This window comes from Clupea harengus, unplaced genomic scaffold (assembly GCF_900700415.2).
Source record: "Clupea harengus unplaced genomic scaffold, Ch_v2.0.2, whole genome shotgun sequence".
NCBI lineage: Eukaryota > Metazoa > Chordata > Actinopteri > Clupeiformes > Clupeidae > Clupea > Clupea harengus.
Genome location: NW_024879569.1, coordinates 43,364 through 115,452, shown reverse-complemented (window position 1 = coordinate 115,452; position 72,089 = coordinate 43,364). Strand labels below are relative to the sequence as shown.

The following is a 72,089-nucleotide window of genomic DNA, read 5'->3' as shown; positions in this document are numbered from 1 at the left end:
ACGATCCCCCACTAGGCATAAAGGCGCTGGGCCACCAGTGGCCAGCCCTACCCCTATATGCTTTTCCCCCGATCCCGCTCCTCCAGCAGGTGCTGTGCAGGATTGCGGGCGAGGGCAGGGAATTGATATTGATAGCCCCCCACTGGCCCAACCAGCCGTGGTTGGCAGATCTGGTCAATATGTCAGTGCAGCAGCCTTGGGAGCTGCCTCTACGGAGAGACCTCCTAACGCAGGCGCACAGGACGGTGTGGCACCCCCATCCGGAGTGGTGGCGTCTCAAAGCCTGGCACCTGAAAGGTGCAGGCTCATAGCGTCAGGCTTGTCGGACGCGGTGGTGGCTACAATACAGAGTGCCCGAGCTGTATCAACACGGGCTCTGTATACGCTGAAGTGGCGCAGTTTTGAGCAGTGGTGTGCTGCGCGTCAGCACAACCCCGTTAACTGCGCGCTGGGCGTTATTCTCGAATTCCTACAGCAGTTGTTTGATGAGGGGAAGGCGGCTTCTACTCTCAAAGTGTACATGGCTGCCATTTCAGCCTGCCACGCAGGCATTAATGGCAGTTCTCCTGGCAGTCACCCGCTAGCGTCACGCTTTATGGCGGGGGTGAGACGGCTCAGGGTGCCAGAGAGACACCTCATACCCTCTTGGGATCTGCTAGTGGTGTTACGTGCTCTCACAGGGCCTCCGTTCGAGCCCCTGGAGACAGTGGACATAAAGTTTGTCTCTTTAAAGACCGCGCTGCTGCTGGCGTTAACGTCAGCAAAACGCGTTGGTGACATGCAAGCCCTGTCAGTCAGTCCATCGTGCCTTCAGTTCTCGATCGCTGGTGACAGAGTGGTTATGCGACCTAATGCTGCTTACACACCTAAAGTGGTGGTAACCCCATTCCGCAATCAGGTGATTGAATTAGCAGTTTTCTCGCCTCCTCCTTTTGCGTCAGCAGAGGAGGAACGTTTGAATAAACTCTGTCCAGTGCGCGCTCTCCGCTGTTACGCAGATCGCACTAGAGCTTTCAGACAGTCAGATCAGCTATTCGTGTGCTTCGGTGCACGCGCAAAAGGCAGACCTCTATCAAAACCGAGCCTCTCCCGTTGGATAGTAGAGGCTATCGTGTTGTCTTATAAGAGCTTGTCTTTAGATCCCCCGGAGAAGTTGCATGCGCACTCTACGCGGGGGGTCTCGTCTTCCTGGGCCTTACTAAAGGGCGTCTCAGTGGAAGATATTTGCAAAGCTGCAAGCTGGAGTTCTCGCCACACTTTCATTAGATTCTATATGTTAGATGTGGCTGAACCTAGTTTTCTTCATAGCGTTCTGCGGGCAAGCGATCTCTGAATCCCTTGGCCTGAGAACGATAGATATGATAAGTGTGTTCATTAGTGTCTACATGTTATGTTGCACATGAAACATCCCAGGGTTTTCTTACGGGCGCAGGATCACGGATCCCTGTCGCCTATGATAAAGGTGGCCCTGTTAAATTCTTGGTGTTCTGCAGGCGAGCGATCTCTGAATCCCCTGACCTGAGAACGATGTATATGATAAGTGTGTTCATCGGTGTCTACATGTTTGTTGCACATGAAACACTCCAGGGTGGTTTCCTACAGGCGCAGGATCGCGATCCTTGCCGCCTATGACAAAGGTTGCCCTGTTAATATGTTCACCGCCAGCGGCCGTATGAACCTCTATGAGGGCAAAGGCTTCAGTAGAGCTGGTGTGTGTAATTGGCTGCCACTGTATTATCACGCGGGAATGTATAGGGTCCCATTGTGTTATATCGCAGTGAACTGCGACAAGGAACGTCTCGGTTACTTACGTAACCTCGGTTCCTTAAGCAGGAACCAGATATAACAAGGTTGGCGTGTACAGTGTTACCTTGGATTGATTGTCTTGCTCAGTTTCTTTCCAAGGCAGATCTGGGCGCGCGTAATGGTATTATAGTACTCCTGGCAGGCGGGGCCAGGAACGCGCGCTGACAGATCTCGCGGCCTTTCAGGCGTGAATAGATAAATGCTTCGATTTGTAGCCATGACATTCGTCATGTACCATTGTGTTATATCTGGTTCCTGCTTAAGGAACCGAGGTTACGTAAGTAACCGAGACGTTTGTGTCTCCCACTGGTGTTTGCTAACTCAACACAGCACCAAAATGTCCACCAGTGGCCAAAAATATATTACACCAGTTCCTGATAATTCAGCAAACACTCATCTAAAGCCACTTACAGTAGCCTACAGGATGTAAATGATCAAAAGTACTCACCAGCCTGTATGTAGGCCTATAATTCCCATGTGTTTGATCTTTGCTTTCGTTCGTGGTGTGTATCTGCATGCTATATAGATATGATATAGTCCTAATACAAATGTGTCCAACAAATAAGTAGAGGCATCAGTGAAAATGTGTACTTTATTTACAGGTGAGAGATCCAGGTATCAACCACAAGGAGAGGGAAGAAGAGGGGACTCACAACACAGACCCTCTAGAGGTCGCACCAAAGGTCACACCGAAGAGGAACTAAGGACAGTATCACTAAAGTCTGTGTTCACACTTTCAAAATCAATGTTTGATCAATTGTTCGATTTGTTCAATTACATCCTTAAAAGTAGTGAAGCATTTTTCTCTTTGGTGTTATGTTTATCAGTATACAACGATTGGGAATGGTTCACCCTGCTCATAGCCTGCCTCTTCCGCTTCACTTAGGATGGTAGGTTTCATGTGGGGCAGAAGACGCCTCTGCACACAGGAACTCCACAGCGCCCCCCACAATTTCCCCATGTAAATCTGTGGTCAGATATTGTAACTACAGTGAGCCCTTATCTGCTCCATTGCTGTTAACGCCATGCTGGGATCAAGGCAACGGTAGACCTACAATATAAATATAGTCCAACAGATTTGGCCAAATTATAATAGTTTTCCTGCTGACTTTGGTCAGCTGGTGACTTGATGGCAGAAAAGTGACATTTTAAGATTTGCTTCTCAAGAGAACTATAAATATGGTTTTCACATCCATAACAAATTATGAATTTGCTTGTGAATTTGCCTCACACATTTTGCCACACATATGGCCTGCTGTGTCAGTACATCCCTGCTTAACGGTGAAGTGTGAGTTAAGAGTTATCTGTAACCATGGACACCACTCTAGAGTCCCTCATGTTGCCCGAGGCAAGTAACACGATGCAGTCCATTCCTTTTCTTATTCAGCATATCGGTAGCAACATCTTTATTAGATATATAATATGTAATATGATGATGAATATGTATTTACAAATAGATTGAGTTGTTTGCCCTCATTTCGTGTCATTTTAAATTCAGGGTGACCAAAAGTTTGCCTGACTTCTGCTTCTATAGACCTTAAAAATGTACGGACATAACCCCTTAATTTCAAGACCTTAAACAAAGTTCTTCTAGCTATTTCAGCGACTTCCTGAAAAGAGCAAATTCTTCTGAAGCCAATAGGTTGTGTTTTCACTCTTCCCTTATGAGTATGTTTTGAGTGGTACAAGATCTTATGCAAGAGGGCATGCATGCCTGTAGATCAGTGGCGGCTTCTGAAGAAATTCTCAGGGGGGGCATTTTTTTTTGATAATGATTAAGGCGACCCATTCAGTAGGTACATTAAATTAGCTGATTAACTCATACAGCAATACCTTTTTGTCCACTATTGGCAGCACACAACAGTAATATGTCCCCTCTTGCTACATAGCTAGAGTAGCAAGTTACAGGTGGAAAGCTATGGAAGAAAGTTGCATCCAGGAGCCTTCATAAGCAAACATGATATGGCTCCACATTAAATTATCCCACTTTTTCATTATCCACGTGTCTCAAATGTTGTATGATGTAACATAGCTTAACAGGACACATGATATGTCCAGTAACAACATAAAGAAGGGGTAACATAAGTCAAAACCAACAATATTTATTGACTGATCTTGAAAGTATTGGCTTACAAAAGCAAAATAAGTCATCACATAAAAAATGACGTTAGTGCAAGAAGCGAACTGTTAAACACACTGTGAAACTTATGAAAAGTGACAGTGGTATATGAAATACAGACCGCGTTAGCCACTTCACGACCGCGATTTTCTTTCGTTCCAATTCTTGGATGTAGGATTTCCCTCCCTTTGTAGAAACCTGTTGAATGGATACATTTGGTCTAGGAAGTCCTAATTGTTTTGTTGTCAATGTATCTTCATTAGTACGCCGACTAAAAGGGAGTTTCTGTCAAAGAGCGAATCGAGTTATTGCACTGAACAGAAGCCATCTTGACAGAATATGCCTCTGTCGAGTTGTATGACGTTCGTATAGGCCAGTCGTTCTCAAAGTGTGGTCCGCGGACCACTGGTGGTCCGCCAGTGCCCCGTAATGGTCCGCGACGGCAAAAAGTAAATAATTGCGACATTTCTAACATACAACTCAGAGCGAAGAGAACACAGTCAGTAGTAGCCTAATCTATTAAATAGTTGCCTAATCTATTAACAAGGTCATGGATTGGTGGTTTAAGAGAAATTTAAATGAGAAAGCCTCTGACAGACAGGAGACGGTGCAACGGCGAGATGGTTCAGCCGCAGTGGGCATCATCCCGCCGCGGAGCTGCATTCAAACAGCGTTTTTTTCTCCCACTGCGGAGACAGCAAGATAATGACTATATTATGTGTTGTGTAACGTTGGATAATGACAATTATGAAAAGTTGACTACTAGGATGGCTTTATTAATGCCAGTCGGCTAGCCTACTGTTGGTAGGGAATTACTGCATTCGCGCGGTCGGTATGAGCATTGGTTGTGTGATACATTAGCGTGTCTGAGTGTGTGATGGGAGTATGAGGCTGTGAGCGAACTATAGTTTGTAACATAACCAAGTCACGCATGGAGCAGGGTTCCAGATGCTTTGCCTAGCGCATCATATCTATAACTAGCCTACCGGTACGTAAAAAAGGAGTGCCCACCCTCGAAAATCACGTGCCGCTAACAATTGTCTGGCACCAGGTCTGGGTAGAAGGCCTGTTGTTCCGGGGATATACTATTCAGTTAGATGGTCCGCAATTTTTTTTTTATTGGCTAAGTGGTCCTTGGTCTGAAAAAGTTTGAGAAACACTGGTATAGGCTTTTATGTCCATTACTTATGACACGACATGGAGGGGCGAGCCCTCCCGGAAGCCATAGAGAATGCATTGAGAGCTCTGTTTTGTGAAAAAATAAATGATTTAACATGGGAGTCAATGGGAGAGGTCTGGGGAGATTTTCATTTCGCCCCAAATCGCCCCAGAAGGGGCGGGGCCATTTGAAGCACGACTTTAGGCTGACTGAATGACTGTTACCTGATTCGACAATGACATACAGAGACAGATCAGACAGTCTAGTGGTAGAATCCGACAGAAAAAAAATTATTACATTTAAATTTACATGTCGTCATTTACGCGACTTACAAGGATATCAGGAGTTTTTTTTTTTTTTTTTTTTTTTTCCTAGGCAGTGCGTTGCCCCAATCGCCCTTATGGACAAGCCGCCCCTGCTGTAGATTTAAAATCTCCTCTAGATGCTGATTTCTTCCCTGCTGCCATATCAACATTGGTGTATGACGGTTAGGGATGAGAATCGAGAACCGGTTCTTTTTTAGAACCGGTTCCTAGTGAAGGAAGTGTTTGGAATCGTCAGCCAAATTCTTTAACGGTTCTGCTATCGGTCCTTTGTGGCGTTGCGCATGCGCGAACTTTTTTAAGTTTCTTCTTCAGACTGCAGCAAACATGGCAACTAGGCAGAAGCGTTCTAAAGTTTGGCTCTATTTCACACGACAAAAATGACACCTACGCCACTTGTAACTTGTGTAAAAAGTCTATTTCGTCGAAGGGAGGAAATACAACAAATATGAATAAGCATTTGAACACACAGCATGGAATTAAATTACAGGAATGTCATGTCTTCGATGCATGCAGCAGCTCAGCTAATGTCGGCGCTTCATCTTTTTCTGTCCAAGGTAAACTCTTCAAAAGTGATCACAACCACTCACTGTGTGAAGCAATTTGGCTTTATTGTGTGTAGTCGATCAAGTTATCTTCTGTCCCTTCGTTTGAAGCATACATTTTAGCTCCGGCATTGGTCTCCCATTATTGACCACTTCACGTTTGGATTGAAAGTCCAGTTTTGAGAAATGTTTGATCTTAACGGTGGTAATTATCGGAGGGCGTGTGTTATCAGCAAACGTTCGCGTTTTCGTGTCAACCCATTATTAAACTGAGCCTATCGTCTTTTAATCCATTATTAATATTAGCATATAGCTACGCTAGCTTTGCTATAGAATCTTCCATTTTCAGCCCCCTACATTGAGGCAGAGGTAGTGTTTGCCTCCCCTCTTAATGTGGCTTTATGTCAGCTCAGCAAATTCAGCGATTTTGTTAGTGCCATTTGTTTCATTGTGTAAACCAGCTTTCACTATATAGATAATCTCCATTTCCATCCAATTTAGCTGATGACGTTCAGAGTCAGACCGGTTCAGAGGCTGGTAGTCTGTCTGGGTCACAGGCTACAGCTAGCACGTCATGTACACCTCTAGCCCATCCTTTCTTCGAGGCAGGGAAAAATAAAATTACCGAGGAGAGGATCAACGAATGTCACCGAGCAGTGACTAAGTTTGTGGTGAAAGGTTTGCACCCTTTTACTACGGTAGATGCCCCAGATTTTCGTTAGGTTAATTTCTAGGAACATGTTTAAATTAAACAGAATACATTTTATTTAAGTTATGTAAGTTTTATTTTAAGTTCAAGGAATATGTATAAATGTTTTTGGTTATTTAATTTTTTTTTAATGTGTATATACATACTGTATATGGTGTGTGCAGCATTATAGAAAATTATATAAAAGAAAATTAATGTAAATAAACCCGTTTGTGCTCTTTTTTTCACCCCTTGCCCAATAAGAATCGATAAGGAATCGAATCGATAAGCAGGAATCGATAAGGCATCGGAATCGTTAAAATCTTATAAATTCTCATCCCTAATGACGGTGCACATGAAAGGAGACAGCAGGGACAGGGTGAATTACCTCTAGTGGTGCAATTCAGTTCAGTCCACTAGGTGGAACTTGTATGTCAATACAGAGAAGGATTCTACATGAGCAGCAGTTCAGGTAAAACACCACTAGGTGGAACCTTGCATCTCATCACAGAGAAGGATTCTACCTAAACAGCAGTACTGACAAGTGTAAACAAAATGTTGGAATAATAGGAAAGCTAAATTAATAATATTTCTATTTGTGTTGTATTGCTTGTGAATAGACTCAGTGACACAATTCTCCTTCATAAGGCTAAACATCCTTGTTCCCAAGAAGTGTTACAGTTATATTGGCTTTTCACACTGAAAGAGCATGTCTATTTGAGTACATGAAACTGGCTAAGCAGCTATGATATTTTACCAGAGCTTTCTTTGGTCAAAGGGGAATCATCCCTGCAAATGACTCCCAAACGCTATAGTTGTTTTTCAGGGCCTTTACTTCCATAACTCTATTCAAGCACATTATTCTTCCTTCTCCTCTTGTTTTGTCCTCTCCTTTTTTCATTACTGATATCTGTAACAATAATAAAGCACTGGGATCACACACACACATATGTCTACTTTGACACTCAGTGACTGATGGCAGGTACAAGGTAATACATCGCTAATTGTGGGTCTATAGAAATTCCAATGGAATGTTGTGAGTCATGACAGCATAATCCCTTTCCTGGTAACTGCTCCTCTTCACTCAAGGAGAAGGTGGAGACAATTTGTTGGCACTGAAGCGCATGACAGAAAATGTCCCTAACCTCTGTTCACCTTTGGGTTGTGGACACATCCTCTTTTTTCTCTGTTGTGGCTCTTGCTCAAAAATAGGTAATTCATTATGTTGTAGTGTGACAAAAATTATAGATTTCATTATTTGTATTATTAGTTAAAAACTAAGATTTAAAAACTACCCCAGTTTCAATGTTTCCCAAGGTTGATAAATTCACAGTGTGACATAAGGGAAAGTTCTGGGCTATAGGAGGTGTGCGTGCTAGTCCACAGGAACTAGAAGCATACACACACAGGCTTACTATAGTTGTCATACGTCACAAGCAAGATAAAACCTGCTCATGGGTAAATTATATTATTCCAAATGCTCAGATATTATTTGTCACTCACACAATATATGTCTTGGCACAGAAATTCAAAAACTGAGAACAGAAAAGGCAGCTATGCGTCAGAAACTGTTACGAATGGTGGGTGTTGTGCAGAACTCAAACGCACGACTCAGCACAGGGGTAGATTCAGAAGAATAAACGTTTACTAGCAGGGTTCGGTACACAGGTAAGCAGTCCAAAAGTAGGCAAACAAATCCAAACAGGGAATAGGCAGGAGAATAGTTGTAGGGCAGGCAGAGGTCAGAAGCACGAGTAATCACTTGAACAAGGCGAAAGCGCTAAACGCTAGGAACACGAGGAGCAGTGGAAAGACAAGGAACATACCATGAAACATACTTTACGACGACACAACGAGGAACAAGAAAACAAGGACTATATATACACACACAGGCAACAGATAACGAGGGACAGGTGAGAACAATCAAGGCGGGGCAGACAAAGACACAGGTGGACTAAACAAGGGGAATTAACAGGACACAGGTGAAACCAATGATACACACAACCCGGGAGATTGGGAACAGGTGAGGGGTGGAGACACGGACAACAACAAGAGGGCACATGGCATAGACAAACAAACATAGGGAAAGCACATGGCGGGAACAAGGAAGCACGAGGACTAGACATGGGAACAAACATGTGACCACACAAGGGAGACAAACACAGAAATTAGACACGGACAGAACACAGACCTTACAGAAACAATACTGGGGAGAAAAAAAGAAAATAAATCCTGACCGGACAATCAGGACCATTAATTTTGATATAGGCTAATAGGCCAACACTTGTGATGTGGATATTTTCTCCAGAAAGGTAAGCTATTTCAGCAGCCATGAAACCTTGGGGAATAAGATGCACTTGTCAATATAGGCTACTGCTTCTGAGCTAGTGATACCCTGACTGCCATCCCATACAGCAGGGGTGGGCAATTAATTTCCCCAAGGGGCCACATGAGATACAGTGCCCTCCACAATTATTGGCACCCTTAGTGAATGTGACCAAAACAGGCTATGAAAAAATATGTCTTTGCTGTTTATCCTCTCTGTCTTTTACTCAAAATATTCACAAAAATCTTACCTTTTCATTGAAGTAAAATTATTTTTGACATTAAATAAAATATTTTTCTCCAAAACATGGGTGCCACAATTATTGGCACCCCTAGAAAATCTTATAATTAAAATCTAACTGAAGTATGTTACCAGTCATGTTTTACATTTTTAAGTTCACCTGTTTGATTAGGAACTCTTTAGTGGTCAACCATGACTTCCTGTTTCACTCGGGTATAAATATGAGGTGACACAGGCCAAATACCCTTAGTCATTCATCAAGATGTGAAAGACAAAATAACACAGTGTCGAAGTGCGACAAAAAGTTGTTGAGCTGCAGAAATCCGAAAAAATATCTTAACAGTTGAAAATACCCATTTCCACAATCAGGGCAATAGTTAAGGAGTTCAAAGCGAAAGGAGATGTAAGGAATCAGCCTGGAAGAGGACCTATCTTTAAATTGACCCCACGCACCGTGAGGAGGATGGTTCGACTGGCAAAAGAATCTCCAAGGATCACAGCTGGAGAATTGCAGAGGTGAATTGAGTCCTGGGGTCAGAAAGTCTCCAGAACTACCATCAGACGCCACCTACATCACCACAAGTTGTTTTGGAGGGTTGCCAGAAAAAGCCTCTGCTGTCAATCAACAACAAACTAAAGCGCCTATAGTTTGCCAAATGTAAGTCAGACTTTCAATGGGACCGAGTTATATGGTCAAATGAGACCAAAATAAAGCTTTTTGGCAACAAACATCAAAGGTGGGTTTGGCATAGACAGAAAGATAGCCATACAGAAAAGCCCCTCATACCAACTGTGAAGTATGGTGGCGGATCTTTGATGTTGTGGGGCTGTTTTTCTTCCAAAGGCCCTCGACATCTTGTCGACATCATAGACTCCATCAAATACCAGAAGATATTAAATGAAAACCTACCAGCCCCCTCTAGGAAGCTTAAAATGGGCCGTGGTTGGACCTTCCAGCAGGACAATGATCCGAAGCACACCTCAAAATCAACACAAAAATTGTTCACCGACCGCGGAATAAAGGTTTTGCCATGGCCATCACAGTCCCCCGACCTAAACCCCATAGAAAATCTGTGGGAAGAGCTGAAGTCGAGTATACAAACGTTGACCTAAGAATCTGAAGGATCTGGAGAGATACTGTATGTAGGAATTGTCTCAGATCCCGTGCCATGTGTTCACCAACCTCATCACGCATTATAAGAGAAGACTCAGAGCTGTTATCTTGGAAAAGGGAGGCTGCTCAAAACATTAAATTAAGGGGTGCCAATAATTGTGGCATACCTGTTTTAGAGAATATTTATTTAATGTCAACATTTTCTTTTTTTTTCAATAATTTTATTTCAATGAAAAGGTAAGATTTTTGTGAATATTTTGAGTGAAAGACCAAGAGGATAAACAGCAAAGACATATTTTTTCATTGCCTGTTTTGGTCACATTCACTAAGGGTGCCAATAATTGTGGAGGGCACTGTACTGGGACTGTTGTGGAGGGCCGGACCAATAGGCTGAACTCAATTCTGCTCAATATAAGTTGTATAAAAAACATTAAAAAACATTAAATTGTATGGTTTTGATTAACTGCTACTGGTAAGAGTAGATGTTACATTTAGGCTATCAAAAAAATGTGGTGCAGGCATAGTAAAAACGGCAACATTATTTAATCAACATTTTTGAAAATGAGCATGTTTTTGCAGTATTAAAGGTGTTCCCAGACGACCAATACACATGGCACACACACACACACGAGAGCAAGCTTGCAATGCAATAGTATAAGTATACAAATGAATAGTAATATCAATTTTTATTAGCGCAAATGGTCGCAGGCACGCCCACACGCACGAATGTAGGCCTACGGAAATACAAAAATATGCCGCTTATTATACGGTTACTTGCCAAAACAATATAAGACATTTCTCCAAAATACCTCTTTTTAATGATTTTGTTGCCGTTTAGTTCTTCACGCAAATGCGTGAGTCACACCTTCTGACTTCAAGTTTCAATGACTTTCAGTTACGTTAAATGACCGGACTACTTGAATGAATGATATGAAAGATGTGATTTAGAAGCACAAAACCTGTTGCCAATGACAGCGGTCATACATTTTTCGTGGCAGTGAATATAAAGAAATTACAGACCTGCGAACGTTGGGATGGCCCATTCAAATCAACAGAACTTTTTGGAACATTCTGAAGAGCCGTATAATAAGTACAGGCAGTGGCGGTTCTACACGGAGGCCTGGGGTGGCCCGTGCCCCCGTAAACACATCCCTGGCCACCCCTGTGGCCACCCCGTGCCGACCAAATACAAAAATTATGAATTTATTATGATTTTACACCCGAGCGCCAAAAGCGGAACTATTGTGACGCAACGTTCTACATGGGTAAATTAAAGCGGCGCACCCAAACACTGTAGTCTGCCAGGTGTGGTGCTCGTCGGTGAATGAGAGCTCAGCAACTACTATTCATGGATACCATGTGATTGTGACGTGTGTCTAATATTATATAGCCTATATTTGTGTCCAACAGGGAGACAGTAGTCTAGCTGTGCGTCGGTCACAACCCACAGAAAGTTCAAATGCCCGGGAACTGTCGCCAAAGAAACCCAAATATACAATTTCGTTCTATTCCAAAAGGTTTAGGGAATGACTGACCTCTTAAGTGAAATGCAGCACATTGATACAATCGTGAATAATTACTTACATGACCTGTGATCACATACATATTTTTTGTCTCCAGATGCCATATTTTGGTGTCGTTCACCCATCCTGCAACTGCATATTGATAGGCATTTGTACTCTTGAAAGATAAATGTAAATGTCGGGAAAAGAAAGTTGGGGCAGACACTTTGCAGACTTTAAGGGACAAAATAAAGTTGAAGTTAATAATGCCTCAATGCCTTTTCCAAATATCGCTGTCCTTCTGTCTCATTTAGATATGCAATCAGCTACAGCTCCCTATCTTGCGCAGGATAGTTTAGGTTTGATAAGACACAGTAATTATTCACGATTGTATCAACGCCAAAAACAAATCCTAAAGGAGACATCACATAAAAAAGCACATGCTTAGATTTTAGTATGAAGAGCAGTGGCGATTTTAGCCCGAAATTTCTGGTGGGGCAATTTTGTATGATGACAACCACTAGAATTAGAAAATACTACATTTAAAAAGTCTAAATTTGAAGAAACTATAAACAGAAAAAAATACTATTATAATATTATTATTATAATTATTATGTTATTACTATATATTATTATATATTACTACCTAGCTACTATTGGTTACAAAAATCTTATAGTTTTTATGTGCCCCTCCTTGGCCCCCCTAGTAAAAATTGTCTAGAACCGCCACTGAGTACAGGTATTTACGTTTGATTCTTAATTTACAATTGACCCCCGCGGGCCGCACAGGGACAGCCAAGGGGCAGCAAATGGCCCTTGGGCCGCACTTTGCCCAGGTCTGCCATACAGGAATGAACACTGCATGGCCTATTCATTTGTCATCTAGAGAAAGGTGAGTTCCTGAGATACTGAATTAGTTGTTATTATCTTGAGAAAACTAAAATCTTGAGATAATGACATAAATAAGTGGAGGTCCTGATAAACCCAATTGAAATCGCTCACTCATGTGAAAACAGGGTCAACATTATCCCTGGAAGTCCTGTTCTCTAACCAGCACCATCTGCAACAACACTGGATCACCTCCACTGTGTCAAAATGGCGTCAGCTTGAACGCCATTTTGCTGAAGAGGAAAAAGACACAGGGAGCCAAATCTGGTGAGAAGGGGTGGGGAGTGACGATCGAGGTGAAAACTGAGAGCGGGCGCCTTGTCTTGACGGCCACACAGGTCCGATCGTTTGAGACGAAAGTCCTCCCTCAGATGCCTTGGCACTTGGCAGCAGAGGTGTAAAAAGTACTGAAATGTTGTACTCAAGTAAAAGTACAATTACTTTGATGAAATTTTACTTAACCCTCCTATTATGTTCAAATTTTACCCACATCTATTATGCTTGGGGTCAATTTGACCCCAGCAATTTAAACCTCCAAAAAATGATTATAATATTTTTTTTTACTCAAGTTTATGTGTCAGGTACTTTAGGTTTGTTTGTTGACTACCTAAATAGCCCTTAAAAATAAAACAATACCCCCACCCACCCCCCTTATACATCCAGAATACATGTTACGCTACTATGGAGAAATATGCAGATCACCATCAAATCTCACTGATTGACTTAAAATTGGAAAGAGATATCCTTCTGGTGTTTTATGGCTTCATATTATTTCTAAGTACATATTATTGTTATCTATAACATATGGAATAGAAAACTATTTCTGTAATCAAGAATAGTATCAATGTGATAAAAAAAGTTTATATTTCTTATATATTTTATACAATTAAAACAGCCTGGGGTCAAATTGACCCCAAACAACACCTATGCGTAAAGCATGTGTACAGGACATTGAAAACATATCATCATGTTAATTTTGTGTTTACCCAGTTCTCCCCATTAGATTAGGAAAAGTCATTAAATATGAAGCAAAAAAAACTATGCCAATCATTTATTTAGAGACGTTAAACATTGAAAAGGGTCAAATTGACCCCAAACATAATAGGAGGGTTAAGTACAAGTAAAATTACCCATCTAAAAATCTACTCAAGTAAAAGTAAAAAGTAGTTCATTTAAAATGTACTTTAAGTAAAAGTTACTTAGTTACTTTCAACAACTTGATGGGGGCCGCTCCTATATAGTGCAAAAAAGGACAAGGGGTCATAAATCCAATACAAAAACTAGTTATTTTTTATTAAAGGAGAATCTTTAGAAATATAAGTGCAATGACATTAAACATGTCAAACATTAAACATGTCAACACAACATTTAAGAACTTTTGGGAGGACATGTCAAGACATGACAGCTAAAATAAAAAGTTAAAATACCGCTGCCCCACTTAAACTTTGGTTACTTTACTTGTTTCCACCTTTAAAGCATTAGTCTACATCCGAGTTCATCCGGGCTAGCTTTGCATTGAACAGCAATCCAGCACAGCTGAAGAGTCGCTCGCAGGGGGCCGAGGCAGGTAGGCCAGTATTGAGTTTCAGGGACAGTTTTTTGATATTCTGAAAGGCGTTCAGCAGATCCATATTGACTGAGACACAGGCTAGGTACCCTTCTAACTCCCCTGTACCTTCTGACCTTCTGGACTTCATTGAGGAAAATAAATCATCTTCATCTGATGAATGTTGTCCAATTTGCTCCAGCCTCCAACATCCGGTCAAGGTGTTGTCTGACATAGACTAGACCTGTAGAATGACAAACAACATTTCTGACAATTAAGTATTGAGCTGCCATCAAGATTCAAGAGTGCATCATAACACAGAAATAGCTATAAATAGCTACTTGAGATGACAGACCTACAGTATACAGAATTATAGCATTATTTTCTATTTCTACATGCATCACAATTCATAATCCTCAATTCTTGCTAACCGGGACCCCTTAGCATGAACATGAAAGACGTGCACGTTGCAAAGCCACCACTTATCATTATCAATATCTGACTAAACATCGTGATAAATTGCAGATAACGACATACACATTGACTTGTCCAACTGTCTGAAAACGATGGTGTGCGCATTCACATTGTTCTGTTTCAAGGCATGGGAGGCAGCCAAATGATTAGCCTAATATCAGTTTATGTGGTGTATTTCATTGCTGATGACTGATCTGCAGTTTTTAACACAATATGAGAGACTGAACATAATAATTCTATGACCTGAAACGAATGGAAGACAGGAATGGTATTAGTCTCTATTGGATGACCGCTGTCGACGTTAGCATACTCAGGTCGGTTGCAAGTGCTAGCCAAAATTAGGCTACTACCTACTAGTGCCATGAAACGCATATTTTGCTTAATGGAGCAAAGCTAACTAAATGACAAAAACGCTGTCTGAACTACTAATGGAAAGGGACAAATACTGTACTTACCAACACATGCTTGCGCAGATTTGAAGATGAATTTGTATAGGCAGAAAGTTCTGACTGACGGATTAGGCACAGTTTACACAGCATATAGCTGTTGCCTCTTTTACGTTGGAAGGCAAACTGCTTGCTGAGATGTGGCCACGGGTTTTCTTCATCTTCTTTAATTTCAACTGGCGGAAAGTTCGGTGCTTCAGCTTGTTGGTGGTCCGCAGCTTGTTGGTAGTCCGCACTATCACCTTCATCCATATCTATCTCTCGTGACTCGGCACCGTACTGGCGCCTTGCATCGACTCCATCATCCTCTATGCAGCATCCACCACTGCAGTGAGCATTGTGGTGCGCGATTCCTGCCTTGAACTATGTTTTTTTTTTTTTACTCAGTAACGGATGTTATTTCCAATGTAGCGAAGTACAATACTTCAGTCAAAATCTACTTAAGTAAAAGTAAAATTACCGATTTAAAAAACTACTTAAAAATTACAAAGTACACAAAAAAACTACTCAATTACAGTAACGTGAGTAAAAGTAATTCGTTACTTTACACCGCTGCTTGGCAGTGAGAATCTGAACTCCCCTCTCAGATGCCCTTCAAAGTGAGACATCATGATGAAGTGCCCTCGCAATGGAAGGGAAAAAATCCCAGTGAAAAAACCTGAGCTACAGCCCCGAATGTTTTATGAATAGCCCCAGATCTTTACAAAATAATAACGATAAAACATGTCATTCCTATCATGTATTAACGCCCTCAAAAAAAACCCAGGCACGTTAAGCAGCAGATCTACTTCATAGTACCTGGTACGCAGGCATTTTACACAAGAGAGACAGAAAGCAGAGAGAGAGAGAGCACACCGGTTAAATGGCTTGTCATTGTTGCCATCTGGTGGTAGCTGGCTAGCTAATTCAATGAGGCAAGACTTGAAGACTGTGGATATAAGAAGCTTTTTCAAAAACAAAAAAGATGAAGGCAACAAGGTATATCTTGCAGTTCAAAGTCGACCCAGGCAGCACTATTTAGAGACCCATTTATACTTTAAAGGCAGACGTAGTGTTTTCTGATATTCAAACAGTATGATGGTCACATGAAATATCATTTCTATGTATACAAACCTCATAACTGTTTTCAATGGGTAACCTATGGCAATGTCGTGTCAGTGTGACAAAGCATAAAAGTGTTTTCATGTAGACAAGCAGAGTGGTATACCGGATGGACTAATGTTCATGTCAGTCAGACAGACAGACGATGGGCCCTGCATGCTATGGGCCATCTTTAGGCTCAAACTGAGTGAAAATGGTGCATTCAGGTTAGATTGCTTTAGGATAACTTTATTTTGTATTTGTCTTCATTGTAAAGGTTTATACTTCCCAGTTTGTTTTCATCATTGAGCTGTGGCTATACTTTTAACCGGATCGCCTAATAACGTAATGCTAAGCTTAATCAAGGATGAAGAATATTTGCTCATACATGATGCATCATATCTTTCTGAGCCCAGGTGGCCCCCAATGTTGTGCAGTAGGAGCCCTTTTTATTTGATCTCTTCTCCCCTTCAGACAGCCTGAGTCGACCACGGTCATAACCAATAACTTAAGACTACAGTACAAACATATATTTATACGGCAGTAAATAAACACAATTAATAGGTACAGTACAAACGACAAGATGTGTACATATCTACTAACTCCTAGTCAATCAAATTTGGCACAGTTATTTAATGTATTTATGTTTAATGAAGCATGGATTTAAATATCATCTTTTACATTGGAGTTATATGATCAATTTGGATGGAAAATGTACATGTAATTAAAATGCATAAGTTTCAACTTTTTGGGCCTAAGTATTTTTTTTAGTATTTGATTCAAATATTTTTGCTGTTGCTGTTGCTGTTGCTTCTACTTTTATTCTTATTGCTACTGCTGCTGCTGCTACTGTTGCTGTTACTGCTGCTCCTGCTCCTCCTGCTGCTGTTGCTGCTGCTACTGCTGCTTCTACTACTTCTACTCCATTTGCTCCTCCTGCTACTGCTGCTCCTCCTGCTACTGTTGCTGCTGCTGCTGCTCCTGCTACTGATGTTCCTCCACCAATGACTAAAGCCACCCAATCAACATTTTCCCTAAATTGTCTCTCTCTTATTTTTCTCTGCGCCTCCTTGTACATCTCACTGGTGTAGTTTGTTCCCCCATTCTCCTTCACCATGGCCTCAATTTTCTCATTTAGCTCTCTGACCTGAGTGCTTTTTTTTACTCTTATTGTTGAAGACGTGATATCTACCCCCACAATATGTAATAAGAGATGTGAGATCAGGACTTGCACTCAGATAAGCATCCCTATGAGTGAGGAGCAATATAGTGTACTTCAGCGCCCCCTCACCAAAGTTCTCCTGGATCCACTTCACAGCATTCCTCTCCTCCTCTGTGTGCCTCACATCTAAACTGATCACCAGCAGGAAGGCATGAGGCCCAGGGAGAGACATCTCAACACACTTCTCCAGCTCACCCTTCAGCTCTTCTGCAGACATCTTTGTATCACACAATCCTGGTGTATCAATCACTGAAATGTCTCTACCATCTACTAAAGTATGTTGATTACTGCAGGTTTTAGTCACAGAATTACTTGAACACTCCGATTTAAATGCTTTCGCCCCCAGGATGGTGTTTGCTGAGGCACTCTTTCCAGAACCAGTTTTCCCCAGCAGCACGATCCTTAGAGGAGACACTGTGGAGGAAACAGTCACAACTAAGTAAATGTAGAAAAAGACAGGATCTATCAGAATCAGAATCAGAATCAGGTTTTATTGGCCAAGTAAGTTTGCACGAACAAGGAATTTGTCTTGGTACAGTGGCTCTCAGGGCCTCATTTACTAACATCGCGACCGCAGCGCAATCTGCGCCTTTGCCAACCCGCATATAGTGCACGGTATCTTGCATCGTATTTATCAAACAAGAACCTCATCTGAATGTGTCGACGCCTTACCAGTGTAATCAGCGCCTAACCCCGCCCATTAGTGTTATTTAGCGTGCAGCTAAAATAGGGAAGAAACAGCCTGCGTGTTCCTTCCACCCATGGATGATGAACTTTTCATTGAACATTGAGTTTGTGGGTTACTATGATTACCCCTCAGGGTGCCTGTGCAGCTTCAAATTTATGTTCACGAGTTCATATTCACACATATTAACATGAGTTAATCACACACAGGCAACTGCAAACTGTTAAGATGGTTCCCTAAGCTAGAGATAGCTAGGACAGTTAATATCCAGGTTAACTGCTCCATAGCATCCCGTTAAATAGTCTGGTAGGACGCTTGAGAGGCTATAACGTCAAAATAAACATGGAAGGTGAAATGAATATCCTGCTTTCTACAATTTACTTACCGGTAGTTTAGTTAGAGTACTTCGTTCGTTACGTTTTCCTCACTCACTTTAAACTGCTAAAGGATGATAAAGTCTGTTCTTAAAGCAAAAGTTTGACTTAGTTAAATACTGTCTTTGCACTGTATAATATTTTGTCTACAGGAATACATAATTGCTGTGCTGTGCTGTAAAACAATTAATTCCTTTGGTCATTATCTGTTTTTTTTATATGTAGAGATGAGAAGGATAATATGCTTGAAATAAGAAATTCTGACTTTGACAAAGCAGTTTTGTACTCACAATGCCTTATAATTATGCCAATTCTAGTTTCAAGCATTAATGTGCTCAGGACCAGTAATACAATCTCAGTAACAAGTAATAAAACCTTATTAAGATAATTAAGGACTGAAATGCTTGAAGCAAGTGAAATGCTCTAACATAAAAAATGCCTGGTAAGAAGAAATATATTGTCAGACAAAAAACAAGCATATATTGCCTTGATTTAAGATATTTCATTTTAATAAGATTTCAATTTTGCAGCGTAACAGTCCAAGAAGTTTAAAAAAGTATATACAAGGAAGAATAGTGCAAAGAAGATGAGAGTCCAGAAAGTGCAGGAATAAATAAATACTATACGGTATGAGTATGACGGTTATACAGTAAGGGTGAAATAAATAAATATTGTTGAGGGAGTAATTGTAAATTGGTTATTACGATGATCCAGGGTTATTTCACAGTGCCACAATGTGTTAGCTGTTCAGTAAAGAGACGGCGAGACGAGAGGGAAGAAACTGTTTTTGTGTCTGGAGGATTTGGCAAACAGAGATCTGTAGCTCCTACCAGAGGGGAGGAGTTGGAAAAGATTGTGTCCAGGGTGTGAAGGGTCCGTAGTGATTTTTCCTGCCCGTTTCCTGACTCTGGAGGTGAACAGGTCTGTATCTACATAACCTCCTCCACATAAGTAATCAACACAAGAGGGTATTGGGTTACAGGGTAACAACATTTTCTCTGCTTAATGTTCTTAAGAACATATGGAGGTGCTGTCATGAGAAACACTATTCATGGTATAGTCTAATTTCATTTGGAATGGGATAAAGGCAATGCAACATGTTTGGTTCTAGAATTAGTTAGGTTTTACAGATCCAAAACTGTATTGTAATCATCTTCATCTGTACATGATGCTTGATCCCAAGTCTCTAAGCCTGGGAATGATATAATATAACACTGTATTTGATATGGGGCAGCATGGAAGGCATTTGTTTATCACAAAAGCATGTAACACTGTTATGCCTTTTGTCCACAAGAAACACAAAAGCTTCAGCATTGCGAAGGCATGTCTCACTGTGTGGACAAAACAAACTAATTTTATAGACAAAAGTAATTCTGACAATGTAATAGATGTTATTTTAGTCCAGCCCCACTGATTGGCATGGGGGGGTCAAAATAATAGAAACACTTGTCAGCACGACGCAATACAATTCAATAGCACTACAAACTGCCGCCTCTATAATGAACACACAGTTTAATCAACAGCGCTCTTGATGGAGATAATTTGCAAATACTGTTAATTACTTAAGAATGTATGAATCATGTGCTTATGAAATGGCTTTTCTGGGTGTGTGTGTAACTTAGAATATTAGGTGCCACTTAGTCTACATATGTACAAGAGCATGTTTAGACCAGAAGTGATAAGAAGGGACGAACTGTGCTTCTTCCGACCTTGCAAAACTTCAATTCTTGCCTCGGACATCAGAAATCCACCACATGGTTATTTCTGCTGAACGCTAAACTTCTGTCTATATAAACCTTGTGCGATGTGTTTATCATTGCTTCACTTTCAGCCTTGTGCTGGGAGTGAGCCCGATTGCAATTGTTGTTTGTCTAATAAATATACTTATATGCAGCTCCGGAGTCCTGAGGTAACTAGGGTGAATTTTCACCTATCATATTTGGGGGCTTGTGTCCGGGATTCCAACAACCTCATCGACTCTCCACGCTGGGCTAATCATCAGGACCTGAACCATACGGAGGAGTCACAGATATTTCCCTAACAAATTTTCTAGTGCCCTGGGCGCAGACACCTTCCTTAAGCCTCTAAAGGAGAGCTAGTGTCTCTCCCGAAGCCCCGAATCGTGTTCGGTGGAAGAAGACGAGAAGGCCTCTGAAGGAAGGGTATAGAAGGAAGGGTGGCCTCTGGGCGCGAAAACATAGCTAGGGAAAATATTTCTGTGAGACTCTGTTTTTCTAAAGACCAACTTGAATTGGAAGGAGGCCAGGGCCTGCCAGCGAGGAGAGCCGAGAGTGAAGGAATTTAATTAGACTATAGGGGTTGGACTCCGAGCTGTTTGTGAGTATATTGTTTGTTTGTTGTGCCTACACGCTAGTATAGTTTTTCTTGGGGTTGAGACTAACTTTATGCTTTTTACCCAAGCATTTTATTTATTTTATCTGGCACTATTTTTACTATTTCTCTTTAAAACTGTTTTAGGGGTACCATGGCACTGTCGGAAACCATATTGTGGCTTCAATATATCACATGTTATTCTCAGAGATATTTCCCTAACGAATGTTCTAGTCCCCTGGGCTCGGTCACCTTCCTTAAGCCTGTAAAGGAGAGCTAGTGTCTCTCCCGAAGCCCCGAAGCGCGTTCGGTGGAAGAAGACGAGAAGGCCTCTGAAGGAAGGGTATAGAAGGAAGGGTGGCCTCTGGGCGGGGAAACATAGCTAGGGAAAATATTTAACAGGGTAAGACGGAATCTATGAAGCAGCACTATGGTTCCGACTGAGCTTAAGACCAGGCAGAAGGGTTTTATTACTTGTATTCCTTTTATCATGATTTTAGTAATCCAAGAAGCCTATCGGAACATCAATTTCTGATACGATGTTGATTTTTTTTTTTACAACATGTATTGCTTTTGCTGCTTGCTTTTATGGATTTTATGTAAAGCACTTTGAAAAATTAGATCTCACAATAGTAAAAGATATGCTGCAATATTGAGCCATGGTGAAAACATGCCTCAATAAGTGGGGATAGAAACTGTGAGGCTGAAACCAAGGTTGGGCCAGGAGATTGGGTCCTAATCAACAGCCTCAAAAGAAAACACTGCCACTCGCCCAAGTGGGACAGACCATACAAAGTGCTACTGTCAACATCTACCACAGTCAAAATAGCGGAGAGAGCCACCTGGATACATCTAACACATTGTAAACGAGTAAGCCTTCCTTAGAAAGAGACAGAGAATAGGAGCTGTCTTCCTCTACAGTTTTCCAAGGCCGGAACACTGTGACAGAAGTCCAGCTACAAAGGGGATTCTTTGCGTTAGGCAATTTTTCGTCTCAAACCTGGTGAAGAAAACAACACTGTCCAGTGGGGTAAAAGAGCCTAGTGGATACTGGGAGGGCGGGGCGGTCCTATCTCTGTGAAGTCATGGGGAGTTACAAGGGAAAAATGAAACAATGTGTGAAACTTTTGATAATAACTGTACTGCTCTACATTTTGACACTGTTAGCATATTGATCACAACAGCCACCGGTCTTGGTCAAATATCCGCAATAGGGCCTGGCCAAAGATCATCCATGATGGGGGAACCAGACTGCCCAAACACACTTTCCACAAAGAGACTGTTTACATTTTCCTGCCCAGTAATATTCAACAGCCGATGTGATCTTCAGGATGCCTGATGGGGAACAGGGCCTTCAAGGACACAGCAAAGAGGCCTTGTTTGAATGTAATCTGAAGCCTAGGCGAATTAATGACATACACACAGTCGACATCCACTATGTTGGCCTACAAATGCAAAGTATACAAATGTGTGATGAGAAATATGATGACATTTTAAATGATTGACTTATGATGAGATGAAATAATGCTCAGTAATGATCTCTGTTCCGAAAATCCATGTGATGAAGCTCAGAGTGATGATTTTGTGGTTATCCATGGAAATTGATAATTGACGAATTAAGAAAGATGATTTTGATTTTGATTGTGATTTTGAATTATCCATTGAAACGGATAAAAGGAGGGATTGATGGAGATAATTTGCAAACACTGTTAATTACTTAAGAATGTATGAATCATGTGCTTATGAAATGGCTTTTCTGGGTGTGTGTGTAACTTAGAATACTAGGTGCCACTTAGTCTGCATATGTACAAGAGCATGTTTAGACCAGAATTGATAAGAGGGGACGAACTGTGCTTCTTCCGACCTTGCAAAACTTCAATCCTTGCCTCGGACATCAGAAATCCACCACGTGGTTATTTCTGCTGAACGCTAAACTTCTGTCTATATAAACCTTGTGCGATGTGTTTATCATTGCTTCACTTTCAGCCTTGTGCTGGGAGTGAGCCCGATTGCAATTGTTGTTTGTCTAATAAATATACTTATATGCAGCTCCGGAGTCCTGAGGTAACTAGGGTGAATTTTCACCTAACAGCTCTAAATTAGTTTAAACCAATACAGAAAAGGTTGAGATCCACTAAAGTACGCACCTCCAGAATGGCAAAGCGCTTCTATCTTTATGGCAATGACAATAAAGTACTTTGAACTTTGATCTTCCACTATAAGTAGTTACTATTTCAACTTTCTGTATCTGTACCTACCAGTATCTGTTATTGTTTTGTCAAGTTCACATCACAGTTTTTTTCTTCTGTTTACAGAACAATGCAGTGTTTCACGCCCTCCCCACAGATGCATACACGTAGTGGTGTCATCATTGGAAAGCACATAGCTGTATTAGCGACAGGGTCTTAAACTATGTTAATGGCATAAAGTCATATTGAAATATTTGATCACTAGGAATCTACAGTGACATATCCACACATGACCGTCATCTTGGCCAACGCCTTTGGGACGTTGTGTTTCCATAACAGTGGTAACAGACAGACACCAACTGTGGTGTTTTTGTTTTCACAGCAGCAGAGGCCATAGTCAGGGATATTATCATGGGCTCAGCTACAGCGCTGTATTAAACTTGCTTGTCATAACTGGGACCATAACAAGTAACACCTGTAAATCAATGTAAAATGTATTTACTGATAGCTTTGATGATGGCTATAATGTGTAAGTTCTCAGCTGTCAGTACATAACTTTAATTTCAGACCAGTTATGTGTCACTATCAAGATTATTTCTCAAAGCAAATAGATTTGTTTCATTAATTTGAAACCTTTTGGTAATAATTTCTATCACCAAGGTTTTGCATTTCTCTGAAAAACATTTAGTAGTAATATTTGTATTTGGTGGACATGGATTAACTCAAATTCAAACAGGCTGACTGCTGGGAGGTGGACAGTCAAGTTGGATGGAAAGATGAATGGAAATCGCAATGAAGATTGCACTTTTCTTCGCAAAAATTTCCTAAATACAGTAATTCGAACATGAGATTCAGATTCATGCTTCTTGTTCAGAAAAACGTCTTTTTGTTTGACATTTTCAATAACATGTAGCATGATGCATAGGAGGAAGTGTGCAGGGGCTTAGCATTTCTAGGCTACTGCATCGACGTGCTATATTTTTTTAAATATTTTATATTGCGCAAAATGTTACTGCCAATAAGTGTAAACACTTCTTCACATGAGCAGCAGACGTTCAAGGTAAGTGATGTGTTGTCAAAATTAAACCCCATGTGAAATAAACAGCCAAGCCAAGATTTCAATAGTTTGAATACCAAGCTAACCTGATGCTTAGTTTAGTTATGCTAGCTTGCAGCTATGAACATTGTATTTGACACGGTTTGAAAGTTCGGTTAACATGTCGGTTGTGTGTTTAGCCGTATGACTTTGTAAAAGTTCAGTTAACAAAACAGTTGAGTATTAAACCGTAAAACTTCACAGAATTAAATTTGTATTAAAAACGAATGTTTAAAAGTCAGGCAAACGACATTGTAGCTCAACGAAAAAGTAAAGGTCCTGGTATTAGCCAATCAAATAAATGGTGTTTTCCGTTCCTGCCTGGTGACTAGTCTTAACCAAACAATTTTTTTATAATTACGTATTAGTAATAAGTGTAAGTTTTGATTTTGCAGAAACAAAAATGTATAGAATTAAGTTATGGCCTGGCCAATTACAAGTCATCCTTTCCATTTGACTAGCAGATGAAGTGCCTTTACCAGGTCACTGGACTGTCAAGGAATGCACTAAATGCAAACAGCTGGAACTCACGCATGTGCACACACAAACTTGTTTTGTACCAGAAATGTACCATCGTAGTAGGAATTCCTAAATGTTTGTATGCATTTGTAACGTTGTGCCTGCCTTATAATTATTGAAAGTTACTTTGTCCGTTTTGAAGCTGAATTAGTTACTGAATGAGTTATTGAATTGAATTAGAGTTTTTTTTTTTTTTCATTCTGGCGTGTTTGCTTGCTGCAACCAGCCCTTAAAACATTTGCCATTTTTTAAGTCTGAGACACTGCCTCCAATTCTTTTTACATCGCCGCGAGGCCAGCCCGGCTAGAGTATTGTATCAAGTATAATTTTGTAGTTCTTTTTTTTTATTACAATGTCACACAATTTCTCACTCAAATGGCACATTTCTGCACCTGCAAAAACCATACGTTAATTCTCCGCCTGTGAGAGACCAAGAAGGCCACCCCACATGTTGGGATGTGGGCTAACTGGACTAGATTGTGAAGGCGAGGAAAAATGGATGTTCCCTCTAATTTTTTTCAGCAATGAGCAAATTTTTTTTTTTCTGAGCACACATTTCAGCACTGTGAGCAGTTCACAACCACGCGACCTGCCGAAAATGACCACGAGCCTGCGTTAGCCATAGGGGATTCAAAGAGATGACAGCAAATGCATCAATATGTCTACAAGGTTGATATTCATCAATATCCTTCATAATGGCTGGACTTTGGGAACATTTTAATGATGGTGTTTTACCAGTCAGTTTAGTTGAACTTAAATGATCTTTGGTTGAACTTCAATAAGGTTTAGGGAGGTTATGACTGGTTCACTGGTTAAGACTGAAAATGATATATATATTTAAAAAAAAGTATCCAAGGTGTTTAGTCATTTCTCAGCAGGTACAACATTTAAGTGAAACTTCATTGAAAGAAAAATGCTAATGCAGTGTTTAAGAATAATTATAGGCCTATTTAATTGGCATGGTGTACCTGACGCTTCAGTAAAGCAGCCGCTCCTTTATGTCTGCCTAACGTGACAGAAGCACCATCTGAAGTAAACATAACCATTTTGTTCATGTCAAGCGCATGATCTGCGTAGAACTTGGTAATGGCATCAAGGATGTTTTTTTGCAGTGCATCCTGAAAGCTGAATGATTCCAGCAAAAACGGTCTTGTAACTTTACATTTACATTTAGTCATTTAGCAGACGCTTTTGTCCAAAGCGACGTACTAAAATCAGTTTGCTCCCGAAACTTAATGTAAAGCACAAGCATCTTCGGTGAGAATTTGATAGAGTTGCCATGTCTGTGGACTTTCTGTGTCAGATGACGCTTTAGGTAATCAAGCTTCCACTCGGACCAAGTTTTCCCACGAGCGAACTCTCCTTTCGCTGTTGCCTCCGAGCAGAATTTGCAGATCACGCCACTCCTTTCTTCATATGTAAATATGTCTGAAAGTTTTATTCTACCTGTGTCAGTTTGGACTATTTCATCTAGCCACTCATGTTTAAACGTTAGGCAGATCTTTTTCTATGCGGCGCCGTTTGTAAAATGTCGCACGTTCTAAAATCCTGCTCAGTTTTGGTATAAAGATTTAGATTATTTAACAACTTTGTGTTACTGCCAAAAATTATCCTTGGAAAAGTTATCGCATGAATTTACATTAATTTCTCTCTAAATGTTGGAAAAAGTGACATTTGAGTATTGTCGTGCTTTTTTTCCATATGATAATGCTATATGTACCAAAACTGAGCAGGATTTTAGAACGTGCAACATTTTACAAACGGCGCCCCATATTTGTCTGGGGCACCTGCTCTGCCTTTTTTTTCGCCATGGTAGCCTATAACTGCTGGAGCAGGGCCCGCCAAGAGTGGCCTAAAGGATACATTTTATGTAAACATTCTAACGTACATCCGGCTTGGTTACCAGACATGTCAGTATTTTAAATGTTTATTACCTAGACTACATCAGCTTTGATGCTCTGATTTTTAACCCCTGAAAGAAAGTCGTTTGTGCGGTCTGAAAAATTGATTGCGCGACCACTTCGACTGGTCTGCGCGGCCGCGCACGCGCGCAGCTTAGATGGAACATTGCTCCTGAGTCAGCGATTATTACTCCATTCTGGCAGGAGTGTGAATTGGAGAGAAGAGGGGATTTCACCTTTGACTTTTACAGCCTTTGACTCAGTTTTCAATTTCATCAAATACATTTTGAAAAACAGTACACACATAGTTCAATTTCTAAGACACAGTGATCCGACCTTGAACACTTGTGTGGCTTTTCAGGCATTGCCCTTCAAAATGCAAGACACACACCAGTTCAGAAGATGGACATTGGTTGTAAGCAGAGGTGTAAAGTAACAAAGTACATTTACTCACGTTTCTGTAATTGAGTCGTTTTTTGTGTACTTCGTAATTTTACGTTTACTTAAGTAGATTTTGACTGAAGTATTGTACTTCGCTACATTGGAAATCACATCCGTTACTGAGTAAAAAAAAAAAAAACACTGTAATAACTTTTCTAGTTATCACATTAATTTAAGAGTCCAAACGGTTCATCGAGTGCCTCCAGCAAAACTGTTGCAATCAGGGGCGGAGATCCCATTTCATTGTAGGGGGGGACAATACAGAGCGTAATTCCTGGGGGGGGGACACACAAAAATTGCTGTCTGGCCCTATCGCCCTCTCTCTCTCTACTGTCCTTGTATTGCGTTTGCTACCTTGCAGGACTAGACAGATAGCTAACACTTGTCTTTGCAGAATAAAGATGATGAATTTCAAGTGAAACCACAAGTCTTGTTTTTCTTGAGTACTGAAGTTATCAGCATGCAATTATCCATACAGGACAGTTGCTTTTGTAAAACTGTCTGGAACAGACAGAAATAAAGACATCTACATACATTTCACGTCAAATAATGTGGCATAAATGTAGCATCATATCACGAGAGCTAGCAAAACTTAGCTGCTAAATACCGAATTCTCTTATAACATTTACAAACAGAAATTCAACGTCATTTTTTAATTCTGTAAACGGCATTAAATGTACTAACACAAAATATCTATTCGCAGACGAAAAATGTAAAAAGTTCAAATGCAAATGAAGGCTCTTCAAGGAGGAATTCAGCTGCATGTAAATGAACGTTTTCTCCAATCTATTCCACCATAAATCCACGCGCTTTAGTTTAGTGCTTATTTCACGGCTCTGCAAATGAAATTGGATCGAATTGAAGACCTGCTACTAAAATGGGAGAAAACGTTTCAAGAGTAGAGGCGCAAATTGAATGCAGCTACTTGCAAGACCAAATAATCCCAATCTTATCTGCTTTCGGCACCCTCAACCGGCACAGGCCTTGGCCAAGGCCGTTGCTGGAAAAACAACTCCCCTGAAGATTGCTGCAGTGAGACTCTCTTTCATTCCCTTCCCCCTTTCCACAGACACCTGTGGATTGTTGTCTCTGTCCAGGACCCTTTCAAGGCTGTCTCCATGGCAACGACAATCTTGCGAACTGAGAATCTGTCTGATTGTGGCCTGGGGGAAGGAACAACCCAGGCCTACTCATACATGAACTTTGCATGAACTTTACATACATACACACGTACATACTACTACAGATATGCATTCACCACCCCATGACCCCCATCCCACGCCTTCGCCTGCTTCGTACCCCCAGTGTGACAGGCGGGTCTGTGACCAGAGCCTACATGGCTGTTGGACCAGATGGCTGCTTGTTTGCGCTGGCTTACCTCCATCCCCCCTCCCCCCTCCCCCCTCCCCGTTGCAAGTCTTGAGTTCTGTCATGTTGTAAAATGTATGTGGTTATGTGCTGAGGTGTTTTTTTCCTGCTCCCACACTGTACTCCTTTAGGAGCATAGTCTGGGGGTCGCCTTTTTTTCTCTCCTCCCTTTCCTCATGTTTATGCTGCAATTCTTCCCTCAACCTTGTCTTTCCCGTCCTGTCTACCCCCTTGTTAGATGTATGTGTATATGTATGGACGTGTGGATTGCCATTTTCGCTAGTTTACTAGTGACAGGCTGCGTTGCTGGTACTTGTGTACTTGTGTACTTGTACTGTAACAATAAAGGACTACTACTACTACTTCTACTACTACTACTATTTATTCAATGCCATTTGCAGTGTTCCTGTATTGCTTTTATTTATGTTATGACTTCAAGATGCCTCGTAGAATCATGTATGTATATCACACTATAAATGTGAAATGTAATTGTTTATGATACAAATATTCACGTATTTATTATTATTATTATTATTATTATTATTATTATAATTATTTAAATCCGAGGATGTATGTTGAATTTATGTGAACGCAATCACCAACGATTTCTCACAAATTCAGCTCGGAACATGGGCGCACTCCAATCTGGCCGATTTAGAGTGCTATTTAGCGTTCTTAAATTCTGTTCAAAGTTAAGTACGAATCTTAGATGACAACTTTAATGAATGCCAGATTTGTCCCGGGAACTTCGTAACATGTTCTTAACTGAGTTTGAGTCTGTCAACCTCTTTAAATATTGTGTAGCATAGTGGCAATGACAGGGGAGAGAGAGGAGGAAACAGGAAAAAGAGGTGTGTGTGTGCTTTGTCTATAATCAGGCTCTTTTTAATCAGCACTTTGGTTAAGCTACTAGCTAATGATTGTTAACAAGCTCAAGTTCGAGCTTTTGGACAAAGCAGGATAAATGTCACTTTTCATGTTACAAGCTTGTGCTTGTTGAACAAGTGGTGTGATAAATGACTAATTACTAGATATTACACGTCCCCCCTGCCCCCGGGATCTCCGCCTATGGTTGCAATATGCCTAAAGTACATGTATTTGTATGGCACAGAATGTAAAACTCAGCTAAGGTGATCAACCGATTGACGCTGGATAAAGTGACGAAACGTTAATAACGGCAAGGAGTGACAGGATTATTAATGAATAACATTACTTTCTGACGTTACAACATTACTACTTACTTACTTACTTCTGAGATACTAAAACAGTGCCTTGACAAGCAGTGGAGCACTGCGTGGACACTGATGCATTGCATCGTAATGTGCTTCTGGTCCTTAAATACAACGTTACAGACCTCTAACAGCCTAAATGCTGAAAATGTTTTATGGGATGGTCTGAACAAAATTGGCACATTATACCTCCCGAAAGGTCCTAAATGTTGTGTGGACAACTTGACATGTTTAATGTCATTATTGCACTTACATTTGTAAAGATTTTCCTTTAATTAAAAATAACTAGTTTTTGGATTGGATTTATGACCCCTTGTCCTTTTTTGCACTGTATAGGAGTGACCCCCATCAAGTTGTTGGAAGTAACTAAGTAACCTTTACTTAAAGTACATTTTAAATGAACTACTTTTTACTTTTACTTGAGTACATTTTTAGATGGGTAACTTTACTTGTACTTAAGTACAAACTTTCATCAAAGTAAAGGTACTTTTACTTGAGTACAATATTTCAGTACTTTTTACACCTCTGGTTGTAAGACAGATATACCAGTTCAGAAGAAGGACATTGGTTGTAAGATAGATAGTACACCAGTTCAGAAGGAGGACATTAGTTGAAAGACACAAACTACTTCAGAAGGAGCACATTGGTTGTAAGACATATACTAATGCAGAAGGAGGACATTAGTCCCAATGGGCCTCATTCTAAAACATTTTCTGAAGTTTCTTCTGAAATGTTTTCTTATGGACTTCGGAAGACCAACGTGAGAAAAGATCTCCGCCTGATTCATGAACGCCTGAAAATGGGTTCTTACGCAACCGAAGGGTCCTCGGCAAGGCTCCCCCGAATGAGGAGTCTTAAATTGAACGGGCGTTCTCGTGTACCTGGATTTGCATACAGACATGCCCCACCAGCTCCTTATAAGCGCAGGCAATCGTAGTGACGTGTGCAGTCAGAATCGACCGAATCCAGGCGAAAGCAACTCAAAAGCGAGTCATGTCAAAGCAGAAAGCAGGCACAGGTCGAGTAAACGCAGATCTAACTTCACCGGTGCAGAGGTGGAGGTACTGTTGCATGTTGTAGATGTGTCCATTCTATTCCACTATGGCTATATCAACGCGATTGAATTTAGTACTTATTTATTCATTCACTTACATTTGCAGTGTTCGTGTAGTGCTTTAATTTATGTTAGGACATCACGATGCCTAGTAGAATCATGAATATAAATGTGGAACGTAATTGTTAATGATACAAATATTCTCGGATTTATTATTATTATAATTATTTAAATCCAAGGATGTCTATATAGAGTTGATGTGAACGCAATCACCAACGATTTCTCACAAATCCAGCCCTCAACCCTTCTAACACGGAGCGGTGGGGCATCTGGTGTTTTTTTGAGAAATTTGCATTTAAGAAAACTTACATTTAAGAAAATTTACGACTGCTATTTGGCATTCCCAGATGAGAAATCCCAGATGAGAAAACTTAAATGAATGCCCAAAAACATTGTAAGTGGAGTTCAGAAGAAATTCCTTCTTAAATTCTTCTTAACTGCGTTTGAGAATGAGGCCCATTGGTTGTAGGACAGACAACAGTTTTGAAGGAAGACATTGGTGTGTTGCTGTGAAAGGACTTCAACAAGAGGCTGGGTACGGTCACACTGTCTTTTTTTATATAATCATGTAAAAAGGGTGAAGTTTTTGTTTTTCTATACTTCTTTCATAGCCTACTATAGAATATTGTGTATGATGTGTTTCCACACTGCAACACGTGGAAATGCTGTTTTGGTAATACACTGACTGTAAACCATATTTACTGCAGTGCTGTTACACTCCTTCAGCACCCACATTGTTTAAATAGCACCCACGGGCTTGTTGGTCTTAAAATGAGGTTTATTCATTGGCACATTGCCATCTTGAGGCAGCGGATAGCAATTGTGCGATTGACCAACAAAAACTTGGTTTGCGGTTGCAGTGAATTGCGCATTATTTAAATGTTATTTTAAAGGTGAATTATAAAGTTAGGGTGGGGGGCACAACGCATACACTGACACACATACAGGGACGCTTAACAGTGCACAAATATGCAGGGTGGTAAGTGGGGTGAGGGACAGATCCCATGTGTGTGTGTGCATTAGTATGTATGTGTGTGTATTTCTCTGTGTGTGTGTGTGTATGTGTCTGCATGGACAGGCAGCCATGTTGTCATTTGTAAGCAGTCTTCATTGGGCTCTTCCCTAACTAACTGGCATGTATTCATTTGTAGCTCATAATCAATTTGATACATTTGATATGTATCTGTGTTTACCTCATTTGTTTTAGTATGGCATGTTATGGCAGAATACCTCTAATTGAAGCCAGAAGTTAACCTCAAAATGAAGTTCATGACCCCAGTGGTGAACTGCACCACTACACCCATGAGTCAAACTGTCCTTTCCCTGCTTCAGTGCACACTGCTTCCTTTCCATTCACCCTCATGCTGTGTCTCAGTCAAAAATGACCGCTTTGAAAATTCAGTCTTTAATGAAAATATTTTCTTGCATCTTCTTGAATAAATTACATCATTCACCCTACTTACTTGAATGGATAAAATGAATTATGGTAAGATTCATAATGATTCCATAATGTTCACTGTTGCACACAGGAACTCCACAGCGCCTCCCACAATTTCCCAATGTAAATCTGTGGTCAGATATGGAACTACAGCGAGCCCTGATAGACAGCCGTTGTTGCAGAAATTAATCTGCTCCTTTGCTGTTAATGTCATGCTGGGCCCAAGGCAACACAATGGTAGACCGACAATATTAATATCGTCCAACAGATGGTCATTCTGCCAAATTATAATAGTTTTCCTGCTGAGTGTGGTCAGAGGGCAAAAAGTGACATTTTAAGATTTGTTTCTCTAAAGAACTATAAATATGGTTTTCACATCCATAAAAAAATGTGAATTTGGTAATTTTCTGTTTACTTCACACATTTGATGTCCATGTTGGCCTGCTGTGTCATACATTTTTTATTTATTTTGGCCCGACTGTAAGAATGTTGGTTCCTCATGTAACACAATGTATTCCATTCCTTTTCTAATTTATAATATCTCTACCAACATAATTCTTTTTATGAGACAAGACAATAGTTCATTACAAGGACAAACTGATAACTATATTTGAACTCTGTCAAGTTTTCTACTGGCGTTGTGTTGCTCATACCTTATTTTCGCAACGTTTTTTTCGAAAACCCATTCATTTATGTGTTAAAATTAGTCTCTGCAATTTTGTGACGGCCACTCCAAACACTAGTGGGAAAAGTGCTGACTTACACGTAGTCATGGGAAACGGACATATTGACACCGTATCGAGCTTTTGAGATGCAGATATTTTGCTGCTTGGGAGTGTCGTTCAATTCCACACGACACGTGATTTTCCCTGACCTCACCTGAAGAAGGCAACATTTTACCTGATGCTGTTATTACTCGTACCTCCTTGTGCTGCCTTTAAATTACCTGATTTGTTATCTGTGTTGTCAGAAAACTCTCAAAGCTGTCCATGTTACCCCAAATGCGGAATTAAAACGTTTACAACAAGCCTGTTGTAAAAAGACAATTAGATAGCAATGCCTAATAGGGAAATACCCCCCGCATGAGACTATTCACGTTACTGAATTGTAAGACAAATCATCGACAATAATATATACACGTAATATATACAATACACGTATATAAAAAAAATCTCCACATGCATAAACGGTAGAAGAGGCAGTGTTTCCTGTGATGAGAGTAGACCACAGCCCACTCAGCCAAGGCCCTTGATGTTTTCATGTTATCTCTACATGCCCTTGTTATTTCTACATGCATTTATTGTCAGCCATTTTGCTTGAGCATTAAAAGGAAATATGTGAAGAAGCATTACACAAAACGGTGGCCAAGACCCTCTGATGCCAAAATTGAGAACTACTGCTAATATGGTCATACTGCAAAGCAAAAGTAAGTGGAGCTGTTCTACTTCCACAGTTTGTCTGTATATATGATTAAGTCTGCATAATAATTGTTCAAAGGTGAATTCTGGACAATATTTGAACATTTTAGATTTGTGATGTTCATATACAAAGAGAGGGAAGGAAGATGTCTTACCATCAGATTCATTATCCTGCCTGTTATATGTCATCCTGGGCAGTGGAGCTGGAAAGAAAATGTTTGTTAATATTTAAACAGTGTGTTTTTTTTTAGACGGACATACTCATTTCAACATTAACTGTGGTGTCAGAGAGAGTGTTACTAAGAAAGCCTCATGAGGACTTCTAGTCGTCTTATAAACCACTTAAAATATAAAACCCTGTTCAAATTCTCATTTCTCATTTCACTTAACCCTTGTATGGTATTCATTTTTTTGTTACTCAGAAGGTGTTGTGGGTGTGGTGGACCCGCTCGATTTTTGGGTGTTTAATTCAACACAATCAAACAATTTGATGGTAAAATACTCAACAGATATTTACTTCATTCCAATTAGAAGCAATATGAACAGCAAATATGGTTAATATTTGCTCTTTAACTTTGTTATATCACATTTATGAATTTAAGTGCTACCCGTTTTTTTTTTTTTTTTTTTTTACAAAATCAAGAAAATCAATTATAATCAAGATATCAGTGGACAAAATTCAACAAATTTACAAATGAAGCAAGGTTTTCCATAACTATTGGATTTTTGTGAATTTCATTTGATATTAGGTCAGTTTATAGCCCAACATTGGTGGATGGGGCACCAGCACTGTCCTCCTGAATCCTCCTAATGGTAGCTGCAGAGGCTGAGGTTCTTGGAACATGTTGTCTTCTCAGGATTTAAGGTTTCACCAGTGTCTTTCCCAGTTCCTCGAGAAAAAGGCTTATCCTCTGGAGCTTCCCTCTCTTCCACTCCGGGTTCAGTGCCATCCAGGTGACAAAGGCGTTGTACGCCATGATGACCAATATGGTAAATAAAATCGCCAGTGGCCAGCGTAGGGTCCTCCTTTTACAGCTGTAGGCAGACACCAGCTTGTCTATGTTGTCCACCCCTCCTTTTGTGGCATTATAATTCATGATGACCTCTGGTTTTTGATGCTTCAGGCCAGAGATTCTCCCATCCCAGTGCAGTGTACTCATGAGTATCACATTCTTGCGTTTCTTTGGCACATAGGATACCAGGGACGAGTCAGCCGTGTACACAAACTTGGAAGAGTTGACAGGCCTGTTCTTTGTAGGCAGCAGTTGGGGTGGGAGCTCAGACCTGTTTTTTCTTATCGTTCCCACCATGGTCAGCTCCTGTCCCAGCTTGTACGATGTAAAAGAAATCGTAGCATGTGATGTTGTGTCCACTGAGTCCCTGAGCCATGTCCAGGACAACTCTCATTCCTTGATTTTTCTCAGGGCGTCCTCATCAGGTTACCCTATGTAGACTTGTAAGTTCCAAGCATATGAGGAAGTCGCATCACAGGCAGCCCAGATCTTTATACCATATTTTGCAAGTTTAGATGGTATATAATGTCTAAAGGGGCAGCGGCCCCTAAATGGCATCAGCGGCAGGGGCAGAAACACAACACTCTTACTCACACTTACTCACACACTCACTCAAACACACACACATACTTAGCCTACATACACACAAGGCCCACATACACACAAACACACATAAGCGTGCGCGCACACACACAAACACACACACACACACTTACAGCAGGCCCACTCACATACACGTGCGCGCAAACACACACGCGCACAACACACACACACACACACACACACACACACACACACACACACACACACACACACACACACACACACACACCTACAGCAGACCCAGACAGGAGGAGAACAGACTTTAGGTACACAGGACCTACAATTTCCACACTTTTATTTGCCCGGGTCCAATGGACCCGAACACCCTGTATGTAATATAAATGTGTAGAGGGGGGTTACGGTGTGCGGTCAATGAAAATTTGGTCTGATATATGTTCTTCGCAGAAAATGAGCCAAAGCCAATGAGTCTGAGTTTGAAAAAATAATTAATCATATTATTTTTGTTAGGATAAAAAATGAAAACGGGTCCCACAGACCCGAATACCATACAGTTTCTCCCACCAGTTTAAGTCCAAAATGAGTAGAAATTACTTTTTTCTTCAGAGCAATGGAGATAAAGATTGTGTTCATGAAGTACAACTGTCAGATACAAACTATACGCCACTGTTAAAAAAAAGTTATTTTAGAACATAAAAACCACAGCAACTCCCTTGTCTCTCACACACAGAACTGAACAATCAGATCAGCATCTCAGTGAAATAAACCAATCACCCTATCACTGCCTCAGAGGAGGTCTCAGTACAGACTTCATCTCGGTACATGTGTGGTCATGGCTTCCCCACGTGACTTCCTGTCGATGTGCTCTGCACAGAGACATACGTGAGAAATGACACGTTCACTCTGCCTGACAGAAAAAAAACTAAACGGCTAAACTGAGAGCTGAAAGCCACACACAGGCCTGTTGTGAGTGACGATGATGTCTGCAGCGTCTTCTATGTGTGTAAAACGCACGTCTTTCACCAAATAGCGTCTTTCATCAACAACCAGTTTTACAAAATGCAAAATGAGTAGAAATTAACTTTTTGTTGAGAACAGTGGAGATAAAGTTTGTGTTCATGAAGTTCATGAAGTACTACAGACCACTGTTAAAAATAAGTTCTTATAGAACATAAAAAACATGGCAACACCCTTGTCTCTCACACACAGAACCTCATCACTGCCTCAGAGGAGGTCTCAGTACAGACTTCATCTCAGTACATGTGTGGTCATGGCTTCCCCACAAGACTTCCTGTTGATGTGCTCTGCACAGAGACATACGTGAAAAATGGCACGTTCACTCTGCTTGACAGAAAAAGCGAAACGTCTAAACTGAGAGCTGAAAGCCACACACAGGCCTGTTGGGATTAACTGTTGTCTGCAACACCTTCTCAGTCAGCGGCATATTCCCCTAAATGGCCACCTGCGTGTTTCTTTGAAGTCACATGACCTCACTGCACTGAGCAGCTGAAACAGAAGTGAGAGGGGTGCATCAGAGCAAGGATTAAGAAATGACTTCATGCAAATCCAGTGCAACAAACGTAGGTCAGAAATGCAGACTGTTCATTTCAATTCAGTTATTTTCTATTTCATTTATTTAGTGCCAATACAACTTAAAAATGTCTCAAGTTACTTCATTGAGCCCAGAGCCTGAGCCCCCTACATCAAGCACTAGGGCGACTGGGGAAAGGAAAAACACCTTTTTAACAGGAAGAAACCTTGTGCTGAACCTACCAGAAAATGACAATGATTATTATGACCAAATTGTCAAATTGTTTACATTGTTAAAGGATGGGTCACATCCAACCCCCAGTCTGTTGTTCATTTTATTTATTAGAAAAAAACCTGAAAGTATTCGGTATGCACCCCCACACCAAACAGAAGGCTTGTTGTGATCAATTCAGCAGGTGATGACAGCAAAGGGGACCATACTGTATATCTTAAAACAGAAATGAATGAAATTCACATTCCTAATAATAGTTTATTAGTGTCAAAATAGATGAACTGCATAGACATCAGAGGTGTAAAAAGTACTGAAATGTTGTACTCAAGTAAAAGTACAATTACTTTGATGAAATTTTACTTAAGTACAAGTAAAATTACTCATCTAAAAATCTACTCAAGTAAAACTAAAAAGTAGTTAATTTAAAATTTACTTTAAGTAAAAGTTACTTAGTTACTTTCAACAACTTGACGGGGGCCGCTCCTATATAGTGTAAAAAACGACAAGGGGTCATGAATCCAATACAAAAAATAGTTATTTTTAATTAAAGGAGAATCTTTAGAAATATAAGTGCAGTGACATTAAACATGTCAAACATTAAACATTAAACATGTCAACACAACATTTAAGAACTTTTGGGAGGACATGTCAAGACATGAACCACATGACAGCTAAAATAAAAAGTTAAAATGCCGCTGCCCCACTGTAAACTTTGGTTACTTTACTTGTGTCCACCTTTAGAGCATTAGTCTACAAACTTCTTGTTGAGTTTGAGCAGCAGCTGATTTTCAAGGTGAGTGGAGTTCATCTGGGCTCGCTTTGCAGTTAGCAGCAATCCAGCACAGCTGAAGAGTCGCTCGCAGGCGGCCGAGGCAGGTAGGCCAGTATTGAGTTTCAGGGACAGTTTTTTGATATTCTGAAAGGCGTCCAGCAGATCCATATTGACTGAGACACAGGCTAGGTACCCTTCTAACTCCCCTGTACCTTCTGACCTTCTGGACTTCATTTAGGAAAATAAATCATCTTCATCTGATGAATGTTGTCCAACTTGCTCCAGCCTCCAACATCCGGTCAAGGTGTTGTCTGACATATACTAGACCTGTAGAATGACAAACAACATTTCTGACAATTAAGTATTGAGCTGCCATCAAGAGTGCATCATAACACAGAAATAGCTATAAATAGCTACTTGAGATGACAGACCTACAGTACATATACAGAATTATAGCATTATTTTCTATTTTTACATTCATCACAATTCATAATCCTCAATTCTTGCTAACCGAGACCCCTGAGCATGAACATGAAAGACGTGCACGTTGCAAAGCCACCACTTATCGTTATCAATATCTGACTAAACATTGTGATAAATTCCAGATACACATTGACTTGTCCAACTGTCTGACAACGATGGTGTGCGCATTCACATCGTTCCTGTTTCAATGCATGGGAGGCAGCCAAATGATTAGCCTAATATCAGTTTATGTGGTGTATTCAATTGCTGATGACTGATCTGCAGTTTTTAACACAATATGAGAGACTTAACATAATAATGCTATGACCTGAAACGAATGGAAGACAGAAATGGAATTATTATTAGTCTATGACGGCTGTCGACGTTAGCATACTCAGGGCGGTTGCAAGTGCTAGCCAAAATTAGGCTATAGTGCCATGAAACGCATAGTTTGCTTAATGGAGCAAAGCTAACTAAAAGACAAAAACGCTGTCTGAACTACTAATGGAAAGGGACAAATACTGTACTTACCAACACATGCTTGTGCAGATTTGAAGATGAATTTTTATAAGCAGAAAGTTCTGACTGGCGGGTTAGGCACAGCTTACACAGCACTATATAGCTGTTGCCTCTTTTACTGCATGCTGAGATGTGGCCACGGGTTTTCCTCATCTTCTTTAATTTCAACTGGGGGAAAGTTCGGTGCTTCAGCTTGTTGGTAGTCCGCACTATCATCTTTCTCCATCTCTATCTCTCGTTACTCGGCACCGGCGCCTTGCATCGACTCCATCATCCACTCTATGCAGCATCCACTACTGCAGTGAGAATTGTCGTGCGCTATTCCCGCCTTGAACTATGTTTTTTTTTTACTCAGTAACGGATGTAATTTCCAATGTAGCGAAGTACAATACTTCAGTCAAAATCTACTTAAGTAAAAGTAAAATTACCGATTTCAAAAACTAATCAAAAATTACAAAGTACACAAAAAAACTACTCAATTACAGTAACGTGAGTACATTTAATTCGTTACTTTACACCTCTGATAGACATTATCCAATACACAAGGCTAAGTAGTTGGGGAGGGCATACTGAACATGGCAACAGTTACTACAACCCAAGTTATGAGAGTTCAGATACTATTTGTGCCATAGTGTCCTTCGTCTCTGTAACAAAAATAAAGAAATAATAATCATTATTATTATTAATACATTATTATTCAAATAAATACATATATACAGCTCCTGCCCAACTTACTTATACAACATAACCATCCTCCTCTCTTTCAATGAGGTGAAACAATCTATAACTACTGTATCTGGCATTTACAAGCTCTGTTCAGACTAAGAGCACATTCATCATGTCCATGCAATGCCACGCCTTGCTCTCCCATATACAACACCACACCTCTTCATTATCTCAGGGTTCCTTTTCGCAGTTCACTGCGACATAACAGTATGGTACATGACGTCAGTCATGAGCCCAAATCGAAGCATTTATCTATTCACGCCTGAAAGGCCGCGAGATCTGTCAATGCGCGCTCCTGAGCCCGCCCCCTCAGGAGTCCATATCTTAGATTACGCATCAGATCTCTTCCTCTTTTGAAACTTTGCAAGACGGAGTACACATCTGCGAGCATATCTCAACGCTTAAACCACAGTCAAAAGAGTTTTGTGTGCTTTTTGCTCTCTACGGGTTGGTGAGTTATCTGGGTTCCTTAACTCTCACTAGCTCAGGGCGCTACAAAATTCGTTGGCTCAACTTAATTTTGAAAGTAGTGGCTGCTATCCTGGCTGCCTGGCTGGCTAAGTTTCTGACTAGCCTGCTAGCTTGCTAACAACGTGTTCGTTGCAGATAGTGTTCTTGTGGTTTAACACTCTTCTCTACTTTCAGATTGAATAAAGATGGTCAGACACTACCCCGACTGCGGGCACACCCGTCCCAAGGGTGACCGCCACCGTCGGTGCGTAACCTGCCTCAGCAGGGACCACGCAGAGGTCGCGCTTTCGGGCAAGGACCCTGTCTGCTCCATCTGTGCTAGCCTCCCGCTAGCTAAGGCTACCAGGCGCCTTGCGTTCTGGAAGCGCAAGGACGCCGAGGGGACCGCACCGGCTCCATCAGTAGGACCGAGTGCGTCTCCAGCCGTGGGCTCTGTGAGCGTGAGCAGTCGCTTTGCAGCCGTAGCTCTGCTCCCGGGCCTCTCCCCGTCACCGCCGCCTGCCAGCCCTGGGGCTGCGGGCAGCGAGGCGGAGGAGCTTCAACCGAGCGGTGTCCAGCTCGAACCCGAGCTGGACATCAGCCTGGATGACGACAGTCTGCTAGACTACTCCGACGAGCACAGCTCAGTCGCAGAAGTAATGCAGACAAGCCAAGACGTTAGGATGCGGGTGGATACAACCCCTACCTCGTCTCGGCTCCTGGGCCAGCAACTCCACGAGGTTGCGCTGAGAGCAGCCAGCTGCCGCGGGCTCCCTCTCCCTCCCTCTCCCAGCGTGCGGTCCTCGCTGCTAGATGGGGAGTTTTATGCTGGCTCCGCCGCGTCAGTTCCCAGCTGCATCCCCTTTTTCGAGGAGGTGCACGAGGAACTGCAGGCGACATGGGCGATACCCTACTCGGCCCGGGCCCCAGTGCCGGAGTTCGCGCCCTACCTACAGCTCCACAGGGCTAGTGAGAGGGGCTACCTCTCCTTCCCTCAGGTGGAGGATGCAGTAGCGGGTTACCTCTCGCCCACCTCCCCACGATGCGCTTCGGCCAGAAGCCTCTCCTGCCTACGCGAGTGGCCACGCACCAGGCTCAGCTGGCAGAGAATCCTACTTGGCTGCAGGGCAAGCTGCCTGCACAACCAACACGGCTGCGCTGCTACAGCGCTACTAGGCAAAGCTCCTGACTGAGCTTGCCTTGTTGCTGGGGGAAGATCACCCGTCTATGGCAGAACTCCGTCGCGCGACGGATCTGTCGCTCAGACTGACTCGGTGCACATCACAGGCACTGGGGAGGGTGATGGGTGCCGCGGTGGCTACCCAGAGATCTCTGTGGCTCTCACTGGCTAAGCTGTCGGACAGAGAAAAAGCACCACTCCTCGACGCCCCGGTCTCTGTCCAGGGCGTCTCCGGTGAAGCAGTGGTCACAATGGCTGCCAAGTTCGAAGAACGGCAGAAGAGCAGAGAGGTATTCCAGGCTTGGATGCCTCGCTCTAGTGGCACGGGTGAGACGTCCTCCTCAGGACACACCACACCCGCACCGGGCCAGAAGAGAAGCGGGTTCCGCTCGCCAGCTCCTCCAGCAAAGGTGTCCACCGGGCGAGGCTGGCAGAGACACCCCTTCCGCCCTCCAGCTCAGCCTGCAGCACAGCAGCAACCAGCTGCGCGCCCTGCCCAGGGCGCAGCCCAGGCGCCGCGGCAGCAATCCGCTCGCTGCGGGCGTGGCAGAGGTAGGCCTCAGGCTTCCTGATGGTGACAGTCAGCCACTCGTCACACAGGGGGGAGCGGTGGAGCCCACACCACAATCATATGTCCTAACTCCTGTCCCAGATGGCGCAGTGCCAAGGCATGCTTGTGCGACTCCCCCCGCGATGCACACAGTGCAATCGCACCCCCCAATTTTTTTCAAAAACATGAGGGGGCAACCCCAGATCTCGTCCCCCTTCCTAGGCGGAGTGGGTGTAGATCTAGGCTTAGACTCATTGACCATGAGCGGGTTAGTTCCCGACAAATTGCTGCCCGCTCTGGTTCTCGCTAGGGGGCGACGATCCCCCACTAGGCATAGACGCGCTGGGCCACCAGTGGCCAGCTCTACGCCTATATGCTTTTCCCCCGATCCCGCTCCTCCAGCAGGTGCTGTGGATAGCGGACGAGGGCGGGCAATTGATATTGATAGCCCCCCACTGGCCCAATCAGCCGTGGGCGGCAGATCTAGTCAATATGTCAGTGCAGCAGCCTTGGGAGCTGCCTCTGCGGAGAGACCTCCTAACGCAAGCGCACAGGACAGTGTGGCATCCCCATCCAGAGTGGTGGCGTCTCAGAGCCTGGCACCTGAGAGGTGCAGGCTCATAGCGTCAGGCCTGTCAGATGCGGTGGTGGCTACAATACAGAGCGCCCGAGCTGTATCGACACGGGCTCTGTATACGCTGAAGTGGCGCAGTTTTGAGCGGTGGTGTGCTGCGCGTCAGCACGACCCCATTAACTGCGCGCTGGGCTTTATTCTAGAATTCCTACAGCAGTTGTTTGATGAGGGGAAGGCGGCTTCCACTCTCAAAGTGTACATGGCTGCCACGCAGGCATTAATGGCAGCTCTCCTGGCAGTCACCCGCTAGCGTCACGCTTTATGGCGGGGGTGAGACGGCTCAGGGTGCCAGAGAGACACCTCATACCCTCTTGGGATCTGCTTGCTCCGTTCGAGCCCCTGGAGACAGTAAACATAAAGTTTGTCTCTTTAAAGACTGCGCTGCTGCTGGCGTTAACGTCAGCAAAGCGCGTTGGTAACATACAAGCCCTGTCAGTCAGCCCATCGTGCCTTCAGTTCTCAATCGCTGGTGACAGAGTGGTTATGCGACCTAATGCTGCTTACACACCTAAAGTGGTGGTAACCCCATTCCGCAATCAGGTGATTGAATTAGCAGTTTTATCGCCTCCTCCCTTTGCGTCAGCAGAGGAGGAACGTTTGAATAAGCTCTGTCCAGTGCGCGCTCTCCGCTGTTACGCAGAGCGCACTAGAGCTTTCAGACAGTCAGATCAGCTATTTGTGTGCTTCGGTGCACGCGCAAAAGGCAGACCTCTATCAAAACCGAGCCTCTCCCGTTGGATAGTAGAGGCTATCGTGTTGTCTTATAAGAGCTTGTATTTAGATCCCCCGGAGAAGTTGCATGCGCACTCTACGCGGGGGGTCTCGTCTTCCTGGGCCTTGCTAAAGGGCGTCTCAGTGGAAGATATTTGCAAAGCTGCAAGCTGGAGTTCTCGCCACACTTTCATTAGATTCTATATGTCAGATGTGGCTGAACCTAGTTTTCTTCATAGCATTCTGCGGGCAAGCGATCTCTGAATCCCCTGGCTTGAGAACGATATATATGATAAGTGTGTTCATTAGTGTCTACATGTTATGTTGCACATGAAACATCCCAGGGTTTTCCTACGGGCGCGGGATCACGGATCCCTGTTGCCTATGATAAAGGTGGCCCTGTTAAACTCATGGTGTTCTGCAGGCAAGCGATCTCTGGATCCCCTGACCTGAGAACGATGTATATGATAAGTGTGTTCATTGGTGTCTACATGTTATGTTGCACATGAAACACTCCAGGGTGGTTTCCTATAGGCGCAGGATCGCAATCCTTGCCGCCTATGATAAGGGTTGCCCTGTTAATATGTTCACCGCCAGCGGCCGTATGAACCTCTATGAAGGCAAGGGCTTCAATAGCTGGTGTGTGTGATTGGCTGCCACTGTATTATCATGCAGGAATGTATAGGGTCCCATACTGTTATGTCGCAGTGAACTGCGACAAGGAACGTCTCGGTTACGTACGTAACCTCGGTTCCTTGAGCAGGAACCAGACATAACAAAGTTGGCGTGTACAGTGTTACCTTGGATTGATTGTCTTGCTCAGTTTCTTTCTAAGGAAGAGATCTGATGCGTAATCTAAGATATGGACTCCTGAGGGGCGGGCTCAGGAGCGCGCATTGACAGATCTCGCGGCCTTTCAGGCGTGAATAGATAAATGCTTCGATTTGTACCCATGACTGACGTCATGTACCATACTGTTATGTCTGGTTCCTGCTCAAGGAACCAAGGTTACGTACGTAACCGAGACGATCTCTACATCTGGTTCTAGTTCGCGTAAGTACATTTCCTTGTGGCAATACTGAAGTACTGCAGGAATTCGGAACTCTCCGAGCGGAACTCTCAGAGACTGAAAGGAATTATTTCTATATCCCAAATGTATCGGAGACTCAGTCAGATTGTGATGAAAAACCAAGTCCAGGTTTATTCTTTCAATGGTGCGCACCAGAGGAGGAAGAGAGAACCAGATTTCACTGAGTGTGTTAACCTAAATCTCTTTCACTGACTGTCTCTTGAAAATCACAGTCTTTTAAACTTCTGGGAAAGCAAAGAATGGGTGGATACCTAAATGCTAATTAGTATCTGTTTCTAGTCAGGGGGGGGGGAGCTGTGAAGGCTCTCTCACACCTCATGTAGGCCGGGAACAGAATACACATGAGAAACTTAGAATAATAATACTACAATGACCAGTAGGTCAGATATATTGAATTATTGCCTATGGGATATATCTATTAAACTGATTATCAAATGTCGGTCCCTTCATTCCCCCTTTTCAAGACTTAAGGTCTTGAACATAAATCTTTGTTTGTAAGATCAGAGTAAACGCTTGCTTAAGTTTTGGGTGAACACAGTCAGTTTTCCTTCTCTCTCTCTCTTTCTCCCAAAGGTGCGCATTCTCTCGCGAGGTAAGGCGAAACCTTTTCTCATCAGGGTGCCTCACACCTGTTTGCCAATTTTTGGTGGGCCCCCCTGATGTTTTTAAGGGGAAATTCCTTACCGACGTCATTTCAAAATGACCGCCCTCTCCAGCCGCGAGAGCCGACAAATGTAAGCAGAGAAACCAATACATGTACAGTACAGGGTACCCATTCGGAAACATGAAGTTACAAACAGTGGGAACACAGAACAAAATTAGCTATACATGAAGATGAACTCAAACAAAATGAAATAACTCGGATTACACAATCGTCTTATCAAGTTTTTCAGAAACGTATTCTAAACTCTCCTGCTGTGTTTGTGCAGGCTTTTTAGATTGATGCATGAGATGACAGATCATAGGCGAGCAATAACAGCAACAATACATGAGGGCAAAGACGGCCATTATTATGATGGCAATTGCTCCTAAAGACAGAAAAATGTAACGAGTCCAGCCTCCCAGAGAATTCATAAAGTTTTCAACACCCTGTTGAAATTAATTGGAAAGTAGTCCCTGATTTGCATGGATGTTTTTGTTGGCTTGTTTCACAATTTGGTCCAAATCATCGACGGAACTGGTAAAAGATAACCAATCGTCCATCCCATAAGGGGTAGCAAGCATTGGCCATCCACGTCCGTCTACAGGCATCAGATGACAAACATAGCAGTCTGATTTGTTCATTTTTAACGCTACATTTTTAGACATTACCAGAGCCAGGTTCTCACTATCCTGAGGGTTGATGGAAGGCAATATGGGCTGCTGGGAGGCTAGTTTAGTCACGACAGACAACATTATAACATGGATCAACAACATTTTGACGAATTTTCCTTTTCTGGATACCAAGTATAACATGAACATGTAACAGGAATGTGGAAATGTAGCTGGTACAGTCTTTTTAGTGTTGTTGTGATGCGGCCGTTCTCTGTAGGATCCTTCCCACAATGTTGAGTGTGTGTGTGTGTTTTCCTATGCTACAAAGGGACAGGGTCCCCAGCATGGGGTGAACCATCTGGTCAGTGAAATTCCACTGTGCACAAGCCCCACAGGATTCTGGGATCAACTGATAGGCTGACCTCTGCCTGGACCCCAGGTACCGTGGTGGCTTGCACAGTGGGGTGCACAGCTGGATGCAAATGGTGAGACAGCCCTTTTTAATAAGTGTGCAAAGTAGAGAGGATGGTGTTTAGTGTTTTGAAGAAAGTGTGGTTAACAATTGAAATCTGTGTTTAAAGCAGATCATTGTGTGTTGTGTTTTGAAGAAAGTCTGGCTAACAATTGAAATCTGTGTCTAAAGCAATAATTGTGCTTAAAGTTTAGCAGAATTGGTTTAGGGAGTTGGCACATGAGTTACAGGTTTTGGTCATTGTGTTATAAGTTCCAGTTTTTGTGTGTAATCAATCAAGAAAAACTGTAAAATAAAGGAGGCAGCAGGGACAGGGCAAATAGCCTCTAGTGCAGCAGTTCAGGTAAAACATCACTAGGTGGAGCTTGTATGTCATTACAGAGAAGGATTCTACATGAACAGCAGTCCTGACAAGTGTTAAAAAGACAATAAGATAGAAGATAGATGTTAGAATAATAGGAAGTCTAAATCAATAATATTTGTATTTGTGTTGAAGGCTATGGATATAAGAAGCTTTTTCAAAAACAACAAAGATGAAGGCAACAAGGTATATCTTGCAGTTCAAAGTCAACCCAGACAGCACTATTTAGAGACCCATTGGCTGACCAGACATCCAGACATGTCCTCTTTTTGAGACCTAAAAAAAGCGTCCGGCAGGGATTCATAAATCGTCTGGGATTTTGCCTCGTCAGATATTTGTGTTGCGTTTCTCTGGGTCTTTCACAAACTAGTTATTACGCCTTCCCTCTGCTCACTTCCACTCCCTCTGTACGATGTGTGATCAAAAATGAATAAAATCCCATAATGTACTATCATTTTAGAATTTTGTGACACTTCAAATAGTTGTTTGTTGTAACCCACCAGGATCTAGATTTCAGTCACACATCTGTAGAATGCTTGTCATGTAACATCCTTTGAGCCAATCATGCTTGTTGTTAGAAGGTGAACATGGAGTTTAGGCAGTTTCCTGGACGAAAAAGACTTCAGGTGACAAGTCACCCATGACCTCAACTCAGTATGATCTAATTAGCCGGCGCGGCTACTGTCTCTATACTACAGCGGCTTCTAGGTGTGTTTGTCTCTGTGTGTGTGTCTGTATCGGTATGCATGTGTTCCAAGTGAATAAGTGAGTGGCGCGAGCAGACGAACTGGCGGATGTCTCGAGTGTGAAAGATATCTGTATTGTGTGCGTGAGTGAAACGTGTAATTTTCCTCCAAATACGTTAATTTTGAGCCTTTGGTACCCAGTACAATTTCAAGCACATGACCTGCAAGGACTTTCATGCCTACTTGATAAGTAATCATCGACTGTTGGGAAAATCTTCTGAAAAATATGCCCAACCACATCAGGAGGACTGAAAAGTGTCTAGTGCAGTTGCTGCTTGTCCATAAGGGCGATTGGGGCGACGCACTGCCTACGGGAAAAGAAAAGAAAAAACTGCTCCTGATGTATAAATGCAATTTCCTTGTAAGTCGCTTTGGATAAAAGCGTCTGCTAAATGACTAAATGTAAATGTAAATGTTATATATTTTTTCTGTTGGATTCTACCACTAGACCGTCTGATCTGCCTTTGAATGCCATTGTCCAATCAGGTAACAGTCAGGCAGTCAGGCAAAAGTCGTGCTTCAAATGGCCCGCCCCTTCTGTGCGATTTGGGGGCGAAATGGCAATCGCCCCAGACCTCTCTCATTGACTTTCACAAAATAGAGCTCTCAATGCATTCTCTATGGCTTCCGGGAGGGCTCGCCCCTCCATGCTTTCGTCATAAGTAATGGACGTAAAAGCGTATAAGGACATCATACAGCTTCGACCAAGACATATTCTGTCAAGATGGCTCATGTTCAGTGCAACAACTCGATTCGCTCTTTGACAGAAACTCCTTTTTCCTTGACCAAATGTATCCATTCAACAGGCTTCTACAAAGGAAGGGAAATCCTACATCCAAGAATTGGAACGAAAGAAAATCGTGGTCGTGGTCACTTTTCATAGGTTTCACAGTGTGAATGTTTGCTTCTTGCACTAACACTGAATTATTTTCTATGTGATGACTTATTTTTCTTTTGTAAGCCAATACTTTCAAGCTCAGTCAGTAAATATTGTTGGTTTTGACTTATATGTTGCCCCCTTCTTTATGGTGTTACTGGACATATCATGTGTCCTCTTAAGCTATGTTACATCCTACAACATTTGAGACATGTGGATAATGAAAAAGTGGGATCATTTAATGTGGAGCCACGTCATGTTTGCTTATAAAGGCTCCTGGATGCAATTTTCTTCCATAGCTTTCCACCTGTAACTAGCTACTCTAGCTATGTAGCTAGAGCTAACTTAATGTACCTACTGAATGGGTCGCCTTAATCATCATCAACAAAAATTGCCCCCCCCTGAGAATTTTTCACTGGTCTAGTGTAATGGCCAACTTTTACATTTTATTATTTAGATATGTGGCCACTTGATAACACTTGAGTTATCTTCTGAAAGTACATTAAAGAGCCACTGAAAGACACAGAAAGATTTTTAACATTTGCACTTTGTTGTTCTATGTTTGTACTCAAAGAGCAAAAACACCATTTACACAACCTTGAAATAATGATCTTGCCTGTAGACTATAAACATTGATATAGAGTTCTATTGGGATATATGCAATGTAGAGGGAAACATGTTCTTTATTTTGATAAAATGTGTATTTTAACATTCCTGATTTGGAATGTGCATAACCTCTTCTTTACATTACATTAATATTAGCAGTAAATAAACAGAATTAATATGTAGAGTCGAACATAACATTCAACAACACATTAAGCAAAGAACATAGAGACATAATAGATTAAAAAGGTTAAGTGCATTAAAAAAAAGGTAGACTGCATTAAAAGACACAGAGAGTTGGGGGGCACCGTGGCGCAAGCAGTAGCCCATACCATATACAGGCTTGAATGCCGACAGGGACACAAGTTTGAATCTGACCTGCTATCATTTCCCGATCCCACTCCCCACCTCTTCTCTCCATCTAATTTTCTGTCCAAACCTTCACTGTCCTATCTCATTAAAGGCAAAAAGCTCAAAAACAAATCTTTAAAAAAAGAGAGTAAAAAGATGAAAACATGAAATAAATGCAGATGCCCCCTCATCTGGATCATAATGTGGTTAAAAAAGGTGCTAATGCTAATGCGAATACTGCTGCAAATTTTGCTGCTGCTCCTCCTGCTCCTCCTCTTCCTTCTGCTGCTGTAGCTATTGCTGCTCTTGCTGCTGCTTCTATTCTTGCTGCTACTTCTTTTAATCCTGCTGTTCCTACTCCTCCTTCTCCTGCTCCTTCTCCACCTGCTGCTGCTGTTGCTGCTGCTGCTGCTGCTACTGCTATTACTGCTGATACTGCTGCTACTGCTGCTGCTACTACTGCTACTGCTCCTGCTCCTGCTCCTCCTCCTCCTCCTACTGCTACTGCTACTGCTGCTAGAACTGCTCCTCTTTCTTGTGCTTCTCTTGCTGCTTCTCCTGCTGCTCCTTCTCCTGCTGCTGCTTCTCCTGCTGCTCTTTCTCCTGCTGCTGCTATTGCTGCTTCTGAGATTGCTGCTGTTGCTGCTGCTACTGCTGCTTGTATTACTGCTCCTGCTGTTCCTCCTTGCACTGCTAATGTTGTTGCGGCTGCTATTCCAGCAAGGACTACATTGCTCCACTGTTTGGCCCACACCTCCTTGTGTCCTATTTTTCTCTGTGCCTCATTGTACATCCCACTGGTGTAGTTTGTTCCCCCATTCTTGTACACCATGGCCTCAATTTTCTCCAAAAGGTCTCTGACCTGAGTGCTGTCTTCACTCTTATTGTTGAAGACATGATATCTACCCCCACATTGTTCAATAACAGATGAGACAGCAGGACTTTCACTCAGAAATTCCTCCACTGATTTCCCCTCCAGCACATCCCCACGAGTGAAGAGCACTATAGTGTACTTCAGCGCCCCCTCACCAAAGTTCTCCTGGATCCACTTCACAACATTCCTCTCCTCCTCTGTGAACTTCACATCTAATCTGATCACCAGCAGGAAGGCATGAGGCCCAGAGAGCGACATCTCAACACACTTCTTCATCTCATCCTTCAGCTCTTTTGTAGGCTTGTTTGTATCAAACAATCCTGGTGTATCAATCACTGTAATTTCTCTACCATTCACTACAGTATGTTGATTACTGCAGGTTTCAGTCACAGATTCAAATGAGAACTCCTCTTTAAAAGCTTCCCTCCCCAGGATGGTGTTTCCTGAGGCACTCTTTCCAGAACCAGTTTTCCCCAGCAGCACGATTCCATGAGAAGACTCTGTGGAGGAAACAGTCAAAACTCTTAAATGGTGTGAAATGAGCAGTAATTGTAGAAAGACATTATCTATATCTACATGACCTCCTCCACATACTTAATCAACACAAGAGGGTATTGGGTTAAAGGGTAACAACATTTACTCTGCTTAATGTTCTTAAGAACATATGGAGATGCAGTCATGAGGAACACTATTCATGGTATAGTCTAATTCCATTTGGAATGGGATAAAGGCATTGGAACATGTTTGGTTCTAGAATTAGTTAGGATCTTCCAGATCCCAAACTGTATTGTATTGTCATCTTTTTTATGTGTACATGATGCTTGATCCCAAGTGTCTAAGGCTGGGAATGATAGAATACAACACTGTATTTTGATATGGGGCAGCATGGCAGGCATTCATTCATCGCAAAACCATGTAACACTGTAATGCCCTTTGTCCACAAGAAACACAAATGTGTCAGCATTGTGTCTACAGAATTATGAAGAGAGTACATTATTTAATGCACAGAAAACAAAATGAATGATTCATATCATGCACTAAAATGACTGCTGTGCTTTTAATTTTGTGTACAAAATGTATTCATTTCATAGACAAAAGTTATTCTGTCAACGTAATAAGATGTCTTAGGCGACAATATTTACTTTTTTGGCAGAAAAAGTAGAATGTACTATACTATGTTCATTCCGTGCCAATGAATATTAATTTTGTCTCTGGTAATATGGGTGTGTCATATTACTGAAAGTATGATGTGCACAAAAGGTCTTTGGTCCGATAACCACCGCGAGTCAGCAGGTTATATCATGAATGTCAGGATGAACATGAATTCTAAAAAAATGTACTCGCTGTAGGTAGATGGAGAACAGCTTCTGCTACTAAGTGTTCCTAGGAGATCAGCACACAACAATGAATGTTATTTAGAAACTTATGCAGACAGATTACTTTTTTTAATAATTAGAATAAGTTTTGATTTTGCAGAAACCAAAAAATATAGAATGATGTTATGGCCTGGCCAATCTCAAGTTATTCTCTCCGCCTTTACCAGGTCACTGGATTGTCAAGGAATGCATTAAATGCAAACAGCTGTAACACACGCATGTGCACACGCACACACTCATTGCGAGGTGGCGGAAAGAGATCGCTAATGGAAAACAATGTTCATGAATTGGGACATTTATTTATTTATTTCACTAAAAGCCAGAATTCATGTTTTCAAAATAATTTGTCAAATAATGTCTTTTGTCAATAATGTCTAAGATTTATTAATTTCTTCTCAGATTAAAGGTGGTATTTATCAAAAGCACATTATTGGGTCAGTCAATGTCAAAGTGTCTAAAGGTCCCTACATGTCTCCTGCTTTTTCAGTTTTTCACTGAATCTTTATCCATTACAACCATAATCACTCTAAAATTATAAATATGTAGTAGTGAAACCACACACACTTTCTGAATGCTAAACTGACCTTTGTAAAACTAACACCTATGTTTACAAAGTTTAGAGTTCAAAAGCCTTGCTCCAAAATCTTTTCAATGTGTTTTTTTTTTTACAAAGTCTGAGCACCTCTGAAAGTATGTTTTTGTAAGGGTTTGTTTAGACTTAGGTATTGTAGAATATAATCATACATGCCACTTTTGCCTCAATGTTTTTAGTTGTGAAGCATTTTTCTCTTGACTGTTATGTTTATCAGTATACAACGATTGGGTTAGGTTCACCCTGCTCATAGCTTGCCTACTCAACAAAGGCCCTTGACGTTTTCGTGTCATTTCTACATGCAGTTAATATCAGCCATTTTGCAAGCTTGAGCATTAGCAGGAAACTGTGAAGAAGCAGCACACAAAATGGTGGCCAAGAGCCGTCTATTGGTTTTATGTGCCAGAGTAGACTACACCAAACATGAACACATCCCACACAGACTCAACCTGCACTAACCCATTCAGGGGCCACATGACCCCCTTACAGAAACAAGAATGTACTGGAAATCACCCATGTAGGCAAACCTGGATTAACTGGTGCAGACAAAAGAAGGTTCATCTGTAGATCTAAAAGTGTTCAGTTCCCTTATGGGATCCAAAGTGTGTGGTTTCACTTTTCAGCCCAGCCTAAGTGGCCAAACACCCCCGAAATGGGAACTACTAATATGGTCATATTGCAAAGCAAAAGTAAGTGTAGCTGTTCCACAGTTCCACAGTTCCACAGTGTGTCTGTATGCATGACTAAGTATGCAAAATAATTTATATAGAGTAAAGTGGAATAATAAGCATTGTTGTTTGAAATGCTACATTTATAGCACACAAATATTCATATACAAAGAGAGGGAAAGAAGATGTCTTACTGTATGATTCATTATCCTGCCAGATATAAGTCATCCTGGGCAGTAGAGCTGGAAAGGAAATGTTTGTCAATATTTAAACAGTGTGTTTTATTTAAGATGGACATACTTATTTCAACACCAATTGTTGTTTCAGAGAAAGTGTTACTAAGAGAGCCTCCTGATATAGTGATCTTATAAGTAATACAAATACATAATAAAATTTAGTTTAAAATTTTAAATCTAAATTCAGAGGTTACATGAAGACTAAATATCTAGTATGTGTGTAAAACTCACCTCTTTCACCTGACGTCTCCCACTTGTTTCAGTCCAAAAGGAGTGGAAATGAACAGTGTTTATTAGGTACAACTGTCAAATATAAACTACACACCACTGTTAAAAAGAAGTTCTTACGAAACACAAAAAACACTCTTGTCTCTCACAGACAGAAAAAGAAACCAATTACCTTATCACTGCCTCAGAGGAGGTCTCAGTGCAGGCTTCATCTCAGTAGTACATGTGTGGTCATGGCTTCCCCACATGACTTCCTGTTGATGTGCTCTGCACAGAGACATACGTGAGGAATGGCACGTTCGCTCTGCTTGACAGGAAAACGAAACACTTAACTGAGAACTGAAAACCACACACAGGCCTTTTGTGAGGGACTGTGTTGACTGCAACACCTTCTATGTGTATAAAACTCACCTCTTTCACCAGCCACCAGTTTTACTGCAAAATGAGTAGAAATGTACTTTTTCTAGAGAACAATGGATATGAAGTTTGTGATGAAGTACTACAGACCACTGTTAAAAATAAATTCTTATTGAACATAAAAACCATAGCAACTCCCTTGTCTCACACACAGAACTGGCCAATCAGATCATCCTCTGAATGAAATAAACCAATCACCTCATCACTGCATCAGAGGAGGTCTCAGTCATTGCTTCCCCACGTGACTTCCTGTTGATGCTCTCTGCAGAGAGACATACGTGAGAAATGGCACGTACGCTCTGCTTGACAGGAAAAACAAACTGAGAACTGAAAGCCACACACAGGCCTGTTGTAAGTGACTGTTGTCTGCAACACCTTCTGTGACAGCGGCAGTGGCATACATCCTCTAAAAGGCCTCCTAAGTGCCTTTTTGAAGTCACAGGACCTCATTGAACCAAAAAGCTGAAACAGAAATGAGATGGGCGTCCCCTGCTGACAGGACTGGTTTAGTCATTTGGAGGCGTCACATAAACATGCCAAGTGTTACGTCCCTTAGGAGCAAGAAGCATCAGAGCAAGGACTAAGAAACATCTTAATGTAAATCCAGTGGGCATTTATCAGAGAAAGTGTCTGACAACAAATGCAGGTCAGAAACTCAAAGACTGTTCAAATCAATTAAATTCTATTCTATTATATTCATATAGTGCCAATAATACTTGAAACTGTGTCAAGGCACTTTATGAAGCCCAGAGCCTGAGCCCCCTAAAGCAAGCACTAAGGCGACTGGGGAAAGGAAAAACACCTTTTTAACAGGAAGAAACCTTGTGCTGAACCTACCTGAAAATGACAATGACTCACCTGACAATTATTTAATTGACAAATTGTTCACATTGTTAAAGGATGGGTCACATTCATACCATATCAGTCTATTAATTTTATTTATGAGAAAAAAACCTGAAAGCATTTGGTATGCACCCCCACACCGAATAGAAGGCGTTTTGTGGTTCTAATCAGCAGGCGATGGCAGCAAAGGGGACCATACTGCATATCTTAAAACAGAATTTAATGAACTTACTTGGCTTAATAATAATTTATTAGTGTCAAAATAGATGAACTGCATACACATTATCCAATACAGAAGGCTAAGTAGGCATGGGGAGGGGCATAATGAACTAGGTAACAGCTACTGCAGCCCAAAGTTATGAGAGTTTAGATACTAATTGCTGCATAGTGCCATAGTGTCCTTCGTCTCTCTAACAAAAATGAACAATGAAATGATAATTATAATAATAGTAATAATAATAATAATAATAATAATAATAAAAATAATAATAATATGTTCATTGGCAAAATAAGCATTTGAAAACAATGCTCTACCCAGTCACATGACTGACATCTGTGAGAAACTCTGTGGGGAAGTGGAGGGTAGAAACATTGCAGTTATTGACACACCAGGAATCTGTGACAGGGACTGAGGACCAAATGAGGAAGTGCATCAACCTGAAGTAGCAATCTCTTTCACAAACATCGGATAATTGGTATTAAAATAATATACATCTATACAGCTCCTGCCCAACTTACTTGTACAACAGAAGCATTCTCCTCTCTTTCAATGAGGCGAAATGATCTTTGACTACTGACATTTACAAGCTCAATGAAGGGACCCCTGTTCAGACTAAGAGCAGATTCATCATGTCCACAAAATGCCACTTCTTGCTCTCCCATGTACAACCCCACACTGATTAGCCTCTTCATTATCTCATGGTTTTTAGCTGACTGTTGTGCTTTTGGACGCATATATCAACTGCTGATTGGTCAATCCTTACTTTGCCAAATAGCTTTAATGTAAAAGCAGTTGCCAAATTACATTTACATTTACATTTAGTCATTTAGCAGACGCTTTTGTCCAAAGCGACGTACAAGGGAGAGAATATTCAAGCTACGAGCAATAGAACCTGGTGTAACAATAAATAAATACTACTTTACATAAGAAATATAACAAAATGAAATAAAAAAGAAAGAAAGAAGTGCAGAAATGTAACTGCTGTAATTGCAAGTTACGCACTAGTCGAAGTGCCAGTTAGGACGGGAAGTGCTCTCTGAAGAGTTGGGTCTTCAAAAGCTTCTTAAAGGTAGAGAGGGACGCCCCTGCTCTGGTAGTGCTGGGTAGTTCATTCCACCAACGTGGAACTACAAATGAGAATAGTCTGGACTGCCATACTTGCACAGATGGCAGTGCCAAACGACGCTCACTAGAAGAGCGCAGCATCCTGGGTGTAACATTTGCCCTTACAAGAGCATTTAGGTAGGTGGGAGCAGAACCATCAAGCACTCTGTAGGCAAGCATAAGTGACTTGAACTTAATGCGAGCAGCTACAGGCAGCCAGTGGAGGTCAATAAGAAGCGGGGTGACGTGTGCCCTCTTCGGTTGGTTGAACACCAGACGCGCCGCCGCGTTCTGGATCGTTTGTAGTGGTTTCACCACGCAAGCCGGCAGGCCCGTTAGGAGGGCGTTGCAGTAATCAAGGCGGGAATTCACCAAGGTTTGCACCAGCAGCTGGGTGGCATACTGGGTTAGGTACGGCCTGATTTTGCGGATGTTGAATAGCGCAAAGCGGCAGGACCTAGAGACAGAGGCAATGTGGTCCGTGAAAGTCAGTTGGTCATCAATAATGACCCCGAGGTTTCTTGCTGTTTTGGATGGAACAAGAGACAAGGAGTCAATATTGATGCTGATGTTGTGGTGGATGGCCTGCTTGGCTGGAAAGACCATCAGTTCCGTTTTGGCCAGGTTCAGCTGAAGGTGGTGGTTTTTCATCCATGTGGATATATCAGCAAGACAGTCCGAGATCCGCGCCGAGACAGTGGTGTCCTCAGGAGGGAAAGACAGAAACAGTTGAGTATCATCGGCATAGCAATGATAGGAAAAACCATGCGAGCGGATGATAGGGCCCAGCGAAGTGGTGTAAATGGCAACTTGGGACTTTGATTTCTCATGTCTGTTAATTTGCAGCAGTTGACTATGCAGTCTAAGGGCGTTGGGTTGAAAAAGTTAATACTTTATTGCTATATCTGGCATCTGCCCCCTTTCTCTTAAATATTTAGCTGTTGCTCAAATGGCAACCTGATCAAATTGTTTTGCAACAAAAAACTAAGTTGACATCCATTGCTTACTACCACAATGATCTCTGACAAACTATCCACTCTTTGGTTGATATTTAGTTTATTAGCTGCTCATGTTAGACAACCACTATTTTTTATTCTGACTGTCGAGTCAGTCCCTTGCCTGCCCACTGACCATTTACTGTGTGTTCTCACAGACGCCAAACATTCCCGGGCCTCCTCACCTGCCCACTGGACATTTATTTTCTCATTCACAGTCCAGTGAACGCAGTATAACACTCAACAGTGATTGGCTAATTAAAAAAAAATAATTGAGAGATGCCAAGTGGGCATGAACCAAGTCTGGCAGCCTGAAATAGCATACTGTTCAACGAGACACCTACAACGGTGTGACATTAAAGAGCGTCTGTGTCACCATAATCACCATATAATAAAAGATAAGTCACTTAATACAAATTGTATAAACGCGTACATTTTTCATTCAAATTAATTGTACGTGTGGTAATGGTTTTTTATGTCTCAAGTCTCTTTATTCTGAGGAGGCAGGGCTTCCCCTGGAGTCTTCTAGGAGTCGCCACTGCCGAGAGACTATATAGCTTGTGTTATTTCACGTGGGCCTATAGACTGATAATTAGTCCGAAATATAAACTGCCTGATCTTTGGAAAAATACACCCTGTCTATCGTTTTCTGGCCAGCCTTGTATTTTAAGTTCATTGTCAGTCTTTCTTTTCCCAATGTAGTCCCGTTTTTCAGCACTTCAAATCATATTTTGTCTCGTATTTCCTCGTTCCTCACATTTAAATAACAGGCTTGAAAACAATAACGCAAAGTTTATGGGAAGATAAAATAAGAGATAAGATAAAGTGCAGGTTAGAGGTATGTGTCTCTCACTGGTCTTCTCTATTGGCAATGACAAACTTTCACCAGGAGAAGTCACACCATTTCCAGGAAATGTCTGTGAATGCAAATACACATATGACCACTTGGCTATTTAAGCAAAAGGAAATTGCAACTGGTGATTGGTATTGGTAATGGTATTTCATTGTATACCATGTATTGGAGACTCAGTCTTGGATTTGTGTCAGTCAAATGAAACAGGTTTTAATCTTGAATAATGGTTGGCCACACATTGTTGAGACAGAGGCTGAGGTTCCACACTCACTCACAGCGCTTCACCTGAGCTTATCTAATGTATCCATTGGAGGACAGTCGGTTAAATACACTGAGTTATATTCAGGATGAAGTCAACGGAATTTTATGTCTTGAATCATGGCTGGTCAAATCTAAGAACTGGAATCTCCACAATTTAATTTAAACAATGTACAAATGGACTTTGTAAATTCAAATATTTAAACGCTGAAGATTTTCCAAACACCCATTATGAACACAAACACTTATATTCTCTTGGGATTAAATATCTGAGCAGAAGGAACCCTTATAGAGTCTGTCAACAAGCACAGCTCAGACCGCATTGGACCAATACCCACACATAGAGTCTTATAAGACCCACAACTAGAGTGTTTTGTCAATTTCTTGACAATCACCCAAATAAATAAAAATTAAATTTAAACAAAATAAAATGTCTTTCTACACAGGGGTTTGCCTGTTAGAACATGACTAGATTATACTTCCTATATTTCCCAAGATTAGGTAAGTGTACTTACCAAAGTGTTGTGTCAACCCGGGGTGAAGAGACAACAGCAAACCTGGGGTGAAGAGACAACAGCAAACTCAAATCAGCAAATACAGGAATGTATATCTCGATGGGATCTCCATCTAATGGTATTTCATTTCATACCATATATTGGAGACTCAGTCTTGGATTTGTGTCAGTCAAATGAAACAGGTTTTAATCTTGAACAATGGTTGGCCACACATTGTTGAGACAGAGGCTGAGGTTCCACACTCACTCACAGCGCTTCACCTGAGCTTATCTAATTTATCCATTGAAGGACAGTCTGTTAAATACACTGAATTTAGGGGTGTTACCGTCTATTGAAATAGGCCATGGAGACAAGGCTTTGTCTTGACCTGGGCGGGAAGGTGCCTTGTCTCACCTCACTCCTTAGGTCCACCCAAAGTATATTTACCCAGGAATGCTTATGTAACGGGTACCGCAGAAACGGCACCGAGCTGACAGATAGCATCCTAAAATGTAGGAATAGAATTGAAGGAGCAGGACAACAGCGTTTCAACTTTTGCGTTCTCCACAGTTTCTTTATTGAACATCAGTTCACCGTCTACCACAAACGTTCTGGAGATCACCCCATGACTCCGCCCTGCTGACATGGAGCAAGTTTATTTTCTTTCAAAATAAAATATCTTCATAAAATCAATGAAAACAGTAATATCAGAGTAAAACACAGTTACGAAAAACACAAAGATTAAACTTTTGTGGACGTCACACACTCTCCGGCAAAAAGAAATGGGTCCCACCATTTACCAGTCAACTTTTCTCAACTCTATTAATTCTACCTCCACACAACATTTAGAAAGTTATATAGTTCTGGTTCAAAAATGACAAAAATATCTTGTCTTTAGGGAAACGATACAAAACTGCATTTTCTATATTTTACATTTCTTGTATGATTTTTTTTTTTACTTTGGTTGACAGAGTAGTGCACAGTGGAGATGAAGTTGTTAATTAGAAAATATAACTCCATCAAGCAGTGCAACATAGACACGTCCAATGCTGGGCCTCATCCAAACAAACAACAGAGTAGTAACATTATCCAATGTACATGTAAACAGTCATTGATTGTTTAAGGTAAGTGCTTTGGCATGTTTAGCTTAGAATGCTTTTTTCTGAGGTAGGTACTAAGTAGAGTATTACAGTGTCATTGTGGAAAGGTGAATTCCCCTTTCCACTGTGAGCATCCACATAATAATAATAACATAATCACGTTGCCCCGCAAAAGCGGGAGAAAGAGACTTTACTCTCGTTGCCCGCAGGAGCGGGAGAGAGAGAGAGAGAGACATTGAACTCATGCACGCACCCACATACACACACACACACAAACGCCTAGTCATGTCTGTCGCTAGCTACCCAATCCATGCAGCGGTGTGCATTGTTGGCTGTGAGGGTTTGGCGCGAGTTCAGATACGAACGCCATTGTTTGTTTGCAACACGGTATATAACGCAATAGGAAATTAAAGTAGAATTCACCATTGTCACTGTTCACCTGTTTATTATCATTACATCCATTATCATGTCACTTTTACTCTCTGTTTCAGCATACAACCCCGGTTAATTCATCCATACAGACATACTCACATTCACTCCTGTACTGCTGCTTGTTTGCGGAAGCGCGCGGCGCTAAGAAGTGGTATTTTTCCACATCCCACAGGGGAGGGAGATGGGAATTGCCATGAGGGGTGTTTGATGTGATGTTTGTTATGTATGTTTGTTAATATCATGGGTGGTATGGGTAAAAGGTGTAAATATGGTAAATGTACTGTTATTGGAACATTGGTGAACTTGGTGGTGGATTAATGTATTTGTTTATGTAATATATGATGTGCATTATAGGACTAATGCGGGGAGAGTTACCCCACGGAGATGGTTACCTCCAATTGGAGCTTATTGGTCCAATCTAGCCTAATGGGCAGCATTATTTAAACCTGCCTCATTCCTTTGGGAGGGGTGGTAGAGAAGGAGTACTTACTTGATGGAAGGTGAAGTACATAGCATTTGCTGAATATAAGCACCTTTTTCTACATATTGAGAAAATGATTCTTATATATGTTGAGTATATAGGCAAATGTACTTGTCTTAGTGTAGCTGTACTGATTTCAAGATAAATTACCTAGCATATAGCCTCATTTCAAGATGATGATGCTAGCATTTGCTGAATATAAGCAAATTGTTCTACATTTCGAGAAAATAAATCTTACATTGTTTTGTATCTAGGCAAATGTACCTGTTTTTAGAGTAGCTTTACTGATTTCAAGATAAATTGCCTAACATATAGCCTCATTTCAAGATGATGGTGCTAGCATTTGCTGAATATAAGCACATTTCCCTACATATTAAGAAAATAATTCTTATATTTTTTTTCATATCTAGGCAAATGTACTTGTTTTTAGTGTAACTTTACTGATTTTAAGATAAATTGCCTAACATATAGCATTACTTCAAGATGATGGTGCTAGCATTTGCTGAATTTAAGCACATTTTCCTACATATTGAGAAAATAATTCTTAAATATTTTGGGTATATAGGCAAATGTACTTGTTTTTAGTGTAGCTGTAATGATTTCAAAGTAAATTGCCTAGCATATAGCCTCATTTCAAGATGATGGTGCTAGCATTTGCTGAATATAAGCATGTTTTCCTCACTCACTTTAACTTGCTAAAGGATGATGAAGACTGTTCTTAAAGCAAAAGTTTGACTTAGTTAAATACTGTCTTTGCACTGTATAGTATTTTGTCTACAGGAATACATAATTGCTATGCTGTACTGTAAAACAATTCATTCCTTTGGTCATTATCTGTTTTTTTTATATGTGGAGATGAGAAGGATAATATGCTTGAAATAAGAAATTCTGTCTTTGACAAAGCAGTTTTGTACCCACAATGCCTTATAATTATGGCAATTCTAGTTTCAAGCATTAATATGCTCAGGACAAGTAATACAATCTCAGTAACAAGTAATAAAACCTTATTAAGATAATTAAGGACTGAAAAGCTTGAAGCAAGTGAAATGCTCTAACATAAAAAATGCCCGGTAAGAAGAAATATCTTGTCAGACAAAAAACAAGCATATATTGCCTTGATTTAAGATATTTCATCTTAATAAGATTTCACTTTTTGCAGTGTAACAGTCCAAGAAGTCTAAAACAAGTATATACAAGGAGGAATAGTGCAAAGAAGATGAGAGTCCAGAAAGTGCAGGAATAAATAAATACTATACGGTATGAGTATGACGGTTATACAGTAAGGGTGAAATAAATAAATATGGTTGAGGGAGAAATTGTACATTGGTTATTACGATGATCCAGGGTTATTTCACAGTGCCACAATGTGTTAGCTGTTCAGTAAAGAGACGGCGAGAGGGAAAAAACTGTTTTTGTGTCAGAGATCTGTAGCGCCTACCAGAGGGGAGGAGTTGGAATAGATTGTGTCCAGGGTGTGAGGGGTCTGCAGTGATTTTTCCTGCCCGTTTCCTGACTCTGGAGGTGAACAGGTCTATATCTACACAACCTCCTCCACATACAACACAAGAGGGTATTGGGTTACAGGGTAAGAACAGTTACTCTGCTTAATGTTCACATGGTTAGGTAAGAACATATGGAGGTGCTGTCAAGAAAAACACTATTCATGGTATAGTATAATTTAATTTGGAATGGGATAAAGGCAATGAAACATGTTTGGTTCTAGAATTAGTTAGGATCTTACAGATCCAAAACTGTATTGTAATCATCTTCATGTGTACATGATGCTTGATCCCAAGTGTCTAAGCCTGGGAATGATATAATATAACTCTGTATTTGATATGGGGCAGCATGGAAGGCATTCATTTATCACAAAAGCATGTAACACTGTTATGCCTTTTGTCCACAAGAAACACAAAAGCTGCAGCATTGTGTCAACAAAATTATGAAGAGAGTACATTCTTTCATGCACAGAAAAAAAAAAATGAATGATTCATGTCATGCACTAAAATGACTGTTGTGCTTTTCATTTCATGTAAAAAAGATGAAGGCATGTCTCACTGTGTGGACAAAACAAACTCATTTCATAGACAAAAGTAATTCTGACAATGTAATACATGTTATTTTAGACCAGCCCCACTGATTGGCATGGGGTGGTCAAAATAATAGAAACACTTGTCAGCAAAACGCAATACAATTCAATAGCACTACAAACTGCAGCCTCTATAATGAACGCACAGTTTAATCAACAGCGCTCTAAATTAGTTAAACCAATACAGAATAGTATGGTGTATTAGACTGCACTACTTTCAGCTATAAATACTTGGTCATGTTGTATCCAGCCATTTCTTTCAGCTTTGTTTGTTTTGTCTGTTTTCACAGACCTGCAGAATTGAACAGATCAGGCCTCAATGAACAACTTCAGCATACAGAGATCCTCCACCTGAAGCCTGCCACCTATCTTCCTGCCATCAATAGACACTTGATTTCTCACACCTAAATTAATAATTTAAAAAGAAGCAACACACTATAAAATATTATAGCATTCATTCTTGCAGATTCGATAAACACATCGCAGTGATTGCTGCAGACAACCGAAAGCGTTCACAGACACACACACACTGCATTGGAGCAAATGGAGCTCATGAGCACATACTGTACATCCACATTCTCTTCATAGACTACAGTTCCGCTTTCAACAGAATCCTTCCAAGCAAACAGTGGGAAGGATCATCGGGGCAGAGCTGCCCGACATCTATTCCATCTCCACCTCCCGTTGCCTGCAGCGTTCACATCACATCCTCACTGACCCTTCCCACCCTGCCCATCATCAGTTCTCATTACTCCTGTCAGGGAAAAGGTTCAGATCCACCAAAGCACGCACCTCCAGAATGGCAAAGCGCTTCTATCTTTATGACAATGACAATAAAGTACTTTGAACTTTGATCTTCCACTATAAGTAGTTACTATTTCAACTTTCTGTATCTGTACCTACCAGTATCTGTTATTGTTTTGTCAAGTTCACAGTTTTTTTTCTTCTCTTTACAGAACAATGCAGTGTTTCACGCCCTCCCCACAGATGCATACACGTAGTGGTGTCATCATTGGAAAGCACATAGCTGTATTAGCGACATGGTCTTAAGAAGTGGCTACACTTACTGGCAGTAACATTTTGCTCAATATAAAATATACAAAACTATATAGCACGTCGATGCAGTAGCCTAGAAATGCTAGGCCCCTGCACACTTCCTCCTATGCATCATGCTACATGTTATTGAAATTACTTCCCGAAAATGTCAAACAAAAAGACGTTTTTCTAAACAAGAATCAGACAACTGAATCTCATGTTCGAATTACTGTATTTAGGAAATTGCAAATGCAAAAAGAAAAGTGCAAATCTTCATCGCGATTTCCACTCATCTTTCCATCCAACTTGACTGTCCACCTCCCAGCAGTCAGCCTGTTTGAATTTGAGTTAATCCATGTCCACCAAATACAAATATTACTACTAAATGTTGTTCAGAGAAATACAAAACCTTGGTGATAGAAATTATTACCAAAAGGTTTCAAATGAATTTTGCTTTGAGAAATAATCTTGATAGTGACACATAACTGGTCTGACATTAAAGTTATGTACTGACAGCTGAGAACTTACACACTATAGCCATTATCAAAGCTATCAGTAAATACATTTTACATTGATTTACAGGTGTTACTTGTTATGGTCCCAGTTATGACAAGCAAGTTTAATACAGCGCTGTAGCTGAGCCCATGATAATATCCCTGACTATGGCCTCTGCTGCTGTGAAAACAAAAACACCACAGTTGGTGTCTGTCTGTTACCACTGTTATGGAAACACAACGTCCCAAAGGCGTTGGCCAAGATGACGTCATGTGTGGATATGTCACTGTAGATTCCTAGTGATCAAATATTTCAATATGACTTTATGCCACTAACATAACAAAGCAGGCAAAGATGCAGAAATATCTAGGCAAATATAAGCTTTTTCTCAGACTCTACCAACGTCTCACTGTTCATGAAAGCTAGAATGTACTCAAAGCAACCCTCTTCATCTCCAACCTGAAGTGTGGATTAATCCTTCTCCAGTGCAGGACTAAAGTGCGTAGCCAATTGGAAAAGTTCATCAGCTGTCAGAGTGAGTAGACTCTTTTTGATGCTCCACACCAAGCCTTTTCTCTCACCGTCCTCCATGACTGCTTTTCCCTCTTCCTCACGGTTGATCTCTCTTCCAGGAATCTCGTTCTCCTTCAACTCTCAGCGTTGTTCAGCGTGTGCAGCACAGTCTCAGCTTTCCATTCCTCACAGGTGCTCAGTGTGGCGAAGGCAGGGTCTGTCTATCGAAGTTGACGGTTGGATAAAGCAGGACGTCTCTCCGTCGTCAGTCGATAAGGAAAAAACCTGCGCTGCTTTAAACAGTTTATTCTGAAGGTGCTTGTAGCCTGCGCATTTGTTGTCGCTCCCCGTACTTACATAACCTCGGTTCCTTAAGCAGGAACCAGATATAACAGTATGGTACATGACGTCAGTCATGGGTACAAATCGAAGCATTTATCTATTCACGCCTGAAAGGCCGCGAGATCTGTCAGCGCGCGCTCCTGGCCCCGCCTGCCAGGAGTACTATAATATCATTACGCGCCCTCAGATCTGCCTTGGAAAGAAACTGAGCAAGACAATCAATCCAAGGTAACACTGTACACGGCAACTTTGTTATATCTGGTTCCTGCTTAAGGAACCGAGGTTACGTAAGTAACCGAGACGTTCCTTATCGCAGTTCACTGCGATATAACAGTATGGGACCCTATACATTCCCGCGTGATAATACAGTGGCAGCCAATTACACACACCAGCTTTACTGAAGCCTTTGCCCTCATAGAGGTTCATACGGCCGCTGGCGGTGAACATATCAACAGGGCAACCTTTGTCATAGGCGGCAAGGATTGCGATCCTGCGCCTGTAGGAAACCACCCTGGAGTGTTTCATGTGCAACATAACATGTAGACACCGATGAACACACTTATCATATACATCGTTCTCAGGTCAGGGGATTCAGAGATCGCTTGCCTGCAGAACACCATGAAGGGCCACCTTTATCATAGGCGACAGGGATCCGTGATCCTGCGCCCGTAGGAAAACCCTGGGATGTTTCATGTTGTTGTGGCTGATCATTCCGTTCCTTTTTCTATCAGAAGACTCGGAGACTGATTGTAGAAATCTGGAGTGTTTATTGCAATCAATAAGTCAAAATAAGGAGATGGTCCATGGATTTAGCTCGATCTCAAAGTACAAAACGTCTTGTCACTCTTTTTAAAGCCTCCACTCTTGTGGGGCGTTGCCCCGTGACACTCCCCTAATCATCTTTATTTGGGCGTGTTTGCACCACAGGGTGCCTATTTTCTGAGGCCACCTTTGACCTGACATCTGTCTATTTAGAGACTCAGACTCCTTGTCTCCTTTCCACCTGGTGTTTTTTTGCTATCTGAGGTTTCCTAACTGTAAGCATGTCCTTATCTGGCGCAAGTGTCCTAACCTATTTTTGTACTGTAGGCCATACCCTGTGCTTTGAGAACAGTTAATCCATATCCATCTTACCTTAAAAAATATCCCACATAATCCCCCCTATGTGTCTAAATGACACACAGAACATTTTATGCTATCATAGAAAGTACACACTATCAATAAACTAAGCAGTACTAAGAGCACATCTTACTGTCTATGCAATATAAACCAATAGTTAACCTTATTTTAAACATCATGGGCATATGAGCCATTAATGTACACATGATCATACTAATTATTCTAAATTCCATTCCATTACAACACATTATTGTTTCTCCAGATCAACAAACATTCAACAAGTTAAACGACCATTGGGTCAGTCCCAAATGGGTAAGGCACACATCATAGTATTACATTATAGAAGGTACAACATGTGAAGGCATGTAAAAAGAAAAACATCGATTCTGTGTCCATTTATACGAACACTTCACTCAACATTCATATTAAGGCATATGGCCGTCCGTGTACCTCTTTCCACAGACAAAATTAAAATATAGCACCATTTCTTATGCAACCCTTCACATTTTCCTGAGACATCTTAAAATCATTAAATCAATAACATACTATCATCCCCAGGTAATATTTCCCTGGGGAGGTCTTCGTACATGTAACAACACCTATGCTAATAGTACCCAAACCCCCCTATGTATATAAGCATGCATATTCTCATTCTTCATAGAACTATTCCGAGCGGGTCATCAGTGTATGAGTAGTCCAGTGAATGTATTCAGTGTATATTATTGTATGTTATGCATTGTCCGGTGTGGCAAAGTCTTCAGCTCCTTTGAGCCTGCCCGAGTGAGTCAGAGGTTGCGTCTGTGGCGAACCACACGGCCGCCCTGCTGGCGAGGCAGGCTAGCACTTGACTCTGGCGTGTTATTTGTTCTTCTTTTTATCCAGGACTTATGTGGTCTGGTCACCCAGTTCCCACACGTCACCGTTGGAGTCAGGTTCGCCTCCTGACTCATCTTATTCTCAATTGCTCATCACCTGTTTCATTTCAAGGGCTTCATCATTACCATAAGACATTGTTAAACCAACCCTGCTTTCATTCTTATCAACTAATACTGTCATTTGAGTAAATTTAGAAGCTATTGCTCGAACGGCGAGAGACTTAAAACAAGGAATAAGACAACATACTAATAAGCAGAACACTAATATTATGAGTGCAATGATGCCAAGCACAGAAGCGAACCATGTTCCCCAGGACCCAAACATACTTTTAAACCAGTCGGATAATAATGAACCAAACTCAGGAGGACCTGCATTCTCTTTCATCTCATTGCGCAGTTTGAATAGTTTGTTCATTGCTATCGTGAAGTTCCCATCTGGCGCTGTGTTATTGGGAATGAAGGTGCAACAGTAACTCCCTATTTTAGCACAAACTCCTCCCTCCTTTGCTAACATTCAGTCAAGTACCATTCTATTCTGCATGGTCATTCTTGAAGTGGCATCTAACTGCTCCCCTAGTGCTTTTAATGCGTCTGACGTGTAGTTGATGAACCTCTGCTGATTGGAGTAGATATAATTTATCCACTCTATATTTTTATTAAGCCCTACCCAGGGAAAGATAGACTCAAACCCTGCGGTCACCTCATCTCGAGCTTTGTATTGTTGGGGAATTCCCCTAGGTTGCCCTATGGCATTCAAATAACCCCCGTATGCGAAAGGTTGGTCCTCCGCCTCAACATCTTCAGCCCCACTATCGTCCACCTCCCTCTTATACCTGAGTTGAGTTTCCGCAAATCTGTCTCCTTCTGGTCCTGAGTTGTCTACATTAATTACTTTTGTTCGCTGCATTATGGCTACTCTCGCACATTTCCCTGTCCAATCTGGTGGTAAAGTGTTTCTTAACCCCCACTCTTTCTCACAAGCCCACCATAAGTCAGCCAGTGGAGCATCCTGCAACAGATAAGGGAACTTTTCTGCATACATATGGTTTCTTTTTCTGTCGATGAACTTATCTTGGTTAGTACATGCTTGGCCCGCCACACACTTGATGGGAACCATTCCTCTTAACTCCCATGCTTGTCGGTAAAACACTGATGTGCCTTTGTTAGTGTTAAAAGGACCAGTAGTAACCATGGTCCAAGTTCTATTACAATTTCCTTCGAACACCCCCACATCTTCTCCACCATGCTTTTTATCTGTCATGTCAAAACATTCATAGTTAAAATGCTCTTCCACTGTGTAGTCCCGGATTTCTCCCAGGTCAGTTTCTGGCCAAGTATGTATCTGTAATTTACATGAATCCCGTAATGTATAGTTTACACCCTTTTTTATAGTAAATGTCATATTCCTATGTGAGTGACTTCCCATATACAACATGCATTCAAAATGACTATATGGATAAATAGAGAGGTGGTCTTTATAGTCCCAATCGTGTTGAGGAGAGTCCTCCGACCTCCAGGGTACCGGAATGACCACCTTCTCTTCCTGTGCCATTGAACACACATAACAGTTCTTTCCTGGTTCAACAGTTGTAGCAGTATATCTTGCCCACTTATACCAGAGGTTGTTCCCTCTGGCTATGATTTTTTCGGCTTCACTACCACCCTTCCATTTCTTTAGAGAACCTCTCATACTCACGGATCCACCCCCCTCTGCTGCTCTCAGTTTTCTGCGAGCTCTATCCTCATCCAGACTCTCTGGTTGGTCCTTCACCTTAGCCTGGACCTTAGTAGGGGCGGTGGTCTGGACCTCACCAGAACCATCATCCAGGAATTCCACAGGTGCGGGGGTCTGGATTGCTACTAAAACAGTTGATTGAACCTTACTCCAGGTCACCATGATGGTTATGGACCCTGAAAACCTTTTTATTCAGGAAGGCATTTCTGGCCTTGTGTTGAATCTTATGTTAAAATGTTAAAACATTTCCTATTATGCTTATGTTAACTAATTTTGTATTGTATTATTATAGTTAGTTTCTAATATGTTGGCACTCTGAGATTCTTCCGAATGAATAGTTTGTTACAAATAAAATGAATTATTATTATTATTGTTATCTCGTCCAGGTCGAGCTGCTGCAAAAGAATGTTCCCCATACTAACCCCTATAGCCTAAATTGTGGTAGTCCTGTGTTCCTGAAATTCTACAAAAAGTTAATACAATATTACACACTAAACCCTTGACTTCTCACCACCATTGGCTGGAAGCTCTTTTTGTTTAAAACCTTCATCTATATCCAGTCTCCTGACTGGACCAGTCCATATGCATCCACCTGTGTATTTATAATCTCAAAAATTAGAAACAACAGATACACATAATTTCCACACGCCCTCTTGACATACTCTAAAAGTTTGTAATATGATGACCAAAGTTAGCAGTACTTTACTCCATGCTTCCCATACATTCCTTATTGTTATACTCAAATCATTGCTGCAATGCTAAAAACAAAACAAAAATTCACATATTAAAAATATACTTACCCTCTCTTAGTATTGGTCCCGTCCTTAGACATTCCTCAGTCCATCATATGAACCCATCCATTTTCCAATACCTTTTCATATCTATGTAGTACATGACTACCTATACAATTACACCTTCCATCGTAAAATATTCCCCAAAAGTTGTATCCCTACTCCTTTTCTCTGATTATAAATGCTACAAACATAGCATTATGCAAAATTGTATCCCAAACCTCCCATAAATAGGGTGACCATAACCCTATATTACAATTGTCTCGTATACCCCCCTTGCGCACTTGAAATCAAAGTGCGCACAAATCAACAGGGCTAATAACATGTATGAAGTTACTCTGTGGCCATCAGAGCACATTCATATTTTATCATGCCCGCCGTTCATCCCTTTTTTTTAAATCCACTGGTCTTATAGGCCAGGCAAAGTAGCGTTTTTCGACAGACAAATTGTAAAATATTTTTTTGCAGCTTAGATAATTTCTCTGAGGTGTCCAGAACAACATACTAAAAGTCCTAAGAAATCCTAGTTGAGGAAATATGTTAAATTCTCATCAATCCGAGATGTGTGCCAATAAGGCCAGGCAAAATTACACCCCAATGGGGCTATTTTTTTCCTTTACTCCTATCAAAATGAAACTTTACACAATGAAACTACCCATGAAAAGTAAAAATGTTTGTATTACAAGTTTCTTTGAAAATTAATTTTAACATCCAAATGAGCTATTTACTAATCGAATATGCCCAAAATACACCCAAATAGGCTTTATTTTTTCCTTTACTCTTACCACAATAAAACTTTACATAGTAAAAGTATACATGAAAAGTAACTTTTTTTGTATTACAAGTTTCTTTTGAAATTAATTTGAATATGCACATGAGCTCCACACTTATTTGCATAGGCAGAAACACCATTCATATGTATAACAAATACATCGGCCCATTGACAATTCCCGGAGACAGAGTACACATCAAATGCCGCCGCAGCTATTGTAAAGCAGAAAATCTTGTACGTGATAATGTAATACCTTCTTTGCAACAAGTCAAACATATTCTCTGCTCAGAACTTCAATTTTCAAGAGCATTGCTTGTTCTGTGGACAACCAACTGTAATAGATAATAAAATAAGCAGAGAGAGAAAATTGATATCTACCCAGTAAGAACAGGAGACTTCCAGGAAAGGATTGTGCATGTTTGCCACTTAAGGAACGATGAATGGTCTGATACAGTTTTGGGGAGAATGTCATCTGTCCATGACCTTCATGCAGCCGATGCAATGTACCACAACATATGCAACGCTAAATTTGATGGCTACAAAGAAGAACCAATAATAAAAGACGCCACTCAACTGCGTCGGACAGGTGCTACTCCCGGTGTGACTGTACACTTCTATGGTGACATGATCATCCAATCCAAAAAGGACCAGTTCCTTAACAAAGAGGAAAACAAACAACGGTTCTTGGTTTATCTCAGTGCTAAACTTGAGAAGGCTGGGTGTATCACAGACCATGCAAAGCACGATGCAGATGTGCTCATTGTCCAAACTGCCATTGCCTCTGCCAGAACAAAAGACACAGTCTTAGTAGATGATGACACAGACTTGTTAGTACTCTTGTTGCATCATGCTGATCTGAATGCACAGGAGCTGTTTCTGGCACCAGAACCAAAGAAAGCAACAAAAACAAGACGGATATGGTGCAGACGAGCAGACGAAGGAGTTACTTGGTCCCAAGGTGTGTGACAATCTCCTCTTTATCCATGCCATTTTAGGCTGTGATTCTACGTCTCGTCTATTTGGCATAGGAAAGGGAATGGCACTGAAAAAAGTAAAGAATGACACTAGCTTTCTCGAACAAGCTAAGGTGTTCAGCCAGTCACAGGAAAATGTGGGAAAAGGCATCATCATTGCAGCAGGTGAAAAAGCTCTAGTATCACTGTATGGGGGCGAAAAAGATGAATCACTGGATATGCTGAGATACAGGCGATTCTGTGATAAAGTAACTCAGAACTCATCTCCAGTGGAACCTCAAACTCTCCCTCCAACGTCAACAGCTGCAAAGTTCCATAGTCTTCGGGTCATTTACCAAATGATGGAGTGGAAAGGGGGAAGTGAACATATGGACCCAAAAGACTGGGTGTGGCATGTTTTGGATGGGAGATTTATGCCAATAATGACCGATCAGCCTGCGGCACCACCAGAAATACTAGATGTAGTCCGCTGTAGTTGCAAGAAAGACTGCAGCACAAAGAGATGCACATGCAAAAAACATGGACTCCCTTGCACTGCCATTTGCGGAGAATGTCGTGGTACTAGCTGCACAAACTCACAGTTGCCTGATTTATCAGATGAATATGACCCAGAGGGGAAGAATTAAGCAAAGAACAAACCAGGAACTGATATAGGGGGTGCCAGAACCAAGAGCCACAGAGAAGGGGTCGAGGATCCAGGCTGGATTTTAAAAAAAAAACTTTAAAAAGAGAAAGTAAAAAAACCAATATAAAATAAAAAACACCAAAAAAAGCCCTCCCCTGTTGTTGCTACCTTGTCGTGGTGGGGAGGCTTGTGTGCCTCCGTGACCCTGAAGACTATACCGGCGGGGGTTATACCCCTGGCAGGTACTACCAAGCCAGGCAGTTTTCAGGTTAGAGGCCAGTCTAAAAGCAGCATTGCCATCACCCATTGGTAGTAGGATGATTGGATGAAGTTTGGGCCGATGTATTTGTTATACATATGAATGGTGTTTCTGCCTATGCAAATGGGGACATATTCAATAAGTGTGGAGCTCATGTGCATATTCAAATTAATTTCAAAAGAAACTTGTAATACAAAAAAAGTTACTTTTCATGTATACTTTTACTATGTAAAGCTTTATTGTGGTAGGAGTAAAGGAAAAAATGAAGCCTATTTGGGTGTATTTTGGGCATATTCGATTAGTGTATAGCTCATTTGCATATTAAAATACATTTTCAAAGAAACTTGTAATACAAAAAAATGTACTTTTAATGGGTAGCTTCATTGTGTAAAGTTTCATTTTGATAGGAGTAAAGGAAACGTTGCCTGGCCTTATTGGCACACATCTCGGATTGATGAGAATTTAACATATTTCCTCAACTAGGATTTCTTAGGACTTTTAGTATGTTGTTCTGGACACCTCAAAGAAATAATCTAAGCTTAAAAAAATTCTTTGACAATTTATTCTACTTTTGGCTCCAAAAGGGGTTAGTTTGCCTGGACTATTATTCAATAAACTA

At 41.4% G+C, this 72,089-nt stretch overlaps 1 protein-coding gene and 1 pseudogene across 1 annotated transcript; both read right to left on the bottom strand.

Annotated features, from left to right (window-relative positions):
* Window positions 1–12,898: 12,898 nt before the first annotated feature.
* Window positions 12,899–34,891, bottom strand: LOC122128951 (annotated as a pseudogene).
* A 1,094-nt stretch (window positions 34,892–35,985) lies between these two features.
* On the bottom strand, window positions 35,986–68,211 carry LOC122128950 (GTPase IMAP family member 9-like). The gene is made up of 4 exons (XM_042704009.1): window positions 67,837–68,211; window positions 50,190–50,202; window positions 49,430–50,049; window positions 35,986–36,021 (listed from the first exon to the last, which is right to left on the bottom strand). The coding sequence occupies exons 1-4, from the start codon at window positions 68,209–68,211 to the stop codon at window positions 35,986–35,988; spliced, it is 1,044 nt and encodes a 347-aa protein (XP_042559943.1).
* Window positions 68,212–72,089: the final 3,878 nt, after the last annotated feature.

Excerpts from the sequence above, each read along its gene's own strand:
- LOC122128950 (XM_042704009.1), bottom strand. The coding sequence starts at position 68,211 with ATGGTGACCTGGAGTAAGGTTCAATCAACTGTTTTAGTAGCAATCCAG. Across the intron at positions 36,022-49,429 it reads GAAAAATAGGACACAAGGAG|AGCACATCGACAGGAAGTCA; the intron begins GTGTGGGCCAAA and ends GTCTCTGTGCAG.